Below are 72,089 nucleotides of genomic sequence, written 5' to 3' on the forward strand. Positions count from 1 at the left end.
CGTAATGCGCAAGAAATGATACCGAAACCCCGTATTTACATATCTGCCACTGTGCAGGAGAATCCGTATAGGTGTTCGAGTGTTCGAACCGTAATGCGCGAGAAATGGTATGTAAACCCCGTATTTACATATCTGCCACTGTGCTGGATATTCCGTATAGGTGTTCGAGTGTTCGAACCGTATTGCGCAAGAAATGGTACGGAAACCCCGTATTTACATATCTGCCACTGTGCAGGAGAATCCGTATAGGTGTTCGAGTGTTCGAACCGTAATGCGCGAGAAATGGTATGTAAACCCCGTATTTACATATCTGCCACTGTGCTGGATATTCCGTATAGGTGTTCGAGTGTTCGAACCGTAATGCGCCAGAAATGGTACCGAAACCCCGTATTTACATATCTGCCACTGTGCAGGAGAATCCGTATAGGTGTTCGAGTGTTCGAACCGTAATGCGCAAGAAGTGGTACCGAAACCCCGTATTTACATATCTGCCACTGTGCAGGAGAATCCGCATAGGTGCTCGAGTGTTCGAACCGTATTGCGCAAGAAATGGTATGGAAACCCCGTATTTACATATCTGCCACTGTGCAGGAGAATCCGTATAGGTGTTTGAGTGTTCGAACCGTAATGCGCGAGAAATGGTATGTAAACCCCGTATTTACATATCTGCCACTGTGCAGGAGAATCCGTATAGGTGTTCGAGTGTTCGAACCGTAATGCGCAAGAAATGGTACGAAAACCCCGTATTTACATATCTGCCACTGTGCAGGAGAATCCGTATAGGTGTTCGAGTGTTCGAACCGTAATGCGCGAGAAATGGTATGTAAACCCCGTATTTACATATCTGCCACTGTGCTGGATATTCCGTATAGGTGTTCGAGTGTTCGAACCGTAATGCGCCAGAAATGGTACCGAAACCCCGTATTTACATATCTGCCACTGTGTAGGAGAATCCGTATAGGTGTTCGAACCGTAATGCGCAAGAAATGGTACCGAAATCCCGTATTTACATATCTGCCACTGTGCAGGAGAATCCGTATAGGTGTTCGAGTGTTCGAACCGTAATGCGCAAGAAATGGTACCGAAACCCCGTATTTACATATCTGCCACTGTGCAGGAGAATCCGTATAGGTGTTCGAGTGTTCGAACCGTAATGCGCGAGAAATGGTATGTAAACCCCGTATTTACATATCTGCCACTGTGCTGGATATTCCGTATAGGTGTTCGAGTGTTCGAACCGTAATGCGCAAGAAATGGTACGGAAACCCCGTATTTACATATCTGCCACTGTGCAGGAGAATCCGTATAGGTGTTCGAGTGTTCGAACCGTAATGCGCGAGAAATGGTATGTAAACCCCGTATTTACATATCTGCCACTGTGCTGGATATTCCGTATAGGTGTTCGAGTGTTCGAACCGTAATGCGCCAGAAATGGTACCGAAACCCCGTATTTACATATCTGCCACTGTGCAGGAGAATCCGTATAGGTGTTCGAGTGTTCGAACCGTAATGCGCAAGAAGTGGTACCGAAACCCCGTATTTACATATCTGCCACTGTGCAGGAGAATCCGCATAGGTGCTCGAGTGTTCGAACCGTATTGCGCAAGAAATGGTATGGAAACCCCGTATTTACATATCTGCCACTGTGCAGGAGAATCCGGATAGGTGTTCGAGTGTTCGAACCGTAATGCGCAGGAAATGGTACCGAAACCCCGTATTTACATATCTGCCACTGTGCAGGAGAATCCGTATAGGTGTTCGAGTGTTCGAACCGTAATGCGCGAGAAATGGTATGTAAACCCCGTATTTACATATCTGCCACTGTGCAGGAGAATCCGTATAGGTGTTCGAGTGTTCGAACCGTAATGCGCAAGAAATGGTACGAAAACCCCGTATTTACATATCTGCCACTGTGCAGGAGAGTCCGTATAGGTGTTCGAGTGTTCGAACCGTAATGCGCGAGAAATGGTATGTAAACCCCGTATTTACATATCTGCCACTGTGCTGGATATTCCGTATAGGTGTTCGAGTGTTCAAACCGTAATGCGCCAGAAATGGTACCGAAACCCCGTATTTACATATCTGCCACTGTGTAGGAGAATCCGTATAGGTGTTCGAACCGTAATGCGCAAGAAATGGTACCGAAATCCCGTATTTACATATCTGCCACTGTGCAGGAGAATCCGTATAGGTGTTCGAGTGTTCGAACCGTAATGCGCAAGAAATGGTACCGAAACCCCGTATTTACATATCTGCCACTGTGCAGGAGAATCCGTATAGGTGTTCGAGTGTTCGAACCGTAATGCGCGAGAAATGGTATGTAAACCCCGCATTTACATATCTGCCACTGTGCTGGATATTCCGTATAGGTGTTCGAGTGTTCGAACCGTAATGCGCAAGAAATGGTACGGAAACCACGTATTTACATATCTGCCACTGTGCAGGAGAATCCGTATAGGTGTTCGAGTGTTCGAACCGTAATGCGCGAGAAATGGTATGTAAACCCCGTATTTACATATCTGCCACTGTGCTGGATATTCCGCATAGGTGTTCGAGTGTTCGAACCGTAATGCGCCAGAAATGGTACCGAAACCCCGTATTTACATATCTGCCACTGTGCAGGAGAATCCGTATAGGTGTTCGAGTGTTCGAACCGTAATGCGCAAGAAGTGGTACCGAAACCCCGTATTTACATATCTGCCACTGTGCAGGAGAATCTGCATAGGTGCTCGAGTGTTCGAACCGTATTGCGCAAGAAATGGTATGGAAACCCCGTATTTACATATCTGCCACTGTGCAGGAGAATCCGTATAGGTGTTCGAGTGTTCGAACCGTAATGCGCAGGAAATGGTACCGAAACCCCGTATTTACATATCTGCCACTGTGCAGGAGAATCCGTATAGGTGTTCGAGTGTTCGAACCGTAATGCGCGAGAAATGGTATGTAAACCCCGTATTTACATATCTGCCACTGTGCAGGAGAATCCGTATAGGTGTTCGAGTGTTCGAACCATAATGCGCAAGAAATGGTACGAAAACCCCGTATTTACATATCTGCCACTCTGCAGGAGAATCCGTATAGGTGTTCGAGTGTTCGAACCGTAATGCGCGAGAAATGGTATGTAAACCCCGTATTTACATATCTGCCACTGTGCTGGATATTCCGTATAGGTATTCGAGTGTTCGAACCGTATTGCGCCAGAAATGGTACCGAAACCCCGTATTTACATATCTGCCACTGTGTAGGAGAATCCGTATAGGTGTTCGAACCGTAATGCGCAAGAAATGGTACCGAAATCCCGTATTTACATATCTGCCACTGTGCAGGAGAATCCGTATAGGTGTTCGAGTGTTCGAACCGTAATGCGCAAGAAATGGTACGGAAACCCCGTATTTACATATCTGCCACTGTGCAGGAGAATCCGTATAGGTGTTCGAGTGTTCGAACCGTAATGCGCGAGAAATGGTATGTAAACCCCGTATTTACATATCTACCACTGTGCTGGATATTCCGTATACGTGTTCGAGTGTTCGAACCGTAATGCGCCAGAAATGGTACCGAAACCCCGTATTTACATATCTGCCACTGTGCTGGAGAATCCGTATAGGTGTTCGAGTGTTCGAACCGTAATGCGCAAGAAGTGGTACCGAAACCCCGTATTTACATATCTGCCACTGTGCAGGAGAATCCGCATAGGTGCTCGAGTGTTCGAACCGTATTGCGCAAGAAATGGTATGGAAACCCCGTATTTACATATCTGCCACTGTGCAGGAGAATCCGGATAGGTGTTCGAGTGTTCGAACCGTAATGCGCAGGAAATGGTACCGAAACCCCGTATTTACATATCTGCCACTGTGCAGGAGAATCCGTATAGGTGTTCGAGTGTTCGAACCGTAATGCGCGAGAAATGGTATGTAAACCCCGTATTTACATATCTGCCACTGTGCAGGAGAATCCGTATAGGTGTTCGAGTGTTCGAACCGTAATGCGCAAGAAATGGTACGAAAACCCCGTATTTACATATCTGCCACTGTGCAGGAGAGTCCGTATAGGTGTTCGAGTGTTCGAACCGTAATGCGCGAGAAATGGTATGTAAACCCCGTATTTACATATCTGCCACTGTGCTGGATATTCCGTATAGGTGTTCGAGTGTTCGAACCGTAATGCGCCAGAAATGGTACCGAAACCCCGTATTTACATATCTGCCACTGTGTAGGAGAATCCGTATAGGTGTTCGAACCGTAATGCGCAAGAAATGGTACCGAAATCCCGTATTTACATATCTGCCACTGTGCAGGAGAATCCGTATAGGTGTTCGAGTGTTCGAACCGTGATGCGCAAGAAATGGTACCGAAACCCCGTATTTACATATCTGCCACTGTGCAGGAGAATCCGTATAGGTGTTCGAGTGTTCGAACCGTAATGCGCGAGAAATGGTATGTAAACCCCGTATTTACATATCTGCCACTGTGCTGGATATTCCGTATAGGTGTTCGAGTGTTCGAACCGTAATGCGCAAGAAATGGTACGGAAACCACGTATTTACATATCTGCCACTGTGCAGGAGAATCCGTATAGGTGTTCGAGTGTTCGAACCGTAATGCGCAAGAAATGGTACCGAAACCCCGTATTTACATATCTGCCACTGTGCAGGAGAATCTGTATAGGTGTTCGAGTGTTCGAACCGTAATGCGCGAGAAATGGTATGTAAACCCCGCATTTACATATCTGCCACTGTGCTGGATATTCCGTATAGGTGTTCGAGTGTTCGAACCGTAATGCGCAAGAAATGGTACGGAAACCACGTATTTACATATCTGCCACTGTGCAGGAGAATCCGTATAGGTGTTCGAGTGTTCGAACCGTAATGCGCGAGAAATGGTATGTAAACCCCGTATTTACATATCTGCCACTGTGCAGGAGAATCCGCATAGGTGCTCGAGTGTTCGAACCGTATTGCGCAAGAAATGGTATGGAAACCCCGTATTTACATATCTGCCACTGTGCAGGAGAATCCGGATAGGTGTTCGAGTGTTCGAACCGTAATGCGCAGGAAATGGTACCGAAACCCCGTATTTACATATCTGCCACTGTGCAGGAGAATCCGTATAGGTGTTCGAGTGTTCGAACCGTAATGCGCGAGAAATGGTATGTAAACCCCGTATTTACATATCTGCCACTGTGCAGGAGAATCCGTATAGGTGTTCGAGTGTTCGAACCGTAATGCGCAAGAAATGGTACGAAAACCCCGTATTTACATATCTGCCACTGTGCAGGAGAGTCCGTATAGGTGTTCGAGTGTTCGAACCGTAATGCGCGAGAAATGGTATGTAAACCCCGTATTTACATATCTGCCACTGTGCTGGATATTCCGTATAGGTGTTCGAGTGTTCGAACCGTAATGCGCCAGAAATGGTACCGAAACCCCGTATTTACATATCTGCCACTGTGTAGGAGAATCCGTATAGGTGTTCGAACCGTAATGCGCAAGAAATGGTACCGAAATCCCGTATTTACATATCTGCCACTGTGCAGTAGAATCCGTATAGGTGTTCGAGTGTTCGAACCGTAATGCGCAAGAAATGGTACCGAAACCCCGTATTTACATATCTGCCACTGTGCAGGAGAATCCGTATAGGTGTTCGAGTGTTCGAACCGTAATGCGCGAGAAATGGTATGTAAACCCCGCATTTACATATCTGCCACTGTGCTGGATATTCCGTATAGGTGTTCGAGTGTTCGAACCGTAATGCGCAAGAAATGGTACGGAAACCACGTATTTACATATCTGCCACTGTGCAGGAGAATCCGTATAGGTGTTCGAGTGTTCGAACCGTAATGCGCGAGAAATGGTATGTAAACCCCGTATTTACATATCTGCCACTGTGCTGGATATTCCGCATAGGTGTTCGAGTGTTCGAACCGTAATGCGCCAGAAATGGTACCGAAACCCCGTATTTACATATCTGCCACTGTGCAGGAGAATCCGTATAGGTGTTCGAGTGTTCGAACCGTAATGCGCCAGAAGTGGTACCGAAACCCCGTATTTACATATCTGCCACTGTGCAGGAGAATCTGCATAGGTGCTCGAGTGTTCGAACCGTATTGCGCAAGAAATGGTATGGAAACCCCGTATTTACATATCTGCCACTGTGCAGGAGAATCCGTATAGGTGTTCGAGTGTTCGAACCGTAATGCGCAGGAAATGGTACCGAAACCCCGTATTTACATATCTGCCACTGTGCAGGAGAATCCGTATAGGTGTTCGAGTGTTCGAACCGTAATGCGCGAGAAATGGTATGTAAACCCCGTATTTACATATCTGCCACTGTGCAGGAGAATCCGTATAGGTGTTCGAGTGTTCGAACCATAATGCGCAAGAAATGGTACGAAAACCCCGTATTTACATATCTGCCACTCTGCAGGAGAATCCGTATAGGTGTTCGAGTGTTCGAACCGTAATGCGCGAGAAATGGTATGTAAACCCCGTATTTACATATCTGCCACTGTGCTGGATATTCCGTATAGGTGTTCGAGTGTTCGAACCGTATTGCGCCAGAAATGGTACCGAAACCCCGTATTTACATATCTGCCACTGTGTAGGAGAATCCGTATAGGTGTTCGAACCGTAATGCGCAAGAAATGGTACCGAAATCCCGTATTTACATATCTGCCACTGTGCAGGAGAATCCGTATAGGTGTTCGAGTGTTCGAACCGTAATGCGCAAGAAATGGTACGGAAACCCCGTATTTACATATCTGCCACTGTGCAGGAGAATCCGTATAGGTGTTCGAGTGTTCGAACCGTAATGCGCGAGAAATGGTATGTAAACCCCGTATTTACATATCTACCACTGTGCTGGATATTCCGTATACGTGTTCGAGTGTTCGAACCGTAATGCGCCAGAAATGGTACCGAAACCCCGTATTTACATATCTGCCACTGTGCTGGAGAATCCGTATAGGTGTTCGAGTGTTCGAACCGTAATGCGCAAGAAGTGGTACCGAAACCCCGTATTTACATATCTGCCACTGTGCAGGAGAATCCGCATAGGTGCTCGAGTGTTCGAACCGTATTGCGCAAGAAATGGTATGGAAACCCCGTATTTACATATCTGCCACTGTGCAGGAGAATCCGGATAGGTGTTCGAGTGTTCGAACCGTAATGCGCAGGAAATGGTACCGAAACCCCGTATTTACATATCTGCCACTGTGCAGGAGAATCCGTATAGGTGTTCGAGTGTTCGAACCGTAATGCGCGAGAAATGGTATGTAAACCCCGTATTTACATATCTGCCACTGTGCAGGAGAATCCGTATAGGTGTTCGAGTGTTCGAACCGTAATGCGCAAGAAATGGTACGAAAACCCCGTATTTACATATCTGCCACTGTGCAGGAGAGTCCGTATAGGTGTTCGAGTGTTCGAACCGTAATGCGCGAGAAATGGTATGTAAACCCCGTATTTACATATCTGCCACTGTGCTGGATATTCCGTATAGGTGTTCGAGTGTTCGAACCGTAATGCGCCAGAAATGGTACCGAAACCCCGTATTTACATATCTGCCACTGTGTAGGAGAATCCGTATAGGTGTTCGAACCGTAATGCGCAAGAAATGGTACCGAAATCCCGTATTTACATATCTGCCACTGTGCAGGAGAATCCGTATAGGTGTTCGAGTGTTCGAACCGTGATGCGCAAGAAATGGTACCGAAACCCCGTATTTACATATCTGCCACTGTGCAGGAGAATCCGTATAGGTGTTCGAGTGTTCGAACCGTAATGCGCGAGAAATGGTATGTAAACCCCGTATTTACATATCTGCCACTGTGCTGGATATTCCGTATAGGTGTTCGAGTGTTCGAACCGTAATGCGCAAGAAATGGTACGGAAACCACGTATTTACATATCTGCCACTGTGCAGGAGAATCCGTATAGGTGTTCGAGTGTTCGAACCGTAATGCGCAAGAAATGGTACCGAAACCCCGTATTTACATATCTGCCACTGTGCAGGAGAATCTGTATAGGTGTTCGAGTGTTCGAACCGTAATGCGCGAGAAATGGTATGTAAACCCCGCATTTACATATCTGCCACTGTGCTGGATATTCCGTATAGGTGTTCGAGTGTTCGAACCGTAATGCGCAAGAAATGGTACGGAAACCACGTATTTACATATCTGCCACTGTGCAGGAGAATCCGTATAGGTGTTCGAGTGTTCGAACCGTAATGCGCGAGAAATGGTATGTAAACCCCGTATTTACATATCTGCCACTGTGCAGGAGAATCCGCATAGGTGCTCGAGTGTTCGAACCGTATTGCGCAAGAAATGGTATGGAAACCCCGTATTTACATATCTGCCACTGTGCAGGAGAATCCGGATAGGTGTTCGAGTGTTCGAACCGTAATGCGCAGGAAATGGTACCGAAACCCCGTATTTACATATCTGCCACTGTGCAGGAGAATCCGTATAGGTGTTCGAGTGTTCGAACCGTAATGCGCGAGAAATGGTATGTAAACCCCGTATTTACATATCTGCCACTGTGCAGGAGAATCCGTATAGGTGTTCGAGTGTTCGAACCGTAATGCGCAAGAAATGGTACGAAAACCCCGTATTTACATATCTGCCACTGTGCAGGAGAGTCCGTATAGGTGTTCGAGTGTTCGAACCGTAATGCGCGAGAAATGGTATGTAAACCCCGTATTTACATATCTGCCACTGTGCTGGATATTCCGTATAGGTGTTCGAGTGTTCGAACCGTAATGCGCCAGAAATGGTACCGAAACCCCGTATTTACATATCTGCCACTGTGTAGGAGAATCCGTATAGGTGTTCGAACCGTAATGCGCAAGAAATGGTACCGAAATCCCGTATTTACATATCTGCCACTGTGCAGGAGAATCCGTATAGGTGTTCGAGTGTTCGAACCGTAATGCGCAAGAAATGGTACCGAAACCCCGTATTTACATATCTGCCACTGTGCAGGAGAATCCGTATAGGTGTTCGAGTGTTCGAACCGTAATGCGCGAGAAATGGTATGTAAACCCCGCATTTACATATCTGCCACTGTGCTGGATATTCCGTATAGGTGTTCGAACCGTAATGCGCAAGAAATGGTACGGAAACCACGTATTTACATATCTGCCACTGTGCAGGAGAATCCGTATAGGTGTTCGAGTGTTCGAACCGTAATGCGCGAGAAATGGTATGTAGACCCCGTATTTACATATCTGCCACTGTGCTGGATATTCCGCATAGGTGTTCGAGTGTTCGAACCGTAATGCGCCAGAAATGGTACCGAAACCCCGTATTTACATATCTGCCACTGTGCAGGAGAATCCGTATAGGTGTTCGAGTGTTCGAACCGTAATGCGCCAGAAGTGGTACCGAAACCCCGTATTTACATATCTGCCACTGTGCAGGAGAATCTGCATAGGTGCTCGAGTGTTCGAACCGTATTGCGCAAGAAATGGTATGGAAACCCCGTATTTACATATCTGCCACTGTGCAGGAGAATCCGTATAGGTGTTCGAGTGTTCGAACCGTAATGCGCAGGAAATGGTACCGAAACCCCGTATTTACATATCTGCCACTGTGCAGGAGAATCCGTATAGGTGTTCGAGTGTTCGAACCGTAATGCGCGAGAAATGGTATGTAAACCCCGTATTTACATATCTGCCACTGTGCAGGAGAATCCGTATAGGTGTTCGAGTGTTCGAACCATAATGCGCAAGAAATGGTACGAAAACCCCGTATTTACATATCTGCCACTCTGCAGGAGAATCCGTATAGGTGTTCGAGTGTTCGAACCGTAATGCGCGAGAAATGGTATGTAAACCCCGTATTTACATATCTGCCACTGTGCTGGATATTCCGTATAGGTGTTCGAGTGTTCGAACCGTATTGCGCCAGAAATGGTACCGAAACCCCGTATTTACATATCTGCCACTGTGTAGGAGAATCCGTATAGGTGTTCGAACCGTAATGCGCAAGAAATGGTACCGAAATCCCGTATTTACATATCTGCCACTGTGCAGGAGAATCCGTATAGGTGTTCGAGTGTTCGAACCGTAATGCGCAAGAAATGGTACGGAAACCCCGTATTTACATATCTGCCACTGTGCAGGAGAATCCGTATAGGTGTTCGAGTGTTCGAACCGTAATGCGCGAGAAATGGTATGTAAACCCCGTATTTACATATCTGCCACTGTGCTGGATATTCCGTATACGTGTTCGAGTGTTCGAACCGTAATGCGCCAGAAATGGTACCGAAACCCCGTATTTACATATCTGCCACTGTGCTGGAGAATCCGTATAGGTGTTCGAGTGTTCGAACCGTAATGCGCAAGAAGTGGTACCGAAACCCCGTATTTACATATCTGCCACTGTGCAGGAGAATCCGCATAGGTGCTCGAGTGTTCGAACCGTATTGCGCAAGAAATGGTATGGAAACCCCGTATTTACATATCTGCCACTGTGCAGGAGAATCCGGATAGGTGTTCGAGTGTTCGAACCGTAATGCGCAGGAAATGGTACCGAAACCCCGTATTTACATATCTGCCACTGTGCAGGAGAATCCGTATAGGTGTTCGAGTGTTCGAACCGTAATGCGCGAGAAATGGTATGTAAACCCCGTATTTACATATCTGCCACTGTGCAGGAGAATCCGTATAGGTGTTCGAGTGTTCGAACCGTAATGCGCAAGAAATGGTACGAAAACCCCGTATTTACATATCTGCCACTGTGCAGGAGAGTCCGTATAGGTGTTCGAGTGTTCGAACCGTAATGCGCGAGAAATGGTATGTAAACCCCGTATTTACATATCTGCCACTGTGCTGGATATTCCGTATAGGTGTTCGAGTGTTCGAACCGTAATGCGCCAGAAATGGTACCGAAACCCCGTATTTACATATCTGCCACTGTGTAGGAGAATCCGTATAGGTGTTCGAACCGTAATGCGCAAGAAATGGTACCGAAATCCCGTATTTACATATCTGCCACTGTGCAGGAGAATCCGTATAGGTGTTCGAGTGTTCGAACCGTGATGCGCAAGAAATGGTACCGAAACCCCGTATTTACATATCTGCCACTGTGCAGGAGAATCCGTATAGGTGTTCGAGTGTTCGAACCGTAATGCGCGAGAAATGGTATGTAAACCCCGTATTTACATATCTGCCACTGTGCTGGATATTCCGTATAGGTGTTCGAGTGTTCGAACCGTAATGCGCAAGAAATGGTACGGAAACCACGTATTTACATATCTGCCACTGTGCAGGAGAATCCGTATAGGTGTTCGAGTGTTCGAACCGTAATGCGCAAGAAATGGTACCGAAACCCCGTATTTACATATCTGCCACTGTGCAGGAGAATCCGTATAGGTGTTCGAGTGTTCGAACCGTAATGCGCGAGAAATGGTATGTAAACCCCGCATTTACATATCTGCCACTGTGCTGGATATTCCGTATAGGTGTTCGAGTGTTCGAACCGTAGTGCGCAAGAAATGGTACGGAAACCACGTATTTACATATCTGCCACTGTGCAGGAGAATCCGTATAGGTGTTCGAGTGTTCGAACCGTAATGCGCGAGAAATGGTATGTAAACCCCGTATTTACATATCTGCCACTGTGCAGGAGAATCCGCATAGGTGCTCGAGTGTTCGAACCGTATTGCGCAAGAAATGGTATGGAAACCCCGTATTTACATATCTGCCACTGTGCAGGAGAATCCGGATAGGTGTTCGAGTGTTCGAACCGTAATGCGCAGGAAATGGTACCGAAACCCCGTATTTACATATCTGCCACTGTGCAGGAGAATCCGTATAGGTGTTCGAGTGTTCGAACCGTAATGCGCGAGAAATGGTATGTAAACCCCGTATTTACATATCTGCCACTGTGCAGGAGAATCCGTATAGGTGTTCGAGTGTTCGAACCGTAATGCGCAAGAAATGGTACGAAAACCCCGTATTTACATATCTGCCACTGTGCAGGAGAGTCCGTATAGGTGTTCGAGTGTTCGAACCGTAATGCGCGAGAAATGGTATGTAAACCCCGTATTTACATATCTGCCACTGTGCTGGATATTCCGTATAGGTGTTCGAGTGTTCGAACCGTAATGCGCCAGAAATGGTACCGAAACCCCGTATTTACATATCTGCCACTGTGTAGGAGAATCCGTATAGGTGTTCGAACCGTAATGCGCAAGAAATGGTACCGAAATCCCGTATTTACATATCTGCCACTGTGCAGGAGAATCCGTATAGGTGTTCGAGTGTTCGAACCGTAATGCGCAAGAAATGGTACCGAAACCCCGTATTTACATATCTGCCACTGTGCAGGAGAATCCGTATAGGTGTTCGAGTGTTCGAACCGTAATGCGCGAGAAATGGTATGTAAACCCCGCATTTACATATCTGCCACTGTGCTGGATATTCCGTATAGGTGTTCGAGTGTTCGAACCGTAATGCGCAAGAAATGGTACGGAAACCACGTATTTACATATCTGCCACTGTGCAGGAGAATCCGTATAGGTGTTCGAGTGTTCGAACCGTAATGCGCGAGAAATGGTATGTAAACCCCGTATTTACATATCTGCCACTGTGCTGGATATTCCGCATAGGTGTTCGAGTGTTCGAACCGTAATGCGCCAGAAATGGTACCGAAACCCCGTATTTACATATCTGCCACTGTGCAGGAGAATCCGTATAGGTGTTCGAGTGTTCGAACCGTAATGCGCAAGAAGTGGTACCGAAACCCCGTATTTACATATCTGCCACTGTGCAGGAGAATCTGCATAGGTGCTCGAGTGTTCGAACCGTATTGCGCAAGAAATGGTATGGAAACCCCGTATTTACATATCTGCCACTGTGCAGGAGAATCCGTATAGGTGTTCGAGTGTTCGAACCGTAATGCGCAGGAAATGGTACCGAAACCCCGTATTTACATATCTGCCACTGTGCAGGAGAATCCGTATAGGTGTTCGAGTGTTCGAACCGTAATGCGCGAGAAATGGTATGTAAACCCCGTATTGACATATCTGCCACTGTGCAGGAGAATCCGTATAGGTGTTCGAGTGTTCGAACCGTAATGCGCAAGAAATGGTACGAAAACCCCGTATTTACATATCTGCCACTCTGCAGGAGAATCCGTATAGGTGTTCGAGTGTTCGAACCGTAATGCGCGAGAAATGGTATGTAAACCCCGTATTTACATATCTGCCACTGTGCTGGATATTCTGTATAGGTGTTCGAGTGTTCGAACCGTATTGCGCCAGAAATGGTACCGAAACCCGTATTTACATATCTGCCACTGTGTAGGAGAATCCGTATAGGTGTTCGAACCGTAATGCGCAAGAAATGGTACCGAAATCCCGTATTTACATATCTGCCACTGTGCAGGAGAATCCGTATAGGTGTTCGAGTGTTCGAACCGTAATGCGCAAGAAATGGTACCGAAACCCCGTATTTACATATCTGCCACTGTGCAGGAGAATCCGTATAGGTGTTCGAGTGTTCGAACCGTAATGCGCGAGAAATGGTATGTAAACCCCGTATTTACATATCTGCCACTGTGCTGGATATTCCGTATAGGTGTTCGAGTGTTCGAACCGTAATGCGCAAGAAATGGTACGGAAACCCCGTATTTACATATCTGCCACTGTGCAGGAGAATCCGTATAGGTGTTCGAGTGTTCGAACCGTAATGCGCGAGAAATGGTAGGTAAACCCCGTATTTACATATCTGCCACTGTGCTGGATATTCCGTATAGGTGTTCGAGTGTTCGAACCGTAATGCGCCAGAAATGGTACCGAAACCCCGTATTTACATATCTGCCACTGTGCAGGAGAATCCGTATAGGTGTTCGAGTGTTCGAACCGTAATGCGCAAGAAGTGGTACCGAAACCCCGTATTTACATATCTGCCACTGTGCAGGAGAATCCGCATAGGTGCTCGAGTGTTCGAACCGTATTGCGCAAGAAATGGTATGGAAACCCCGTATTTACATATCTGCCACTGTGCAGGAGAATCCGGATAGGTGTTCGAGTGTTCGAACCGTAATGCGCAGGAAATGGTACCGAAACCCCGTATTTACATATCTGCCACTGTGCAGGAGAATCCGTATAGGTGTTCGAGTGTTCGAACCGTAATGCGCGAGAAATGGTATGTAAACCCCGTATTTACATATCTGCCACTGTGCAGGAGAATCCGTATAGGTGTTCGAGTGTTCGAACCGTAATGCGCAAGAAATGGTACGAAAACCCCGTATTTACATATCTGCCACTGTGCAGGAGAGTCCGTATAGGTGTTCGAGTGTTCGAACCGTAATGCGCGAGAAATGGTATGTAAACCCCGTATTTACATATCTGCCACTGTGCTGGATATTCCGTATAGGTGTTCGAGTGTTCGAACCGTAATGCGCCAGAAATGGTACCGAAACCCCGTATTTACATATCTGCCACTGTGTAGGAGAATCCGTATAGGTGTTCGAACCGTAATGCGCAAGAAATGGTACTGAAATCCCGTATTTACATATCTGCCACTGTGCAGGAGAATCCGTATAGGTGTTCGAGTGTTCGAACCGTAATGCGCAAGAAATGGTACCGAAACCCCGTATTTACATATCTGCCACTGTGCAGGAGAATCCGTATAGGTGTTCGAGTGTTCGAACCGTAATGCGCGAGAAATGGTATGTAAACCCCGTATTTACATATCTGCCACTGTGCTGGATATTCCGTATAGGTGTTCGGGTGTTCGAACCGTAATGCGCAAGAAATGGTACGGAAACCACGTATTTACATATCTGCCACTGTGTAGGAGAATCCGTATAGGTGTTCGAGTGTTCGAACCGTAATGCGCGAGAAATGGTATGTAAACCCTGTATTTACATATCTGCCACTGTGCTGGATATTCCGTATAGGTGTTCGAGTGTTCGAACCTTAATGCGCCAGAAATGGTACCGAAACCCCGTATTTACATATCTGCCACTGTGCAGGAGAATCCGTATAGGTGTTCGAGTGTTCGAACCGTAATGCGCAAGAAATGGTACTGAAATCCCGTATTTACATATCTGCCACTGTGCAGGAGAATCCGTATAGGTGTTCGAGTGTTCGAACCGTAATGCGCAAGAAATGGTACCGAAACCCCGTATTTACATATCTGCCACTGTGCAGGAGAATCCGTATAGGTGTTCGAGTGTTCGAACCGTAATGCGCGAGAAATGGTATGTAAACCCCGTATTTACATATCTGCCACTGTGCTGGATATTCCGTATAGGTGTTCGGGTGTTCGAACCGTAATGCGCGAGAAATGGTACGGAAACCACGTATTTACATATCTGCCACTGTGTAGGAGAATCCGTATAGGTGTTCGAGTGTTCGAACCGTAATGCGCGAGAAATGGTATGTAAACCCTGTATTTACATATCTGCCACTGTGCTGGATATTCCGTATAGGTGTTCGAGTGTTCGAACCTTAATGCGCCAGAAATGGTACCGAAACCCCGTATTTACATATCTGCCACTGTGCAGGAGAATCCGTATAGGTGTTCGAGTGTTCGAACCGTAATGCGCAAGAAGTGGTACCGAAACCCCGTATTTACATATCTGCCACTGTGCAGGAGAATCCGCATAGGTGCTCGAGTGTTCGAACCGTATTGCGCAAGAAATGGTATGGAAACCCCGTATTTACATATCTGCCACTGTGCAGGAGAATCCGTATAGGTGTTCGAGTGTTCGAACCGTAATGCGCAGGAAATGGTACCGAAACCCCGTATTTACATATCTGCCACTGTGCAGGAGAATCCGTATAGGTGTTCGAGTGTTCGAACCGTAATGCGCGAGAAATGGTATGTAAACCCCGTATTTACATATCTGCCACTGTCCAGGAGAATCCGTATAGGTGTTCGAGTGTTCGAACCGTAATGCGCAGAAATGGTACGAAAACCCCGTATTTACATATCTGCCATTGTGCAGGAGAATCCGTATAGGTGTTCGAGTGTTCGAACCGTAATGCGCGAGAAATGGTATGTAAACCCCGTATTTACATATCTGCCACTGTGCTGGATATTCCGTATAGGTGTTCGAGTGTTCGAACCGTAATGCGCCAGAAATGGTACCGAAACCCCGTATTTACATATCTGCCACTGTGTAGGAGAATCCGTATAGGTGTTCGAACCGTAATGCGCAAGAAATGGTACCGAAATCCCGTATTTACATATCTGCCACTGTGCAGGAGAATCCGTATAGGTGTTCGAGTGTTCGAACCGTAATGCGCAAGAAATGGTACCGAAACCCCGTATTTACATATCTGCCACTGTGCAGGAGAATCCGTATAGGTGTTCGAGTGTTCGAACCGTAATGCGCGAGAAATGGTATGTAAACCCCGTATTTACATATCTGCCACTGTGCTGGATATTCCGTATAGGTGTTCGAGTGTTCGAACCGTAATGCGCAAGAAATGGTACGGAAACCCCGTATTTACATATCTGCCACTGTACAGGAGAATCCGTATAGGTGTTCGAGTGTTCGAACCGTAATGCGCGAGAATTGGTATGTAAACCCCGTATTTACATATCTGCCACTGTGCTGGATATTCCGTATAGGTGTTCGAGTGTTCGAACCGTAATGCGCCAGAAATGGTACCGAAACCCCGTATTTACATATCTGCCACTGTGCAGGAGAATCCGTATAGGTGTTCGAGTGTTCGAACCGTAATGCGCAAGAAGTGGTACCGAAACCCCGTATTTACATATCTGCCACTGTGCAGGAGAATCCGTATAGGTGCTCGAGTGTTCGAACCGTAATGCGCGAGAAATGGTATGTAAACCCCGTATTTACATATCTGCCACTGTGCTGGATATTCCGTATAGGTGTTCGAGTGTTCGAACCGTAATGCGCCAGAAATGGTACCGAAACCCCGTATTTACATATCTGCCACTGTGCAGGAGAATCCGTATAGGTGTTCGAGTGTTCGAACCGTAATGCGCAAGAAGTGGTACCGAAACCCCGTATTTACATATCTGCCACTGTGCAGGAGAATCCGCATAGGTGCTCGAGTGTTCGAACCGTATTGCGCAAGAAATGGTATGGAAACCCCGTATTTACATATCTGCCACTGTGCAGGAGAATCCGGATAGGTGTTCGAGTGTTCGAACCGTAATGCGCAGGAAATGGTACCGAAACCCCATATTTACATATCTGCCACTGTGCAGGAGAATCCGTATAGGTGTTCGAGTGTTCGAACCGTAATGCGCGAGAAATGGTATGTAAACCCCGTATTTACATATCTGCCACTGTGCAGGAGAATCCGTATAGGTGTTCGAGTGTTCGAACCGTAATGCGCAAGAAATGGTACGAAAACCCCGTATTTACATATCTGCCACTGTGCAGGAGAGTCCGTATAGGTGTTCGAGTGTTCGAACCGTAATGCGCGAGAAATGGTATGTAAACCCCGTATTTACATATCTGCCACTGTGCTGGATATTCCGTATTGGTGTTCGAGTGTTCGAACCGTAATGCGCCAGAAATGGTACCGAAACCCCGTATTTACATATCTGCCACTGTGTAGGAGAATCCGTATAGGTGTTCGAACCGTAATGCGCAAGAAATGGTACCGAAATCCCGTATTTACATATCTGCCACTGTGCAGGAGAATCCGTACAGGTGTTCGAGTGTTCGAACCGTAATGCGCAAGAAATGGTACCGAAACCCCGTATTTACATATCTGCCACTGTGCAGGAGAATCCGTATAGGTGTTCGAGTGTTCGAACCGTAATGCGCGAGAAATGGTATGTAAACCCCGTATTTACATATCTGCCACTGTGCTAGATATTCCGTATAGGTGTTCGAGTGTTCGAACCGTAATGCGCAAGAAATGGTACGGAAACCACGTATTTACATATCTGCCACTGTGCAGGAGAATCCGTATAGGTGTTCGAGTGTTCGAACCGTAATGCGCGAGAAATGGTATGTAAACCCCGTATTTACATATCTGCCACTGTGCTGGATATTCCGTATAGGTGTTCGAGTGTTCGAACCGTAATGCGCCAGAAATGGTACCGAAACCCCGTATTTACATATCTGCCACTGTGCAGGAGAATCCGTATAGGTGTTCGAGTGTTCGAACCGTAATGCGCGAGAAGTGGTACCGAAACCCCGTATTTACATATCTGCCACTGTGCAGGAGAATCCGCATAGGTGCTCGAGTGTTCGAACCGTATTGCGCAAGAAATGGTATGGAAACCCCGTATTTACATATCTGCCACTGTGCAGGAGAATCCGTATAGGTGTTCGAGTGTTCGAACCGTAATGCGCAGGAAATGGTACCGAAACCCCGTATTTACATATCTGCCACTGTGCAGGAGAATCCGTATAGGTGTTCGAGTGTTCGAACCGTAATGCGCGAGAAATGGTATGTAAACCCCGTATTTACATATCTTCCACTGTGCAGGAGAATCCGTATAGGTGTTCGAGTGTTCGAACCGTAATGCGCAAGAAATGGTACGAAAACCCCGTATTTACATATCTGCCACTGTGCAGGAGAATCCGTATAGGTGTTCGAGTGTTCGAACCGTAATGCGCGAGAAATGGTATGTAAACCCCGTATTTACATATCTGCCACTGTGCTGGATATTCCGTATAGGTGTTCGAGTGTTCGAACCGTAATGCGCCAGAAATGGTACCGAAACCCCGTATTTACATATCTGCCACTGTGCAGGAGAATCCGTATAGGTGTTCGAGTGTTCGAACCGTAATGCGCAAGAAGTGGTACCGAAACCCCGTATTTACATATCTGCCACTGTGCAGGAGAATCCGCATAGGTGCTCGAGTGTTCGAACCGTATTGCGCAAGAATTGGTATGGAAACCCCGTATTTACATATCTGCCACTGTGCAGGAGAATCCGGATAGGTGTTCGAGTGTTCGAACCGTAATGCGCAGGAAATGGTACCGAAACCCCGTATTTAAATATCTGCCACTGTGCAGGAGAATCCGTATAGGTGTTCGAGTGTTCGAACCGTAATGCGCGAGAAATGGTATGTAAACCCCGTATTTACATATCTGCCACTGTGCAGGAGAATCCGTATAGGTGTTCGAGTGTTCGAACCGTAATGCGCAAGAAATGGTACGAAAACCCCGTATTTACATATCTGCCACTGTGCAAGAGAGTCCGTATAGGTGTTCGAGTGTTCGAACCGTAATGCGCGAGAAATGGTATGTAAACCCCGTATTTACATATCTGCCACTGTGCTGGATATTCCGTATAGGTGTTCGAGTGTTCGAACCGTAATGCGCCAGAAATGGTACCGAAACCCCGTATTTACATATCTGCCACTGTGCAGGAGAATCCGTATAGGTGTTCGAGTGTTCGAACCGTAATGCGCAAGAAGTGGTACCGAAACCCCGTATTTACATATCTGCCACTGTGCAGGAGAATCCGCATAGGTGCTCGAGTGTTCGAACCGTATTGCGCAAGAAATGGTATGGAAACCCCGTATTTACATATCTGCCACTGTGCAGGAGAATCCGGATAGGTGTTCGAGTGTTCGAACCGTAATGCGCAGGAAATGGTACCGAAACCCCGTATTTACATATCTGCCACTGTGCAGGAGAATCCGTATAGGTGTTCGAGTGTTCGAACCGTAATGCGCGAGAAATGGTATGTAAACCCCGTATTTACATATCTGCCACTGTGCAGGAGAATCCGTATAGGTGTTCGAGTGTTCGAACCGTAATGCGCAAGAAATGGTACGAAAACCCCGTATTTACATATCTGCCACTGTGCAGGAGAGTCCGTATAGGTGTTCGAGTGTTCGAACCGTAATGCGCGAGAAATGGTATGTAAACCCCGTATTTACATATCTGCCACTGTGCTGGATATTCCGTATAGGTGTTCGAGTGTTCGAACCGTAATGCGCCAGAAATGGTACCGAAACCCCGTATTTACATATCTGCCACTGTGTAGGAGAATCCGTATAGGTGTTCGAACCGTAATGCGCAAGAAATGGTACCGAAATCCCGTATTTACATATCTGCCACTGTGCAGGAGAATCCGTACAGGTGTTCGAGTGTTCGAACCGTAATGCGCAAGAAATGGTACCGAAACCCCGTATTTACATATCTGCCACTGTGCAGGAGAATCCGTATAGGTGTTCGAGTGTTCGAACCGTAATGCGCGAGAAATGGTATGTAAACCCCGTATTTACATATCTGCCACTGTGCTAGATATTCCGTATAGGTGTTCGAGTGTTCGAACCGTAATGCGCAAGAAATGGTACAGAAACCACGTATTTACATATCTGCCACTGTGTAAGAGAATCCGTATAGGTGTTCGAGTGTTCGAACCGTAATGCGCGAGAAATGGTATGTAAACCCCGTATTTACATATCTGCCACTGTGCTGGATATTCCGTATAGGTGTTCGAGTGTTCGAACCGTAATGCGCCAGAAATGGTACCGAAACCCCGTATTTACATATCTGCCACTGTGCAGGAGAATCCGTATAGGTGTTCGAGTGTTCGAACCGTAATGCGCGAGAAGTGGTACCGAAACCCCGTATTTACATATCTGCCACTGTGCAGGAGAATCCGCATAGGTGCTCGAGTGTTCGAACCGTATTGCGCAAGAAATGGTATGGAAACCCCGTATTTACATATCTGCCACTGTGCAGGAGAATCCGTATAGGTGTTCGAGTGTTCGAACCGTAATGCGCAGGAAATGGTACCGAAACCCCGTATTTACATATCTGCCACTGTGCAGGAGAATCCGTATAGGTGTTCGAGTGTTCGAACCGTAATGCGCGAGAAATGGTATGTAAACCCCGTATTTACATATCTGCCACTGTGCAGGAGAATCCGTATAGGTGTTCGAGTGTTCGAACCGTAATGCGCAAGAAATGGTACGAAAACCCCGTATTTACATATCTGCCACTGTGCAGGAGAATCCGTATAGGTGTTCGAGTGTTCGAACCGTAATGCGCGAGAAATGGTATGTAAACCCCGTATTTACATATCTGCCACTGTGCTGGATATTCCGTATAGGTGTTCGAGTGTTCGAACCGTAATGCGCCAGAAATGGTACCGAAACCCCGTATTTACATATCTGCCACTGTGTAGGAGAATCCGTATAGGTGTTCGAACCGTAATGCGCAAGAAATGGTACCGAAATCCCGTATTTACATATCTGCCACTGTGCAGGAGAATCCGTATAGGTGTTCGAGTGTTCGAACCGTAATGCGCAAGAAATGGTACCGAAACCCCGTATTTACATATCTGCCACTGTGCAGGAGAATCCGTATAGGTGTTCGAGTGTTCGAACCGTAATGCGCGAGAAATGGTATGTAAACCCCGTATTTACATATCTGCCACTGTGCTGGATATTCCGTATAGGTGTTCGAGTGTTCGAACCGTAATGCGCAAGAAATGGTACGGAAACCCCGTATTTACATATCTGCCACTGTGCAGGAGAATCCGTATAGGTGTTCGAGTGTTCGAACCGTAATGCGCGAGAAATGGTATGTAAACCCCGTATTTACATATCTGCCACTGTGCTGGATATTCCGTATAGGTGTTCGAGTGTTCGAACCGTAATGCGCCAGAAATGGTACCGAAACCCCGTATTTACATATCTGCCACTGTGCAGGAGAATCCGTATAGGTGTTCGAGTGTTCGAACCGTAATGCGCGAGAAGTGGTACCGAAACCCCGTATTTACATATCTGCCACTGTGCAGGAGAATCCGCATAGGTGCTCGAGTGTTCGAACCGTATTGCGCAAGAAATGGTATGGAAACCCCGTATTTACATATCTGCCACTGTGCAGGAGAATCCGTATAGGTGTTCGAGTGTTCGAACCGTAATGCGCAGGAAATGGTACCGAAACCCCGTATTTACATATCTGCCACTGTGCAGGAGAATCCGTATAGGTGTTCGAGTGTTCGAACCGTAATGCGCGAGAAATGGTATGTAAACCCCGTATTTACATATCTGCCACTGTGCAGGAGAATCCGTATAGGTGTTCGAGTGTTCGAACCGTAATGCGCAAGAAATGGTACGAAAACCCCGTATTTACATATCTGCCACTGTGCAGGAGAATCCGTATAGGTGTTCGAGTGTTCGAACCGTAATGCGCGAGAAATGGTATGTAAACCCCGTATTTACATATCTGCCACTGTGCTGGATATTCCGTATAGGTGTTCGAGTGTTCGAACCGTAATGCGCCAGAAATGGTACCGAAACCCCGTATTTACATATCTGCCACTGTGTAGGAGAATCCGTATAGGTGTTCGAACCGTAATGCGCAAGAAATGGTACCGAAATCCCGTATTTACATATCTGCCACTGTGCAGGAGAATCCGTATAGGTGTTCGAGTGTTCGAACCGTAATGCGCAAGAAATGGTACCGAAACCCCGTATTTACATATCTGCCACTGTGCAGGAGAATCCGTATAGGTGTTCGAGTGTTCGAACCGTAATGCGCGAGAAATGGTATGTAAACCCCGTATTTACATATCTGCCACTGTGCTGGATATTCCGTATAGGTGTTCGAGTGTTCGAACCGTAATGCGCAAGAAATGGTACGGAAACCCCGTATTTACATATCTGCCACTGTGCAGGAGAATCCGTATAGGTGTTCGAGTGTTCGAACCGTAATGCGCGAGAAATGGTATGTAAACCCCGTATTTACATATCTGCCACTGTGCTGGATATTCCGTATAGGTGTTCGAGTGTTCGAACCGTAATGCGCCAGAAATGGTACCGAAACCCCGTATTTACATATCTGCCACTGTGCAGGAGAATCCGTATAGGTGTTCGAGTGTTCGAACCGTAATGCGCGAGAAGTGGTACCGAAACCCCGTATTTACATATCTGCCACTGTGCAGGAGAATCCGCATAGGTGCTCGAGTGTTCGAACCGTATTGCGCAAGAAATGGTATGGAAACCCCGTATTTACATATCTGCCACTGTGCAGGAGAATCCGTATAGGTGTTCGAGTGTTCGAACCGTAATGCGCAGGAAATGGTACCGAAACCCCGTATTTACATATCTGCCACTGTGCAGGAGAATCCGTATAGGTGTTCGAGTGTTCGAACCGTAATGCGCGAGAAATGGTATGTAAACCCCGTATTTACATATCTGCCACTGTGCAGGAGAATCCGTATAGGTGTTCGAGTGTTCGAACCGTAATGCGCAAGAAATGGTACGAAAACCCCGTATTTACATATCTGCCACTGTGCAGGAGAATCCGTATAGGTGTTCGAGTGTTCGAACCGTAATGCGCGAGAAATGGTATGTAAACCCCGTATTTACATATCTGCCACTGTGCTGGATATTCCGTATAGGTGTTCGAGTGTTCGAACCGTAATGCGCCAGAAATGGTACCGAAAGCCCGTATTTACATATCTGCCACTGTGTAGGAGAATCCGTATGGGTGTTCGAACCGTAATGCGCAAGAAATGGTACCGAAATCCCGTATTTACATATCTGCCACTGTGCAGGAGAATCCGTATAGGTGTTCGAGTGTTCGAACCGTAATGCGCAAGAAATGGTACCGAAACCCCGTATTTACATATCTGCCACTGTGCAGGAGAATCCGTATAGGTGTTCGAGTGTTCGAACCGTAATGCGCGAGAAATGGTATGTAAACCCCGTATTTACATATCTGCCACTGTGCTGGATATTCCGTATAGGTGTTCGAGTGTTCGAACCGTAATGCGCAAGAAATGGTACGGAAACCCCGTATTTACATATCTGCCACTGTGCAGGAGAATCCGTATAGGTGTTCGAGTGTTCGAACCGTAATGCGCGAGAAATGGTATGTAAACCCCGTATTTACATATCTGCCACTGTGCTGGATATTCCGTATAGGTGTTCGAGTGTTCGAACCGTAATGCGCCAGAAATGGTACCGAAACCCCGTATTTACATATCTGCCACTGTGCAGGAGAATCCGTATAGGTGTTCGAGTGTTCGAACCGTAATGCGCGAGAAGTGGTACCGAAACCCCGTATTTACATATCTGCCACTGTGCAGGAGAATCCGCATAGGTGCTCGAGTGTTCGAACCGTATTGCGCAAGAAATGGTATGGAAACCCCGTATTTACATATCTGCCACTGTGCAGGAGAATCCGTATAGGTGTTCGAGTGTTCGAACCGTAATGCGCAGGAAATGGTACCGAAACCCCGTATTTACATATCTGCCACTGTGCAGGAGAATCCGTATAGGTGTTCGAGTGTTCGAACCGTAATGCGCGAGAAATGGTATGTAAACCCCGTATTTACATATCTGCCACTGTGCAGGAGAATCCGTATAGGTGTTCGAGTGTTCGAACCGTAATGCGCAAGAAATGGTACGAAAACCCCGTATTTACATATCTGCCACTGTGCAGGAGAATCCGTATAGGTGTTCGAGTGTTCGAACCGTAATGCGCGAGAAATGGTATGTAAACCCCGTATTTACATATCTGCCACTGTGCTGGATATTCCGTATAGGTGTTCGAGTGTTCGAACCGTAATGCGCCAGAAATGGTACCGAAACCCCGTATTTACATATCTGCCACTGTGTAGGAGAATCCGTATAGGTGTTCGAACCGTAATGCGCAAGAAATGGTACCGAAATCCCGTATTTACATATCTGCCACTGTGCAGGAGAATCCGTATAGGTGTTCGAGTGTTCGAACCGTAATGCGCAAGAAATGGTACCGAAACCCCGTATTTACATTTCTGCCACTGTGCAGGAGAATCCGTATAGGTGTTCGAGTGTTCGAACCGTAATGCGCGAGAAATGGTATGTAAACCCCGTATTTACATATCTGCCACTGTGCTGGATATTCCGTATAGGTGTTCGAGTGTTCGAACCGTAATGCGCAAGAAATGGTACGGAAACCCCGTATTTACATATCTGCCACTGTGCAGGAGAATCCGTATAGGTGTTCGAGTGTTCGAACCGTAATGCGCGAGAAATGGTATGTAAACCCCGTATTTACATATCTGCCACTGTGCTGGATATTCCGTATAGGTGTTCGAGTGTTCGAACCGTAATGCGCCAGAAATGGTACCGAAACCCCGTATTTACATATCTGCCACTGTGCAGGAGAATCCGTATAGGTGTTCGAGTGTTCGAACCGTAATGCGCGAGAAGTGGTACCGAAACCCCGTATTTACATATCTGCCACTGTGCAGGAGAATCCGCATAGGTGCTCGAGTGTTCGAACCGTATTGCGCAAGAAATGGTATGGAAACCCCGTATTTACATATCTGCCACTGTGCAGGAGAATCCGTATAGGTGTTCGAGTGTTCGAACCGTAATGCGCAGGAAATGGTACCGAAACCCCGTATTTACATATCTGCCACTGTGCAGGAGAATCCGTATAGGTGTTCGAGTGTTCGAACCGTAATGCGCGAGAAATGGTATGTAAACCCCGTATTTACATATCTGCCACTGTGCAGGAGAATCCGTATAGGTGTTCGAGTGTTCGAACCGTAATGCGCAAGAAATGGTACGAAAACCCCGTATTTACATATCTGCCACTGTGCAGGAGAATCCGTATAGGTGTTCGAGTGTTCGAACCGTAATGCGCGAGAAATGGTATGTAAACCCCGTATTTACATATCTGCCACTGTGCTGGATATTCCGTATAGGTGTTCGAGTGTTCGAACCGTAATGCGCCAGAAATGGTACCGAAACCCCGTATTTACATATCTGCCACTGTGTAGGAGAATCCGTATAGGTGTTCGAACCGTAATGCGCAAGAAATGGTACCGAAATCCCGTATTTACATATCTGCCACTGTGCAGGAGAATCCGTATAGGTGTTCGAGTGTTCGAACCGTAATGCGCAAGAAATGGTACCGAAACCCCGTATTTACATATCTGCCACTGTGCAGGAGAATCCGTATAGGTGTTCGAGTGTTCGAACCGTAATGCGCGAGAAATGGTATGTAAACCCCGTATTTACATATCTGCCACTGTGCTGGATATTCCGTATAGGTGTTCGAGTGTTCGAACCGTAATGCGCAAGAAATGGTACGGAAACCCCGTATTTACATATCTGCCACTGTGCAGGAGAATCCGTATAGGTGTTCGAGTGTTCGAACCGTAATGCGCGAGAAATGGTATGTAAACCCCGTATTTACATATCTGCCACTGTGCTGGATATTCCGTATAGGTGTTCGAGTGTTCGAACCGTAATGCGCCAGAAATGGTACCGAAACCCCGTATTTACATATCTGCCACTGTGCAGGAGAATCCGTATAGGTGTTCGAGTGTTCGAACCGTAATGCGCAAGAAGTGGTACCGAAACCCCGTATTTACATATCTGCCACTGTGCAGGAGAATCCGCATAGGTGCTCGAGTGTTCGAACCGTATTGCGCAAGAAATGGTATGGAAACCCCGTATTTACATATCTGCCACTGTGCAGGAGAATCCGGATAGGTGTTCGAGTGTTCGAACCGTAATGCGCAGGAAATGGTACCGAAACCCCGTATTTACATATCTGCCACTGTGCAGGAGAATCCGTATAGGTGTTCGAGTGTTCGAACCGTAATGCGCGAGAAATGGTATGTAAACCCCGTATTTACATATCTGCCACTGTGCAGGAGAATCCGTATAGGTGTTCGAGTGTTCGAACCGTAATGCGCAAGAAATGGTACGAAAACCCCGTATTTACATATCTGCCACTGTGCAGGAGAGTCCGTATAGGTGTTCGAGTGTTCGAACCGTAATGCGCGAGAAATGGTATGTAAACCCCGTATTTACATATCTGCCACTGTGCTGGATATTCCGTATAGGTGTTCGAGTGTTCGAACCGTAATGCGCCAGAAATGGTACCGAAACCCCGTATTTACATATCTGCCACTGTGTAGGAGAATCCGTATAGGTGTTCGAACCGTAATGCGCAAGAAATGGTACCGAAATCCCGTATTTACATATCTGCCACTGTGCAGGAGAATCCGTATAGGTGTTCGAGTGTTCGAACCGTAATGCGCAAGAAATGGTACCGAAACCCCGTATTTACATATCTGCCGCTGTGCAGGAGAATCCGTATAGGTGTTCGAGTGTTCGAACCGTAATGCGCGAGAAATGGTATGTAAACCCCGTATTTACATATCTGCCACTGTGCTGGATATTCCGTATAGGTGTTCGAGTGTTCGAACCGTAATGCGCAAGAAATGGTACGGAAACCCCGTATTTACATATCTGCCACTGTGCAGGAGAATCCGTATAGGTGTTCGAGTGTTCGAACCGTAATGCGCGAGAAATGGTATGTAAACCCCGTATTTACATATCTGCCACTGTGCTGGATATTCCGTATAGGTGTTCGAGTGTTCGAACCGTAATGCGCCAGAAATGGTACCGAAACCCCGTATTTACATATCTGCCACTGTGCAGGAGAATCCGTATAGGTGTTCGAGTGTTCGAACCGTAATGCGCAAGAAGTGGTACCGAAACCCCGTATTTACATATCTGCCACTGTGCAGGAGAATCCGCATAGGTGCTCGAGTGTTCGAACCGTATTGCGCAAGAAATGGTATGGAAACCCCGTATTTACATATCTGCCACTGTGCAGGAGAATCCGGATAGGTGTTCGAGTGTTCGAACCGTAATGCGCAGGAAATGGTACCGAAACCCCGTATTTACATATCTGCCACTGTGCAGGAGAATCCGTATAGGTGTTCGAGTGTTCGAACCGTAATGCGCGAGAAATGGTATGTAAACCCCGTATTTACATATCTGCCACTGTGCAGGAGAATCCGTATAGGTGTTCGAGTGTTCGAACCGTAATGCGCAAGAAATGGTACGAAAACCCCGTATTTACATATCTGCCACTGTGCAGGAGAGTCCGTATAGGTGTTCGAGTGTTCGAACCGTAATGCGCGAGAAATGGTATGTAAACCCCGTATTTACATATCTGCCACTGTGCTGGATATTCCGTATAGGTGTTCGAGTGTTCGAACCGTAATGCGCCAGAAATGGTACCGAAACCCCGTATTTACATATCTGCCACTGTGTAGGAGAATCCGTATAGGTGTTCGAACCGTAATGCGCAAGAAATGGTACCGAAATCCCGTATTTACATATCTGCCACTGTGCAGGAGAATCCGTATAGGTGTTCGAGTGTTCGAACCGTAATGCGCAAGAAATCGTACCGAAACCCCGTATTTACATATCTGCCGCTGTGCAGGAGAATCCGTATAGGTGTTCGAGTGTTCGAACCGTAATGCGCGAGAAATGGTATGTAAACCCCGTATTTACATATCTGCCACTGTGCTGGATATTCCGTATAGGTGTTCGAGTGTTCGAACCGTAATGCGCAAGAAATGGTACGGAAACCACGTATTTACATATCTGCCACTGTGCAGGAGAATCCGTATAGGTGTTCGAGTGTTCGAACCGTAATGCGCGAGAAATGGTATGTAAACCCCGTATTTACATATCTGCCACTGTGCTGGATATTCCGTATAGGTGTTCGAGTGTTCGAACCATAATGCGCCAGAAATGGTACCGAAACCCCGTATTTACATATCTGCCACTGTGCAGGAGAATCCGTATAGGTGTTCGAGTGTTCGAACCGTAATGCGCAAGAAGTGGTACCGAAACCCCGTATTTACATATCTGCCACTGTGCAGGAGAATCCGCATAGGTGCTCGAGTGTTCGAACCGTATTGCGCAAGAAATGGTATGGAAACCCCGTATTTACATATCTGCCACTGTGCAGGAGAATCCGTATAGGTGTTCGAGTGTTCGAACCGTAATGCGCAGGAAATGGTACCGAAACCCCGTATTTACATATCTGCCACTGTGCAGGAGAATCCGTATAGGTGTTCGAGTGTTCGAACCGTAATGCGCGAGAAATGGTATGTAAACCCCGTATTTACATATCTGCCACTGTGCAGGAGAATCCGTATAGGTGTTCGAGTGTTCGAACCGTAATGCGCAAGAAATGGTACGAAAACCCCGTATTTACATATCTGCCACTGTGCAGGAGAATCCGTATAGGTGTTCGAGTGTTCGAACCGTAATGCGCGAGAAATGGTATGTAAACCCCGTATTTACATATCTGCCACTGTGCTGGATATTCCGTATAGGTGTTCGAGTGTTCGAACCGTAATGCGCCAGAAATGGTACCGAAACCCCGTATTTACATATCTGCCACTGTGTAGGAGAATCCGTATAGGTGTTCGAACCGTAATGCGCAAGAAATGGTACCGAAATCCCGTATTTACATATCTGCCACTGTGCAGGAGAATCCGTATAGGTGTTCGAGTGTTCGAACCGTAATGCGCAAGAAATGGTACCGAAACCCCGTATTTACATATCTGCCACTGTGCAGGAGAATCCGTATAGGTGTTCGAGTGTTCGAACCGTAATGCGCGAGAAATGGTATGTAAACCCCGTATTTACATATCTGCCACTGTGCAGGAGAATCCGTATAGGTGTTCGAGTGTTCGAACCGTAATGCGCAAGAAGTGGTACCGAAACCCCGTATTTACATATCTGCCACTGTGCAGGAGAATCCGCATAGGTGCTCGAGTGTTCGAACCGTATTGCGCAAGAAATGGTATGGAAACCCCGTATTTACATATCTGCCACTGTGCAGGAGAATCCGGATAGGTGTTCGAGTGTTCGAACCGTAATGCGCAGGAAATGGTACCGAAACCCCGTATTTACATATCTGCCACTGTGCAGGAGAATCCGTATAGGTGTTCGAGTGTTCGAACCGTAATGCGCGAGAAATGGTATGTAAACCCCGTATTTACATATCTGCCACTGTGCAGGAGAATCCGTATAGGTGTTCGAGTGTTCGAACCGTAATGCGCAAGAAATGGTACGAAAACCCCGTATTTACATATCTGCCACTGTGCAGGAGAGTCCGTATAGGTGTTCGAGTGTTCGAACCGTAATGCGCAGGAAATGGTACCGAAACCCCGTATTTACATATCTGCCACTGTGCAGGAGAATCCGTATAGGTGTTCGAGTGTTCGAACCGTAATGCGCGAGAAATGGTATGTAAACCCCGTATTTACATATCTGCCACTGTGCAGGAGAATCCGTATAGGTGTTCGAGTGTTCGAACCGTAATGCGCAAGAAATGGTACGAAAACCCCGTATTTACATATCTGCCACTGTGCAGGAGAGTCCGTATAGGTGTTCGAGTGTTCGAACCGTAATGCGCGAGAAATGGTATGTAAACCCCGTATTTACATATCTGCCACTGTGCTGGATATTCCGTATAGGTGTTCGAGTGTTCGAACCGTAATGCGCCAGAAATGGTACCGAAACCCCGTATTTACATATCTGCCACTGTGTAGGAGAATCCGTATAGGTGTTCGAACCGTAATGCGCAAGAAATGGTACCGAAATCCCGTATTTACATATCTGCCACTGTGCAGGAGAATCCGTATAGGTGTTCGAGTGTTCGAACCGTAATGCGCAAGAAATCGTACCGAAACCCCGTATTTACATATCTGCCACTGTGCAGGAGAATCCGTATAGGTGTTCGAGTGTTCGAACCGTAATGCGCGAGAAATGGTATGTAAACCCCGTATTTACATATCTGCCACTGTGCTGGATATTCCGTATAGGTGTTCGAGTGTTCGAACCGTAATGCGCAAGAAATGGTACGGAAACCACGTATTTACATATCTGCCACTGTGCAGGAGAATCCGTATAGGTGTTCGAGTGTTCGAACCGTAATGCGCGAGAAATGGTATGTAAACCCCGTATTTACATATCTGCCACTGTGCTGGATATTCCGTATAGGTGTTCGAGTGTTCGAACCGTAATGCGCCAGAAATGGTACCGAAACCCCGTATTTACATATCTGCCACTGTGCAGGAGAATCCGTATAGGTGTTCGAGTGTTCGAACCGTAATGCGCAAGAAGTGGTACCGAAACCCCGTATTTACATATCTGCCACTGTGCAGGAGAATCCGCATAGGTGCTCGAGTGTTCGAACCGTATTGCGCAAGAAATGGTATGGAAACCCCGTATTTACATATCTGCCACTGTGCAGGAGAATCCGTATAGGTGTTCGAGTGTTCGAACCGTAATGCGCAGGAAATGGTACCGAAACCCCGTATTTACATATCTGCCACTGTGCAGGAGAATCCGTATAGGTGTTCGAGTGTTCGAACCGTAATGCGCGAGAAATGGTATGTAAACCCCGTATTTACATATCTGCCACTGTGCAGGAGAATCCGTATAGGTGTTCGAGTGTTCAAACCGTAATGCGCAAGAAATGGTACGAAAACCCCGTATTTACATATCTGCCACTGTGCAGGAGAATCCGTATAGGTGTTCGAGTGTTCGAACCGTAATGCGCGAGAAATGGTATGTAAACCCCGTATTTACATATCTGCCACTGTGCTGGATATTCCGTATAGGTGTTCGAGTGTTCGAACCGTAATGCGCCAGAAATGGTACCGAAACCCCGTATTTACATATCTGCCACTGTGTAGGAGAATCCGTATAGGTGTTCGAACCGTAATGCGCAAGAAATGGTACCGAAATCCCGTATTTACATATCTGCCACTGTGCAGGAGAATCCGTATAGGTGTTCGAGTGTTCGAACCGTAATGCGCAAGAAATGGTACCGAAACCCCGTATTTACATATCTGCCACTGTGCAGGAGAATCCGTATAGGTGTTCGAGTGTTCGAACCGTAATGCGCGAGAAATGGTATGTAAACCCCGTATTTACATATCTGCCACTGTGCTGGATATTCCGTATAGGTGTTCGAGTGTTCGAACCGTAATGCGCAAGAAATGGTACGGAAACCCCGTATTTACATATCTGCCACTGTGCAGGAGAATCCGTATAGGTGTTCGAGTGTTCGAACCGTAATGCGCGAGAAATGGTATGTAAACCCCGTATTTACATATCTGCCACTGTGCTGGATATTCCGTATAGGTGTTCGAGTGTTCGAACCGTAATGCGCAAGAAATGGTACGAAAACCCCGTATTTACATATCTGCCACTGTGCAGGAGAATCCGTATAGGTGTTCGAGTGTTCGAACCGTAATGCGCGAGAAATGGTATGTAAACCCCGTATTTACATATCTGCCACTGTGCTGGATATTCCGTATAGGTGTTCGAGTGTTCGAACCGTAATGCGCCAGAAATGGTACCGAAACCCCGTATTTACATATCTGCCACTGTGTAGGAGAATCCGTATAGGTGTTCGAACCGTAATGCGCAAGAAATGGTACCGAAATCCCGTATTTACATATCTGCCACTGTGCAGGAGAATCCGTATAGGTGTTCGAGTGTTCGAACCGTAATGCGCAAGAAATGGTACCGAAACCCCGTATTTACATATCTGCCACTGTGCAGGAGAATCCGTATAGGTGTTCGAGTGTTCGAACCGTAATGCGCGAGAAATGGTATGTAAACCCCGTATTTACATATCTGCCACTGTGCTGGATATTCCGTATAGGTGTTCGAGTGTTCGAACCGTAATGCGCAAGAAATGGTACGGAAACCCCGTATTTGCATATCTGCCACTTTGCAGGAGAATCCGTATAGGTGTTCGAGTGTTCGAACCGTAATGCGCGAGAAATGGTATGTAAACCCCGTATTTACATATCTGCCACTGTGCTGGATATTCCGTATAGGTGTTCGAGTGTTCGAACCGTAATGCGCCAGAAATGGTACCGAAACCCCGTATTTACATATCTGCCACTGTGCAGGAGAATCCGTATAGGTGTTCGAGTGTTCGAACCGTAATGCGCAAGAAATGGTACCGAAATCCCGTATTTACATATCTGCCACTGTGCAGGAGAATCCGTATAGGTGTTCGAGTGTTCGAACCGTAATGCGCAAGAAATGGTACCGAAACCCCGTATTTACATATCTGCCACTGTGCAGGAGAATCCGTATAGGTGTTCGAGTGTTCGAACCGTAATGCGCGAGAAATGGTATGTAAACCCCGTATTTACATATCTGCCACTGTGCTGGATATTCCGTATAGGTGTTCGAGTGTTCGAACCGTAATGCGCAAGAAATGGTACGGAAACCCCGTATTTACATATCTGCCACTGTGCAGGAGAATCCGTATAGGTGTTCGAGTGTTCGAACCGTAATGCGCGAGAAATGGTATGTAAACCCCGTATTTACATATCTGCCACTGTGCTGGATATTCCGTATAGGTGTTCGAGTGTTCGAACCGTAATGCGCCAGAAATGGTACCGAAACCCCGTATTTACATATCTGCCACTGTGCAGGAGAATCCGTATAGGTGTTCGAGTGTTCGAACCGTAATGCGCAAGAAGTGGTACCGAAACCCCGTATTTACATATCTGCCACTGTGCAGGAGAATCCGCATAGGTGCTCGAGTGTTCGAACCGTATTGCGCAAGAAATGGTATGGAAACCCCGTATTTACATATCTGCCACTGTGCAGGAGAATCCGTATAGGTGTTCGAGTGTTCGAACCGTAATGCGCAGGAAATGGTACCGAAACCCCGTATTTACATATCTGCCACTGTGCAGGAGAATCCGTATAGGTGTTCGAGTGTTCGAACCGTAATGCGCGAGAAATGGTATGTAAACCCCGTATTTACATATCTGCCACTGTGCAGGAGAATCCGTATAGGTGTTCGAGTGTTCAAACCGTAATGCGCAAGAAATGGTACGAAAACCCCGTATTTACATATCTGCCACTGTGCAGGAGAATCCGTATAGGTGTTCGAGTGTTCGAACCGTAATGCGCGAGAAATGGTATGTAAACCCCGTATTTACATATCTGCCACTGTGCTGGATATTCCGTATAGGTGTTCGAGTGTTCGAACCGTAATGCGCCAGAAATGGTACCGAAACCCCGTATTTACATATCTGCCACTGTGTAGGAGAATCCGTATAGGTGTTCGAACCGTAATGCGCAAGAAATGGTACCGAAATCCCGTATTTACATATCTGCCACTGTGCAGGAGAATCCGTATAGGTGTTCGAGTGTTCGAACCGTAATGCGCAAGAAATGGTACCGAAACCCCGTATTTACATATCTGCCACTGTGCAGGAGAATCCGTATAGGTGTTCGAGTGTTCGAACCGTAATGCGCGAGAAATGGTATGTAAACCCCGTATTTACATATCTGCCACTGTGCTGGATATTCCGTATAGGTGTTCGAGTGTTCGAACCGTAATGCGCAAGAAATGGTACGGAAACCCCGTATTTACATATCTGCCACTGTGCAGGAGAATCCGTATAGGTGTTCGAGTGTTCGAACCGTAATACGCGAGAAATGGTATGTAAACCCCGTATTTACATATCTGCCACTGTGCTGGATATTCCGTATAGGTGTTCGAGTGTTCGAACCGTAATGCGCAAGAAATGGTACGAAAACCCCGTATTTACATATCTGCCACTGTGCAGGAGAATCCGTATAGGTGTTCGAGTGTTCGAACCGTAATGCGCGAGAAATGGTATGTAAACCCCGTATTTACATATCTGCCACTGTGCTGGATATTCCGTATAGGTGTTCGAGTGTTCGAACCGTAATGCGCCAGAAATGGTACCGAAACCCCGTATTTACATATCTGCCACTGTGTAGGAGAATCCGTATAGGTGTTCGAACCGTAATGCGCAAGAAATGGTACCGAAATCCCGTATTTACATATCTGCCACTGTGCAGGAGAATCCGTATAGGTGTTCGAGTGTTCGAACCGTAATGCGCAAGAAATGGTACCGAAACCCCGTATTTACATATCTGCCACTGTGCAGGAGAATCCGTATAGGTGTTCGAGTGTTCGAACCGTAATGCGCAAGAAATGGTACGGAAACCCCGTATTTACATATCTGCCACTGTGCAGGAGAATCCGTATAGGTGTTCGAGTGTTCGAACCGTAATGCGCGAGAAATGGTATGTAAACCCCGTATTTACATATCTGCCACTGTGCTGGATATTCCGTATAGGTGTTCGAGTGTTCGAACCGTAATGCGCCAGAAATGGTACCGAAACCCCGTATTTACATATCTGCCACTGTGCAGGAGAATTCGTATAGGTGTTCGAGTGTTCGAACCGTAATGCGCAAGAAGTGGTACCGAAACCCCGTATTTACATATCTGCCACTGTGCAGGAGAATCCGCATAGGTGCTCGAGTGTTCGAACCGTATTGCGCAAGAAATGGTATGGAAACCCCGTATTTACATATCTGCCACTGTGCAGGAGAATCCGTATAGGTGTTCGAGTGTTCGAACCGTAATGCGCAGGAAATGGTACCGAAACCCCGTATTTACATATCTGCCACTGTGCAGGAGAATCCGTATAGGTGTTCGAGTGTTCGAACCGTAATGCGCGAGAAATGGTATGTAAACCCCGTATTTACATATCTGCCACTGTGCAGGAGAATCCTTATAGGTGTTCGAGTGTTCAAACCGTAATGCGCAAGAAATGGTACGAAAACCCCGTATTTACATATCTGCCACTGTGCAGGAGAATCCGTATAGGTGTTCGAGTGTTCGAACCGTAATGCGCGAGAAATGGTATGTAAACCCCGTATTTACATATCTGCCACTGTGCTGGATATTCCGTATAGGTGTTCGAGTGTTCGAACCGTAATGCGCCAGAAATGGTACCGAAACCCCGTATTTACATATCTGCCACTGTGTAGGAGAATCCGTATAGGTGTTCGAACCGTAATGCGCAAGAAATGGTACCGAAATCCCGTATTTACATATCTGCCACTGTGCAGGAGAATCCGTATAGGTGTTCGAGTGTTCGAACCGTAATGCGCAAGAAATGGTACCGAAACCCCGTATTTACATATCTGCCACTGTGCAGGAGAATCCGTATAGGTGTTCGAGTGTTCGAACCGTAATGCGCGAGAAATGGTATGTAAACCCCGTATTTACATATCTGCCACTGTGCTGGATATTCCGTATAGGTGTTCGAGTGTTCGAACCGTAATGCGCAAGAAATGGTACGGAAACCCCGTATTTACATATCTGCCACTGTGCAGGAGAATCCGTATAGGTGTTCGAGTGTTCGAACCGTAATGCGCAGGAAATGGTACCGAAACCCCGTATTTACATATCTGCCACTGTGCAGGAGAATCCGTATAGGTGTTCGAGTGTTCGAACCGTAATGCGCAAGAAATGGTACGAAAACCCCGTATTTACATATCTGCCACTGTGCAGGAGAATCCGTATAGGTGTTCGAGTGTTCGAACCGTAATGCGCGAGAAATGGTATGTAAACCCCGTATTTACATATCTGCCACTGTGCTGGATATTCCGTATAGGTGTTCGAGTGTTCGAACCGTAATGCGCCAGAAATGGTACCGAAACCCCGTATTTACATATCTGCCACTGTGTAGGAGAATCCGTATAGGTGTTCGAACCGTAATGCGCAAGAAATGGTACCGAAATCCCGTATTTACATATCTGCCACTGTGCAGGAGAATCCGTATAGGTGTTCGAGTGTTCGAACCGTAATGCGCAAGAAATGGTACCGAAACCCCGTATTTACATATCTGCCACTGTGCAGGAGAATCCGTATAGGTGTTCGAGTGTTCGAACCGTAATGCGCGAGAAATGGTATGTAAACCCCGTATTTACATATCTGCCACTGTGCTGGATATTCCGTATAGGTGTTCGAGTGTTCGAACCGTAATGCGCAAGAAATGGTACGGAAACCCCGTATTTACATATCTGCCACTGTGCAGGAGAATCCGTATAGGTGTTCGAGTGTTCGAACCGTAATGCGCGAGAAATGGTATGTAAACCCCGTATTTACATATCTGCCACTGTGCTGGATATTCCGTATAGGTGTTCGAGTGTTCGAACCGTAATGCGCAAGAAATGGTACGAAAACCCCGTATTTACATATCTGCCACTGTGCAGGAGAATCCGTATAGGTGTTCGAGTGTTCGAACCGTAATGCGCGAGAAATGGTATGTAAACCCCGTATTTACATATCTGCCACTGTGCTGGATATTCCGTATAGGTGTTCGAGTGTTCGAACCGTAATGCGCCAGAAATGGTACCGAAACCCCGTATTTACATATCTGCCACTGTGTAGGAGAATCCGTATAGGTGTTCGAACCGTAATGCGCAAGAAATGGTACCGAAATCCCGTATTTACATATCTGCCACTGTGCAGGAGAATCCGTATAGGTGTTCGAGTGTTCGAACCGTAATGCGCAAGAAATGGTACCGAAACCCCGTATTTACATATCTGCCACTGTGCAGGAGAATCCGTATAGGTGTTCGAGTGTTCGAACCGTAATGCGCGAGAAATGGTATGTAAACCCCGTATTTACATATCTGCCACTGTGCTGGATATTCCGTATAGGTGTTCGAGTGTTCGAACCGTAATGCGCAAGAAATGGTACGGAAACCCCGTATTTGCATATCTGCCACTTTGCAGGAGAATCCGTATAGGTGTTCGAGTGTTCGAACCGTAATGCGCGAGAAATGGTATGTAAACCCCGTATTTACATATCTGCCACTGTGCTGGATATTCCGTATAGGTGTTCGAGTGTTCGAACCGTAATGCGCCAGAAATGGTACCGAAACCCCGTATTTACATATCTGCCACTGTGCAGGAGAATCCGTATAGGTGTTCGAACCGTAATGCGCAAGAAATGGTACCGAAATCCCGTATTTACATATCTGCCACTGTGCAGGAGAATCCGTATAGGTGTTCGAGTGTTCGAACCGTAATGCGCAAGAAATGGTACCGAAACCCCGTATTTACATATCTGCCACTGTGCAGGAGAATCCGTATAGGTGTTCGAGTGTTCGAACCGTAATGCGCGAGAAATGGTATGTAAACCCCGTATTTACATATCTGCCACTGTGCTGGATATTCCGTATAGGTGTTCGAGTGTTCGAACCGTAATGCGCAAGAAATGGTACGGAAACCCCGTATTTACATATCTGCCACTGTGCAGGAGAATCCGTATAGGTGTTCGAGTGTTCGAACCGTAATGCGCGAGAAATGGTATGTAAACCCCGTATTTACATATCTGCCACTGTGCTGGATATTCCGTATAGGTGTTCGAGTGTTCGAACCGTAATGCGCCAGAAATGGTACCGAAACCCCGTATTTACATATCTGCCACTGTGCAGGAGAATCCGTATAGGTGGTCGAGTGTTCGAACCGTAATGCGCAAGAAGTGGTACCGAAACCCCGTATTTACATATCTGCCACTGTGCAGGAGAATCCGCATAGGTGCTCGAGTGTTCGAACCGTATTGCGCAAGAAATGGTATGGAAACCCCGTATTTACATATCTGCCACTGTGCAGGAGAATCCGTATAGGTGTTCGAGTGTTCGAACCGTAATGCGCAGGAAATGGTACCGAAACCCCGTATTTACATATCTGCCACTGTGCAGGAGAATCCGTATAGGTGTTCGAGTGTTCGAACCGTAATGCGCGAGAAATGTTATGTAAACCCCGTATTTACATATCTGCCACTGTGCAGGAGAATCCGTATAGGTGTTCGAGTGTTCGAACCGTAATGCGCAAGAAATGGTACGAAAACCCCGTATTTACATATCTGCCACTGTGCAGGAGAATCCGTATAGGTGTTCGAGTGTTCGAACCGTAATGCGCGAGAAATGGTATGTAAACCCCGTATTTACATATCTGCCACTGTGCAGGAGAATCCGTATAGGTGTTCGAGTGTTCGAACCGTAATGCGCAAGAAATGGTACCGAAACCCCGTATTTACATATCTGCCACTGTGCAGGAGAATCCGTATAGGTGTTCGAGTGTTCGAACCGTAATGCGCGAGAAATGGTATGTAAACCCCGTATTTACATATCTGCCACTGTGCTGGATATTCCGTATAGGTGTTCGAGTGTTCGAACCGTAATGCGCAAGAAATGGTACGGAAACCCCGTATTTACATATCTGCCACTGTGCAGGAGAATCCGTATAGGTGTTCGAGTGTTCGAACCGTAATGCGCGAGAAATGGTATGTAAACCCCGTATTTACATATCTGCCACTGTGCTGGATATTCCGTATAGGTGTTCGAGTGTTCGAACCGTAATGCGCCAGAAATGGTACCGAAACCCCGTATTTACATATCTGCCACTGTGCAGGAGAATCCGTATAGGTGGTCGAGTGTTCGAACCGTAATGCGCAAGAAGTGGTACCGAAACCCCGTATTTACATATCTGCCACTGTGCAGGAGAATCCGCATAGGTGCTCGAGTGTTCGAACCGTATTGCGCAAGAAATGGTATGGAAACCCCGTATTTACATATCTGCCACTGTGCAGGAGAATCCGTATAGGTGTTCGAGTGTTCGAACCGTAATGCGCAGGAAATGGTACCGAAACCCCGTATTTACATATCTGCCACTGTGCAGGAGAATCCGTATAGGTGTTCGAGTGTTCGAACCGTAATGCGCGAGAAATGTTATGTAAACCCCGTATTTACATATCTGCCACTGTGCAGGAGAATCCGTATAGGTGTTCGAGTGTTCGAACCGTAATGCGCAAGAAATGGTACGAAAACCCCGTATTTACATATCTGCCACTGTGCAGGAGAATCCGTATAGGTGTTCGAGTGTTCGAACCGTAATGCGCGAGAAATGGTATGTAAACCCCGTATTTACATATCTGCCACTGTGCTGGATATTCCGTATAGGTGTTCGAGTGTTCGAACCGTAATGCGCCAGAAATGGTACCGAAACCCCGTATTTACATATCCGCCACTGTGTAGGAGAATCCGTATAGGTGATCGAACCGTAATGCGCAAGAAATGGTACCGAAATCCCGTATTTACATATCTGCCACTGTGCAGGAGAATCCGTATAGGTGTTCGAGTGTTCGAACCGTAATGCGCAAGAAATGGTACTGAAACCCCGTATTTACATATCTGCCACTGTGCAGGAGAATCCGTATAGGTGTTCGAGTGTTCGAACCGTAATGCGCGAGAAATGGTATGTAAACCCCGTATTTACATATCTGCCACTGTGCTGGATATTCCGTATAGGTGTTCGAGTGTTCGAACCGTAATGCGCAAGAAATGGTACGGAAACCCCGTATTTACATATCTGCCACTGTGCAGGAGAATCCGTATAGGTGTTCGAGTGTTCGAACCGTAATGCGCGAGAAATGGTATGTAAACCCCGTATTTACATATCTGCCACTGTGTTGGATATTCCGTATAGGTGTTCGAGTGTTCGAACCGTAATGCGCCAGAAATGGTACCGAAACCCCGTATTTACATATCTGCCACTGTGCAGGAGAATCCGTATAGGTGTTCGAACCGTAATGCGCAAGAAATGGTACCGAAATCCCGTATTTACATATCTGCCACTGTGCAGGAGAATCCGTATAGGTGTTCGAGTGTTCGAACCGTAATGCGCAAGAAATGGTACCGAAACCCCGTATTTACATATCTGCCACTGTGCAGGAGAATCCGTATAGGTGTTCGAGTGTTCGAACCGTAATGCGCGAGAAATGGTATGTAAACCCCGTATTTACATATCTGCCACTGTGCTGGATATTCCGTATAGGTGTTCGAGTGTTCGAATCGTAATGCGCAAGAAATGGTACGGAAACCCCGTATTTACATATCTGCCACTGTGCAGGAGAATCCGTATAGGTGTTCGAGTGTTCGAACCGTAATGCGCGAGAAATGGTATGTAAACCCCGTATTTACATATCTGCCACTGTGCTGGATATTCCGTATAGGTGTTCGAGTGTTCGAACCGTAATGCGCCAGAAATGGTACCGAAACCCCGTATTTACATATCTGCCACTGTGCAGGAGAATCCGTATAGGTGTTCGAGTGTTCGAACCGTAATGCGCAAGAAGTGGTACCGAAACCCCGTATTTACATATCTGCCACTGTGCAGGAGAATCCGCATAGGTGCTCGAGTGTTCGAACCGTATTGCGCAAGAAATGGTATGGAAACCCCGTATTGACATATCTGCCACTGTGCAGGAGAATCCGTATAGGTGTTCGAGTGTTCGAACCGTAATGCGCAGGAAATGGTACCGAAACCCCGTATTTACATATCTGCCACTGTGCAGGAGAATCCGTATAGGTGTTCGAGTGTTCGAACCGTAATGCGCGAGAAATGGTATGTAAACCCCGTATTTACATATCTGCCACTGTGCAGGAGAATCCGTATAGGTGTTCGAGTGTTCGAACCGTAATGCGCAAGAAATGGTACGAAAACCCCGTATTTACATATCTGCCACTGTGCAGGAGAATCCGTATAGGTGTTCGAGTGTTCGAACCGTAATGCGCGAGAAATGGTATGTAAACCCCGTATTTACATATCTGCCACTGTGCTGGATATTCCGTATAGGTGTTCGAGTGTTCGAACCGTAATGCGCCAGAAATGGTACCGAAACCCCGTATTTACATATCTGCCACTGTGTAGGAGAATCCGTATAGGTGTTCGAACCGTAATGCGCAAGAAATGGTACCGAAATCCCGTATTTACATATCTGCCACTGTGCAGGAGAATCCGTATAGGTGTTCGAGTGTTCGAACCGTAATGCGCAAGAAATGGTACCGAAACCCCGTATTTACATATCTGCCACTGTGCAGGAGAATCCGTATAGGTGTTCGACTGTTCGAACCGTAATGCGCGAGAAATGGTATGTAAACCCCGTATTTACATATCTGCCACTGTGCTGGATATTCCGTATAGGTGTTCGAGTGTTCGAACCGTAATGCGCCAGAAATGGTACCGAAACCCCGTATTTACATATCTGCCACTGTGCAGGAGAATCCGTATAGGTGTTCGAGTGTTCGAACCGTAATGCGCAAGAAATGGTACCGAAATCCCGTATTTACATATCTGCCACTGTGCAGGAGAATCCGTATAGGTGTTCGAGTGTTCGAACCGTAATGCGCAAGAAATGGTACCGAAACCCCGTATTTACATATCTGCCACTGTGCAGGAGAATCCGTATAGGTGTTCGAGTGTTCGAACCGTAATGCGCGAGAAATGGTATGTAAACCCCGTATTTACATATCTGCCACTGTGCTGGATATTCCGTATAGGTGTTCGAGTGTTCGAACCGTAATGCGCAAGAAATGGTACGGAAACCCCGTATTTACATATCTGCCACTGTGCAGGAGAATCCGTATAGGTGTTCGAGTGTTCGAACCGTAATGCGCGAGAAATGGTATGTAAACCCCGTATTTACATATCTGCCACTGTGCTGGATATTCCGTATAGGTGTTCGAGTGTTCGAACCGTAATGCGCCAGAAATGGTACCGAAACCCCGTATTTACATATCTGCCACTGTGCAGGAGAATCCGTATAGGTGGTCGAGTGTTCGAACCGTAATGCGCAAGAAGTGGTACCGAAACCCCGTATTTACATATCTGCCACTGTGCAGGAGAATCCGCATAGGTGCTCGAGTGTTCGAACCGTATTGCGCAAGAAATGGTATGGAAACCCCGTATTTACATATCTGCCACTGTGCAGGAGAATCCGTATAGGTGTTCGAGTGTTCGAACCGTAATGCGCAGGAAATGGTACCGAAACCCCGTATTTACATATCTGCCACTGTGCAGGAGAATCCGTATAGGTGTTCGAGTGTTCGAACCGTAATGCGCGAGAAATGTTATGTAAACCCCGTATTTACATATCTGCCACTGTGCAGGAGAATCCGTATAGGTGTTCGAGTGTTCGAACCGTAATGCGCAAGAAATGGTACGAAAACCCCGTATTTACATATCTGCCACTGTGCAGGAGAATCCGTATAGGTGTTCGAGTGTTCGAACCGTAATGCGCGAGAAATGGTATGTAAACCCCGTATTTACATATCTGCCACTGTGCTGGATATTCCGTATAGGTGTTCGAGTGTTCGAACCGTAATGCGCCAGAAATGGTACCGAAACCCCGTATTTACATATCCGCCACTGTGTAGGAGAATCCGTATAGGTGATCGAACCGTAATGCGCAAGAAATGGTACCGAAATCCCGTATTTACATATCTGCCACTGTGCAGGAGAATCCGTATAGGTGTTCGAGTGTTCGAACCGTAATGCGCAAGAAATGGTACCGAAACCCCGTATTTACATATCTGCCACTGTGCAGGAGAATCCGTATAGGTGTTCGAGTGTTCGAACCGTAATGCGCGAGAAATGGTATGTAAACCCCGTATTTACATATCTGCCACTGTGCTGGATATTCCGTATAGGTGTTCGAGTGTTCGAACCGTAATGCGCAAGAAATGGTACGGAAACCCCGTATTTACATATCTGCCACTGTGCAGGAGAATCCGTATAGGTGTTCGAGTGTTCGAACCGTAATGCGCGAGAAATGGTATGTAAACCCCGTATTTACATATCTGCCACTGTGCTGGATATTCCGTATAGGTGTTCGAGTGTTCGAACCGTAATGCGCCAGAAATGGTACCGAAACCCCGTATTTACATATCTGCCACTGTGCAGGAGAATCCGTATAGGTGTTCGAACCGTAATGCGCAAGAAATGGTACCGAAATCCCGTATTTACATATCTGCCACTGTGCAGGAGAATCCGTATAGGTGTTCGAGTGTTCGAACCGTAATGCGCAAGAAATGGTACCGAAACCCCGTATTTACATATCTGCCACTGTGCAGGAGAATCCGTATAGGTGTTCGAGTGTTCGAACCGTAATGCGCGAGAAATGGTATGTAAACCCCGTATTTACATATCTGCCACTGTGCTGGATATTCCGTATAGGTGTTCGAGTGTTCGAATCGTAATGCGCAAGAAATGGTACGGAAACCCCGTATTTACATATCTGCCACTGTGCAGGAGAATCCGTATAGGTGTTCGAGTGTTCGAACCGTAATGCGCGAGAAATGGTATGTAAACCCCGTATTTACATATCTGCCACTGTGCTGGATATTCCGTATAGGTGTTCGAGTGTTCGAACCGTAATGCGCCAGAAATGGTACCGAAACCCCGTATTTACATATCTGCCACTGTGCAGGAGAATCCGTATAGGTGTTCGAGTGTTCGAACCGTAATGCGCAAGAAGTGGTACCGAAACCCCGTATTTACATATCTGCCACTGTGCAGGAGAATCCGCATAGGTGCTCGAGTGTTCGAACCGTATTGCGCAAGAAATGGTATGGAAACCCCGTATTGACATATCTGCCACTGTGCAGGAGAATCCGTATAGGTGTTCGAGTGTTCGAACCGTAATGCGCAGGAAATGGTACCGAAACCCCGTATTTACATATCTGCCACTGTGCAGGAGAATCCGTATAGGTGTTCGAGTGTTCGAACCGTAATGCGCGAGAAATGGTATGTAAACCCCGTATTTACATATCTGCCACTGTGCAGGAGAATCCGTATAGGTGTTCGAGTGTTCGAACCGTAATGCGCAAGAAATGGTACGAAAACCCCGTATTTACATATCTGCCACTGTGCAGGAGAATCCGTATAGGTGTTCGAGTGTTCGAACCGTAATGCGCGAGAAATGGTATGTAAACCCCGTATTTACATATCTGCCACTGTGCTGGATATTCCGTATAGGTGTTCGAGTGTTCGAACCGTAATGCGCCAGAAATGGTACCGAAACCCCGTATTTACATATCTGCCACTGTGTAGGAGAATCCGTATAGGTGTTCGAACCGTAATGCGCAAGAAATGGTACCGAAATCCCGTATTTACATATCTGCCACTGTGCAGGAGAATCCGTATAGGTGTTCGAGTGTTCGAACCGTAATGCGCAAGAAATGGTACCGAAACCCCGTATTTACATATCTGCCACTGTGCAGGAGAATCCGTATAGGTGTTCGACTGTTCGAACCGTAATGCGCGAGAAATGGTATGTAAACCCCGTATTTACATATCTGCCACTGTGCTGGATATTCCGTATAGGTGTTCGAGTGTTCGAACCGTAATGCGCCAGAAATGGTACCGAAACCACGTATTTACATATCTGCCACTGTGCAGGAGAATCCGTATAGGTGTTCGAGTGTTCGAACCGTAATGCGCAAGAAATGGTACCGTAATCCCGTATTTACATGTCTGCCACTGTGCAGGAGAATCCGTATAGGTGTTCGAGTGTTCGAACCGTAATGCGCAAGAAATGGTACCGCAATCCCGTATTTACATGTCTGCCACTGTGCAGGAGAATCCGTATAGGTGTTCGAGTGTTCGAACCGTAATGCGCAAGAAATGGTACCGAAACCCCGTATTTACATATCTGCCACTGTGCAGGAGAATCCGAATAGGTGTTCGAGTGTTCGAACCGTAATGCGCAAGAAATGGTACCGAAACCACGTATTTACATATCTGCCACTGTGCAGGAGAATCCGTATAGGTGTTCGATTGTTCGAACCGTAATGCGCAAGAAATGGTATGTAAACCCCGTATTTACATATCTGCCACTGTGCAGGAGAATCCGTATAGGTGTTCGAGTGTTCGAACCGTAATGCGCAAGAAATGGTACGAAAACCCCGTATTTACATATCTGCCACTGTGCAGGAGAATCCGTATAGGTGTTCGAGTGTTCGAACCGTAATGCGCGAGAAATGGTATGTAAACCCCGCATTTACATATCTGCCACTGTGCTGGATATTCCGTATAGGTGTTCGAGTGTTCGAACCGTAATGCGCAAGAAGTGGTACCGAAACCCCGTATTTACATATCTGCCACTGTGCAGGAGAATCCGCATAGGTGCTCGAGTGTTCGAACCGTAATGCGCAAGAAATGGTACCGAAACCCCGTATTTACATATCTGCCACTGTGCAGGAGAATCCGTATAGGTGTTCGAGTGTTCGAATCGTAATGCGCGAGAAATGGTATGTAAACCCCGTATTTACATATCTGCCACTGTGCTGGATATTCCGTATAGGTGTTCGAGTGTTCGAACCGTAATGCGCAAGAAATGGTACGGAAACCCCGTATTTACATATCTGCCACTGTGCAGGAGAATCCGTATAGGTGTTCGAGTGTTCGAACCGTAATGCGCGAGAAATGGTATGTAAACCCCGTATTTACATATCTGCCACTGTGCTGGATATTCCGTATAGGTGTTCGAGTGTTCGAACCGTAATGCGCCAGAAATGGTACCGAAACCCCGTATTTACATATCTGCCACTGTGCAGGAGAATCCGTATAGGTGGTCGAGTGTTCGAACCGTAATGCGCAAGAAGTGGTACCGAAACCCCGTATTTACATATCTGCCACTGTGCAGGAGAATCCGCATAGGTGCTCGAGTGTTCGAACCGTATTGCGCAAGAAATGGTATGGAAACCCCGTATTTACATATCTGCCACTGTGCAGGAGAATCCGTATAGGTGTTCGAGTGTTCGAACCGTAATGCGCAGGAAATGGTACCGAAACCCCGTATTTACATATCTGCCACTGTGCAGGAGAATCCGTATAGGTGTTCGAGTGTTCGAACCGTAATGCGCGAGAAATGTTATGTAAACCCCGTATTTACATATCTGCCACTGTGCAGGAGAATCCGTATAGGTGTTCGAGTGTTCGAACCGTAATGCGCAAGAAATGGTACGAAAACCCCGTATTTACATATCTGCCACTGTGCAGGAGAATCCGTATAGGTGTTCGAGTGTTCGAACCGTAATGCGCGAGAAATGGTATGTAAACCCCGTATTTACATATCTGCCACTGTGCTGGATATTCCGTATAGGTGTTCGAGTGTTCGAACCGTAATGCGCCAGAAATGGTACCGAAACCCCGTATTTACATATCTGCCACTGTGTAGGAGAATCCGTATAGGTGTTCGAACCGTAATGCGCAAGAAATGGTACCGAAATCCCGTATTTACATATCTGCCACTGTGCAGGAGAATCCGTATAGGTGTTCGAGTGTTCGAACCGTAATGCGCAAGAAATGGTACCGAAACCCCGTATTTACATATCTGCCACTGTGCAGGAGAATCCGTATTGGTGTTCGACTGTTCGAACCGTAATGCGCAAGAAATGGTATGTAAACCCCGTATTTACATATCTGCCACTGTGCTGGATATTCCGTATAGGTGTTCGAGTGTTCGAACCGTAATGCGCCAGAAATGGTACCGAAACCACGTATTTACATATCTGCCACTGTGCAGGAGAATCCGTATAGGTGTTCGAGTGTTCGAACCGTAATGCGCAAGAAATGGTACCGCAATCCCGTATTTACATGTCTGCCACTGTGCAGGAGAATCCGTATAGGTGTTCGAGTGTTCGAACCGTAATGCGCAAGAAATGGTACCGCAATCCCGTATTTACATGTCTGCCACTGTGCAGGAGAATCCGTATAGGTGTTCGAGTGTTCGAACCGTAATGCGCAAGAAATGGTACCGAAACCCCGTATTTACATATCTGCCACTGTGCAGGAGAATCCGAATACGTGTTCGAGTGTTCGAACCGTAATGCGCAAGAAATGGTACCGAAACCACGTATTTACATATCTGCCACTGTGCAGGAGAATCCGTATAGGTGTTCGATTGTTCGAACCGTAATGCGCAAGAAATGGTATGTAAACCCCGTATTTACATATCTGCCACTGTGCAGGAGAATCCGTATAGGTGTTCGAGTGTTCGAACCGTAATGCGCAAGAAATGGTACGAAAACCCCGTATTTACATATCTGCCACTGTGCAGGAGAATCCGTATAGGTGTTCGAGTGTTCGAACCGTAATGCGCGAGAAATGGTATGTAAACCCCGCATTTACATATCTGCCACTGTGCTGGATATTCCGTATAGGTGTTCGAGTGTTCGAACCGTAATGCGCAAGAAGTGGTACCGAAACCCCGTATTTACATATCTGCCACTGTGCAGGAGAATCCGCATAGGTGCTCGAGTGTTCGAACCGTAATGCGCAAGAAATGGTACCGAAACCCCGTATTTACATATCTGCCACTGTGCAGGAGAATCCGTATAGGTGTTCGAGTGTTCGAACCGTAATGCGCGAGAAATGGTATGTAAACCCCGTATTTACATATCTGCCACTGTGCTGGATATTCCGTATAGGTGTTCGAGTGTTCGAACCGTAATGCGCAAGAAATGGTACGGAAACCCCGTATTTACATATCTGCCACTGTGCAGGAGAATCCGTATAGGTGTTCGAGTGTTCGAACCGTAATGCGCGAGAAATGGTATGTAAACCCCGTATTTACATATCTGCCACTATGCTGGATATTCCGTATAGGTGTTCGAGTGTTCGAACCGTAATGCGCCAGAAATGGTACCGAAACCCCGTATTTACATATCTGTCACTGTGCAGGAGAATCCGTATAGGTGGTCGAGTGTTCGAACCGTAATGCGCAAGAAGTGGTACCGAAACCCCGTATTTACATATCTGCCACTGTGCAGGAGAATCCGCATAGGTGCTCGAGTGTTCGAACCGTATTGCGCAAGAAATGGTATGGAAACCCCGTATTTACATATCTGCCACTGTGCAGGAGAATCCGTATAGGTGTTCGAGTGTTCGAACCGTAATGCGCAGGAAATGGTACCGAAACCCCGTATTTACATATCTGCCACTGTGCAGGAGAATCCGTATAGGTGTTCGAGTGTTCGAACCGTAATGCGCGAGAAATGGTATGTAAACCCCGTATTTACATATCTGCCACTGTGCTGGATATTCCGTATAGGTGTTCGAGTGTTCGAACCGTAATGCGCCAGAAATGGTACCGAAACCCCGTATTTACATATCTGCCACTGTGTAGGAGAATCCGTATAGGTGTTCGAACCGTAATGCGCAAGAAATGGTACCGAAATCCCGTATTTACATATCTGCCACTGTGCAGGAGAATCCGTATAGGTGTTCGAGTGTTCGAACCGTAATGCGCAAGAAATGGTACCGAAACCCCGTATTTACATATCTGCCACTGTGCAGGAGAATCCGTATAGGTGTTCGACTGTTCGAACCGTAATGCGCGGGAAATGGTATGTAAACCCCGTATTTACATATCTGCCACTGTGCTGGATATTCCGTATAGGTGTTCGAGTGTTCGAACCGTAATGCGCCAGAAATGGTACCGAAACCACGTATTTACATATCTGCCACTGTGCAGGAGAATCCGTATAGGTGTTCGAGTGTTCGAACCGTAATGCGCAAGAAATGGTACCGCAATCCCGTATTTACATGTCTGCCACTGTGCAGGAGAATCCGTATAGGTGTTCGAGTGTTCGAACCGTAATGCGCAAGAAATGGTACCGCAATCCCGTATTTACATGTCTGCCACTGTGCAGGAGAATCCGTATAGGTGTTCGAGTGTTCGAACCGTAATGCGCAAGAAATGGTACCGAAACCCCGTATTTACATATCTGCCACTGTGCAGGAGAATCCGAATAGGTGTTCGAGTGTTCGAACCGTAATGCGCAAGAAATGGTACCGAAACCACGTATTTACATATCTGCCACTGTGCAGGAGAATCCGTATAGGTGTTCGATTGTTCGAACCGTAATGCGCAAGAAATGATATGTAAACCCCGTATTTACATATCTGCCACTGTGCAGGAGAATCCGTATAGGTGTTCGAGTGTTCGAACCGTAATGCGCAAGAAATGGTACGAAAACCCCGTATTTACATATCTGCCACTGTGCAGGAGAATCCGTATAGGTGTTCGAGTGTTCGAACCGTAATGCGCGAGAAATGGTATGTAAACCCCGCATTTACATATCTGCCACTGTGCTGGATATTCCGTATAGGTGTTCGAGTGTTCGAACCGTAATGCGCAAGAAGTGGTACCGAAACCCCGTATTTACATATCTGCCACTGTGCAGGAGAATCCGCATAGGTGCTCGAGTGTTCGAACCGTAATGCGCAAGAAATGGTACCGAAACCCCGTATTTACATATCTGCCACTGTGCAGGAGAATCCGTATAGGTGTTCGAGTGTTCGAACCGTAATGCGCGAGAAATGGTATGTAAACCCCGTATTTACATATCTGCCACTGTGCTGGATATTCCGTATAGGTGTTCAAGTGTTCGAACCGTAATGCGCAAGAAATGGTACGGAAACCCCGTATTTACATATCTGCCACTGTGCAGGAGAATCCGTATAGGTGTTCGAGTGTTCGAACCGTAATGCGCGAGAAATGGTATGTAAACCCCGTATTTACATATCTGCCACTGTGCTGGATATTCCGTATAGGTGTTCGAGTGTCCGAACCGTAATGCGCCAGAAATGGTACCGAAACCCCGTATTTACATATCTGCCACTGTGCAGGAGAATCCGTATAGGTGGTCGAGTGTTCGAACCGTAATGCGCAAGAAGTGGTACCGAAACCCCGTATTTACATATCTGCCACTGTGCAGGAGAATCCGCATAGGTGCTCGAGTGTTCGAACCGTATTGCGCAAGAAATGGTATGGAAACCCCGTATTTACATATCTGCCACTGTGCAGGAGAATCCGTATAGGTGTTCGAGTGTTCGAACCGTAATGCGCAGGAAATGGTACCGAAACCCCGTATTTACATATCTGCCACTGTGCAGGAGAATCCGTATAGGTGTTCGAGTGTTCGAACCGTAATGCGCGAGAAATGTTATGTAAACCCCGTATTTACATATCTGCCACTGTGCAGGAGAATCCGTATAGGTGTTCGAGTGTTCGAACCGTAATGCGCAAGAAATGGTACGAAAACCCCGTATTTACATATCTGCCACTGTGCAGGAGAATCCGTATAGGTGTTCGAGTGTTCGAACCGTAATGCGCGAGAAATGGTATGTAAACCCCGTATTTACATATCTGCCACTGTGCTGGATATTCCGTATAGGTGTTCGAGTGTTCGAACCGTAATGCGCCAGAAATGGTACCGAAACCCCGTATTTATATATCTGCCACTGTGTAGGAGAATCCGTATAGGTGATCGAACCGTAATGCGCAAGAAATGGTACCGAAATCCCGTATTTACATATCTGCCACTGTGCAGGAGAATCCGTATAGGTGTTCGAGTGTTCGAACCGTAATGCGCAAGAAATGGTACCGAAACCCCGTATTTACATATCTGCCACTGTGCAGGAGAATCCGTATAGGTGTTCGAGTGTTCGAACCGTAATGCGCGAGAAATGGTATGTAAACCCCGTATTTACATATCTGCCACTGTGCTGGATATTCCGTATAGGTGTTCGAGTGTTCGAACCGTAATGCGCCAGAAATGGTACCGAAACCACGTATTTACATATCTGCCACTGTGCAGGAGAATCCGTATAGGTGTTCGAGTGTTCGAACCGTAATGCGCAAGAAATGGTACCGCAATCCCGTATTTACATGTCTGCCACTGTGCAGGAGAATCCGTATAGGTGTTCGAGTGTTCGAACCGTAATGCGCAAGAAATGGTACCGCAATCCCGTATTTACATGTCTGCCACTGTGCAGGAGAATCCGTATAGGTGTTCGAGTGTTCGAACCGTAATGCGCAAGAAATGGTACCGAAACCCCGTATTTACATATCTGCCACTGTGCAGGAGAATCCGAATAGGTGTTCGAGTGTTCGAACCGTAATGCGCAAGAAATGGTACCGAAACCACGTATTTACATATCTGCCACTGTGTAGGAGAATCTGTATAGGTGTTCGATTGTTCGAATCGTAATGCGCAAGAAATGGTATGTAAACCCCGTATTTACATATCTGCCACTGTGCAGGAGAATCCGTATAGGTGTTCGAGTGTTCGAACCGTAATGCGCAAGAAATGGTACGAAAACCCCGTATTTACATATCTGCCACTGTGCAGGAGAATCCGTATAGGTGTTCGAGTGTTCGAACCGTAATGCGCGAGAAATGGTATGTAAACCCCGCATTTACATATCTGCCACTGTGCTGGATATTCCGTATAGGTGTTCGAGTGTTCGAACCGTAATGCGCAAGAAGTGGTACCGAAACCCCGTATTTACATATCTGCCACTGTGCAGGAGAATCCGCATAGGTGCTCGAGTGTTCGAACCGTAATGCGCAAGAAATGGTACCGAAACCCCGTATTTACATATCTGCCACTGTGCAGGAGAATCCGTATAGGTGTTCGAGTGTTCGAACCGTAATGCGCGAGAAATGGTATGTAAACCCCGTATTTACATATCTGCCACTGTGCTGGATATTCCGTATAGGTGTTCGAGTGTTCGAACCGTAATGCGCAAGAAATGGTACGGAAACCCCGTATTTACATATCTGCCACTGTGCAGGAGAATCCGAATAGGTGTTCGAGTGTTCGAACCGTAATGCGCAAGAAATGGTACCGAAACCACGTATTTACATATCTGCCACTGTGTAGGAGAATCCGTATAGGTGTTCGATTGTTCGAATCGTAATGCGCAAGAAATGGTATGTAAACCCCGTATTTACATATCTGCCACTGTGCAGGAGAATCCGTATAGGTGTTCGAGTGTTCGAACCGTAATGCGCAAGAAATGGTACGAAAACCCCGTATTTACATATCTGCCACTGTGCAGGAGAATCCGTATAGGTGTTCGAGTGTTCGAACCGTAATGCGCGAGAAATGGTATGTAAACCCCGTATTTACATATCTGCCACTGTGCTGGATATTCCGTATAGGTGTTCGAGTGTTCGAACCGTAATGCGCCAGAAATGGTACCGAAACCCCGTATTTACATATCTGCCACTGTGCAGGAGAATCCGTATAGGTGGTCGAGTGTTCGAACCGTAATGCGCAAGAAGTGGTACCGAAACCCCGTATTTACATATCTGCCACTGTGCAGGAGAATCCGCATAGGTGCTCGAGTGTTCGAACCGTATTGCGCAAGAAATGGTATGGAAACCCCGTATTTACATATCTGCCACTGTGCAGGAGAATCCGTATAGGTGTTCGAGTGTTCGAACCGTAATGCGCAGGAAATGGTACCGAAACCCCGTATTTACATATCTGCCACTGTGCAGGAGAATCCGTATAGGTGTTCGAGTGTTCGAACCGTAATGCGCGAGAAATGTTATGTAAACCCCGTATTTACATATCTGCCACTGTGCAGGAGAATCCGTATAGGTGTTCGAGTGTTCGAACCGTAATGCGCAAGAAATGGTACGAAAACCCCGTATTTACATATCTGCCACTGTGCAGGAGAATCCGTATAGGTGTTCGAGTGTTCGAACCGTAATGCGCGAGAAATGGTATGTAAACCCCGTATTTACATATCTGCCACTGTGCTGGATATTCCGTATAGGTGTTCGAGTGTTCGAACCGTAATGCGCCAGAAATGGTACCGAAACCCCGTATTTATATATCTGCCACTGTGTAGGAGAATCCGTATAGCTGATCGAACCGTAATGCGCAAGAAATGGTACCGAAATCCCGTATTTACATATCTGCCACTGTGCAGGAGAATCCGTATAGGTGTTCGAGTGTTCGAACCGTAATGCGCAAGAAATGGTACCGAAACCCCGTATTTACATATCTGCCACTGTGCAGGAGAATCCGTATAGGTGTTCGAGTGTTCGAACCGTAATGCGCGAGAAATGGTATGTAAACCCCGTATTTACATATCTGCCACTGTGCTGGATATTCCGTATAGGTGTTCGAGTGTTCGAACCGTAATGCGCAAGAAATGGTACGGAAACCCCGTATTTACATATCTGCCACTGTGCAGGAGAATCCGTATAGGTGTTCGAGTGTTCGAACCATAATGCGCGAGAAATGGTATGTAAACCCCGTATTTACATATCTGCCACTGTGCTGGATATTCCGTATAGGTGTTCGAGTGTTCGAACCGTAATGCGCCAGAAATGGTACCGAAACCCCGTATTTACATATCTGCCACTGTGCAGGAGAATCCGTATAGGTGTTCGAACCGTAATGCGCAAGAAATGGTACCGAAATCCCGTATTTACATATCTGCCACTGTGCAGGAGAATCCGTATAGGTGTTCGAGTGTTCGAACCGTAATGCGCAAGAAATGGTACCGAAACCCCGTATTTACATATCTGCCACTGTGCAGGAGAATCCGTATAGGTGTTCGAGTGTTCGAACCGTAATGCGCGAGAAATGGTATGTAAACCCCGTATTTACATATCTGCCACTGTGCTGGATATTCCGTATAGGTGTTCGAGTGTTCGAATCGTAATGCGCAAGAATTGGTACGGAAACCCCGTATTTACATATCTGCCACTGTGCAGGAGAATCCGTATAGGTGTTCGAGTGTTCGAACCGTAATGCGCAAGAAATGGTACGGAAACCCCGTATTTACATATCTGCCACTGTGCAGGAGAATCCGTATAGGTGTTCGAGTGTTCGAACCATAATGCGCGAGAAATGGTATGTAAACCCCGTATTTACATATCTGCCACTGTGCTGGATATTCCGTATAGGTGTTCGAGTGTTCGAACCGTAATGCGCCAGAAATGGTACCGAAACCCCGTATTTACATATCTGCCACTGTGCAGGAGAATCCGTATAGGTGTTCGAACCGTAATGCGCAAGAAATGGTACCGAAATCCCGTATTTACATATCTGCCACTGTGCAGGAGAATCCGTATAGGTGTTCGAGTGTTCGAACCGTAATGCGCAAGAAATGGTACCGAAACCCCGTATTTACATATCTGCCACTGTGCAGGAGAATCCGTATAGGTGTTCGAGTGTTCGAACCGTAATGCGCGAGAAATGGTATGTAAACCCCGTATTTACATATCTGCCACTGTGCTGGATATTCCGTATAGGTGTTCGAGTGTTCGAATCGTAATGCGCAAGAATTGGTACGGAAACCCCGTATTTACATATCTGCCACTGTGCAGGAGAATCCGTATAGGTGTTCGAGTGTTCGAACCGTAATGCGCGAGAAATGGTATGTAAACCCCGTATTTACATATCTGCCACTGTGCTGGATATTCCGTATAGGTGTTCGAGTGTTCGAACCGTAATGCGCCAGAAATGGTACCGAAACCCCGTATTTACATATCTGCCACTGTGCAGGAGAATCCGTATAGGTGTTCGAGTGTTCGAACCGTAATGCGCAAGAAGTGGTACCGAAACCCCGTATTTACATATCTGCCACTGTGCAGGAGAATCCGCATAGGTGCTCGAGTGTTCGAACCGTATTGCGCAAGAAATGGTATGGAAACCCCGTATTTACATATCTGCCACTGTGCAGGAGAATCCGTATAGGTGTTCGAGTGTTCGAACCGTAATGCGCAGGAAATGGTACCGAAACCCCGTATTTACATATCTGCCACTGTGCAGGAGAATCCGTATAGGTGTTCGAGTGTTCGAACCGTAATGCGCGAGAAATGGTATGTAAACCCCGTATTTACATATCTGCCACTGTGCAGGAGAATCCGTATAGGTGTTCGAGTGTTCGAACCGTAATGCGCAAGAAATGGTACGAAAACCCCGTATTTACATATCTGCCACTGTGCAGGAGAATCCGTATAGGTGTTCGAGTGTTCGAACTGTAATGCGCGAGAAATGGTATGTAAACCCCGTATTTACATATCTGCCACTGTGCTGGATATTCCGTATAGGTGTTCGAGTGTTCGAACCGTATTGCGCAAGAAATGGTATGGAAACCCCGTATTTACATATCTGCCACTGTGCAGGAGAATCCGAATAGGTGTTCGAGTGTTCGAACCGTAATGCGCAAGAAATGGTACCGAAACCACGTATTTACATATCTGCCACTGTGCAGGAGAATCCGTATAGGTGTTCGAGTGTTCGAATCGTAATGCGCAAGAAATGGTATGTAAACCCCGTATTTACATATCTGCCACTGTGCAGGAGAATCCGTATAGGTGTTCGAGTGTTCGAACCGTAATGCGCGAGAAATGGTATGTAAACCCCGTATTTACATATCTGCCACTGTGCTGGATATTCCGTATAGGTGTTCGAGTGTTCGAACCGTAATGCGCCAGAAATGGTACCGAAACCCCGTATTTACATATCTGCCACTGTGCAGGAGAATCCGTATAGGTGGTCGAGTGTTCGAACCGTAATGCGCAAGAAGTGGTACCGAAACCCCGTATTTACATATCTGCCACTGTGCAGGAGAATCCGCATAGGTGCTCGAGTGTTCGAACCGTATTGCGCAAGAAATGGTATGGAAACCCCGTATTTACATATCTGCCACTGTGCAGGAGAATCCGTATAGGTGTTCGAGTGTTCGAACCGTAATGCGCAGGAAATGGTACCGAAACCCCGTATTTACATATCTGCCACTGTGCAGGAGAATCCGTATAGGTGTTCGAGTGTTCGAACCGTAATGCGCGAGAAATGTTATGTAAACCCCGTATTTACATATCTGCCACTGTGCAGGAGAATCCGTATAGGTGTTCGAGTGTTCGAACCGTAATGCGCAAGAAATGGTACGAAAACCCCGTATTTACATATCTGCCACTGTGCAGGAGAATCCGTATAGGTGTTCGAGTGTTCGAACCGTAATGCGCGAGAAATGGTATGTAAACCCCGTATTTACATATCTGCCACTGTGCTGGATATTCCGTATAGGTGTTCGAGTGTTCGAACCGTAATGCGCCAGAAATGGTACCGAAACCCCGTATTTATATATCTGCCACTGTGTAGGAGAATCCGTATAGCTGATCGAACCGTAATGCGCAAGAAATGGTACCGAAATCCCGTATTTACATATCTGCCACTGTGCAGGAGAATCCGTATAGGTGTTCGAGTGTTCGAACCGTAATGCGCAAGAAATGGTACCGAAACCCCGTATTTACATATCTGCCACTGTGCAGGAGAATCCGTATAGGTGTTCGAGTGTTCGAACCGTAATGCGCGAGAAATGGTATGTAAACCCCGTATTTACATATCTGCCACTGTGCTGGATATTCCGTATAGGTGTTCGAGTGTTCGAACCGTAATGCGCAAGAAATGGTACGGAAACCCCGTATTTACATATCTGCCACTGTGCAGGAGAATCCGTATAGGTGTTCGAGTGTTCGAACCATAATGCGCGAGAAATGGTATGTAAACCCCGTATTTACATATCTGCCACTGTGCTGGATATTCCGTATAGGTGTTCGAGTGTTCGAACCGTAATGCGCCAGAAATGGTACCGAAACCCCGTATTTACATATCTGCCACTGTGCAGGAGAATCCGTATAGGTGTTCGAACCGTAATGCGCAAGAAATGGTACCGAAATCCCGTATTTACATATCTGCCACTGTGCAGGAGAATCCGTATAGGTGTTCGAGTGTTCGAACCGTAATGCGCAAGAAATGGTACCGAAACCCCGTATTTACATATCTGCCACTGTGCAGGAGAATCCGTATAGGTGTTCGAGTGTTCGAACCGTAATGCGCGAGAAATGGTATGTAAACCCCGTATTTACATATCTGCCACTGTGCTGGATATTCCGTATAGGTGTTCGAGTGTTCGAATCGTAATGCGCAAGAATTGGTACGGAAACCCCGTATTTACATATCTGCCACTGTGCAGGAGAATCCGTATAGGTGTTCGAGTGTTCGAACCGTAATGCGCGAGAAATGGTATGTAAACCCCGTATTTACATATCTGCCACTGTGCTGGATATTCCGTATAGGTGTTCGAGTGTTCGAACCGTAATGCGCCAGAAATGGTACCGAAACCCCGTATTTACATATCTGCCACTGTGCAGGAGAATCCGTATAGGTGTTCGAGTGTTCGAACCGTAATGCGCAAGAAGTGGTACCGAAACCCCGTATTTACATATCTGCCACTGTGCAGGAGAATCCGCATAGGTGCTCGAGTGTTCGAACCGTATTGCGCAAGAAATGGTATGGAAACCCCGTATTTACATATCTGCCACTGTGCAGGAGAATCCGTATAGGTGTTCGAGTGTTCGAACCGTAATGCGCAGGAAATGGTACCGAAACCCCGTATTTACATATCTGCCACTGTGCAGGAGAATCCGTATAGGTGTTCGAGTGTTCGAACCGTAATGCGCGAGAAATGGTATGTAAACCCCGTATTTACATATCTGCCACTGTGCAGGAGAATCCGTATAGGTGTTCGAGTGTTCGAACCGTAATGCGCAAGAAATGGTACGAAAACCCCGTATTTACATATCTGCCACTGTGCAGGAGAATCCGTATAGGTGTTCGAGTGTTCGAACTGTAATGCGCGAGAAATGGTATGTAAACCCCGTATTTACATATCTGCCACTGTGCTGGATATTCCGTATAGGTGTTCGAGTGTTCGAACCGTAATGCGCCAGAAATGGTACCGAAACCACGTATTTACATATCTGCCACTGTGTAGGAGAATCCATATAGGTGTTCGAACCGTAATGCGCAAGAAATGGTACCGAAATCCCGTATTTACATATCTGCCACTGTGCAGGAGAATCCGTATAGGTGTTCGAGTGTTCGAACCGTAATGCGCAAGAAATGGTACCGAAACCCCGTATTTACATATCTGCCACTGTGCAGGAGAATCCGTATAGGTGTTCGAGTGTTCGAACCGTAATGCGCGAGAAATGGTATGTAAACCCCGTATTTACATATCTGCCACTGTGCTGGATATTCCGTATAGGTGTTCGAGTGTTCGAACCGTAATGCGCCAGAAATGGTACCGAAACCACGTATTTACATATCTGCCACTGTGCAGGAGAATCCGTATAGGTGTTCGAGTGTTCGAACCGTAATGCGCAAGAAATGGTACCGCAATCCCGTATTTACATGTCTGCCACTGTGCAGGAGAATCCGTATAGGTGTTCGAGTGTTCGAACCGTAATGCGCAAGAAATGGTACCGCAATCCCGTATTTACATGTCTGCCACTGTGCAGGAGAATCCGTATAGGTGTTCGAGTGTTCGAACCGTAATGCGCAAGAAATGGTACCGAAACCCCGTATTTACATATCTGCCACTGTGCAGGAGAATCCGAATAGGTGTTCGAGTGTTCGAACCGTAATGCGCAAGAAATGGTACGGAAACCACGTATTTACATATCTGCCACTGTGCAGGAGAATCCGTATAGGTGTTCGATTGTTCGAACCGTAATGCGCAAGAAATGGTATGTAAACCCCGTATTTACATATCTGCCACTGTGCAGGAGAATCCGTATAGGTGTTCGAGTGTTAGAACCGTAACGCGCAAGAAATGGTACGAAAACCCCGTATTTACATATCTGCCACTGTGCAGGAGAATCCGTATAGGTGTTCGAGTGTTCGAACCGTAATGCGCGAGAAATGGTATGTAAACCCCGCATTTACATATCTGCCACTGTGCTGGATATTCCGTATAGGTGTTCGAGTGTTCGAACCGTAATGCGCAAGAAGTGGTACCGAAACCCCGTATTTACATATCTGCCACTATGCAGGAGAATCCGCATAGGTGCTCGAGTGTTCGAACCGTATTGCGCAAGAAATGGTATGGAAACCCCGTATTTACATATCTGCCACTGTGCAGGAGAATCCGTATAGGTGTTCGAGTGTTCGAACCGTAATGCGCAGGAAATGGTACCGAAACCCCGTATTTACATATCTGCCACTGTGCAGGAGAATCCGTATAGGTGTTCGAGTGTTCGAACCGTAATGCGCAAGAAATGGTACGAAAACCCCGTATTTACATATCTGCCACTGTGCAGGAGAATCCGTATAGGTGTTCGAGTGTTCGAACCGTAATGCGCGAGAAATGGTATGTAAACCCCGTATTTACATATCTGCCACTGTGCTGGATATTCCGTATAGGTGTTCGAGTGTTCGAACCGTAATGCGCCAGAAATGGTACCGAAACCCCGTATTTACATATCTGCCACTGTGTAGGAGAATCCGTATAGGTGTTCGAACCGTAATGCGCAAGAAATGGTACCGAAATCCCGTATTTACATATCTGCCACTGTGCAGGAGAATCCGTATAGGTGTTCGAGTGTTCGAACCGTAATGCGCAAGAAATGGTACCGAAACCCCGTATTTACATATCTGCCACTGTGCAGGAGAATCCGTATAGGTGTTCGAGTGTTCGAACCGTAATGCGCGAGAAATGGTATGTAAACCCCGTATTTACATATCTGCCACTGTGCTGGATATTCCGTATAGGTGTTCGAGTGTTCGAACCGTAATGCGCAAGAAATGGTACGGAAACCCCGTATTTACATATCTGCCACTGTGCAGGAGAATCCGTATAGGTGTTCGAGTGTTCGAACCGTAATGCGCGAGAAATGGTATGTAAACCCCGTATTTACATATCTGCCACTGTGCTGGATATTCCGTATAGGTGTTCGAGTGTTCGAACCGTAATGCGCCAGAAATGGTACCGAAACCCCGTATTTACATATCTACCACTGTGCAGGAGAATCCGTATAGGTGTTCGAGTGTTCGAACCGTTATGCGCAAGAAATGGTACCGAAATCCCGTATTTACATATCTGCCACTGTGCAGGAGAATCCGTATAGGTGTTCGAGTGTTCGAACCGTAATGCGCAAGAAATGGTACCGAAACCCCGTATTTACATATCTGCCACTGTGCAGGATAATCCGTATAGGTGTTCGAGTGTTCGAACCGTAATGCGCGAGAAATGGTATGTAAACCCCGTATTTATATATCTGCCACTGTGCTGGATATTCCGTATAGGTGTTCGAGTGTTCGAACCGTAATGCGCAAGAAATGGTACGGAAACCCCGTATTTACATATCTGCCACTGTGCAGGAGAATCCGTATAGGTGTTCGAGTGTTCGAACCGTAATGCGCGAGAAATGGCATGTAAACCCCGTATTTACATATCTGCCACTGTGCTGGATATTCCGTATAGGTGTTCGAGTGTTCGAACCGTAATGCGCCAGAAATGGTACCGAAACCCCGTATTTACATATCTGCCACTGTGCAGGAGAATCCGTATAGGTGTTCGAGTGTTCGAACCGTAATGCGCAAGAAGTGGTACCGAAACCCCGTATTTACATATCTGCCACTGTGCAGGAGAATCCGCATAGGTGCTCGAGTGTTCGAACCGTATTGCGCAAGAAATGGTATGGAAACCCCGTATTTACATATCTACCACTGTGCAGGAGAATCCGTATAGGTGTTCGAGTGTTCGAACCGTAATGCGCAGGAAATGGTACCGAAACCCCGTATTTACCTATCTGCCACTGTGCAGGAGAATCCGTATAGGTGTTCGAGTGTTCGAACCGTAATGCGCGAGAAATGTTATGTAAATCCCGTATTTACATATCTGCCACTGTGCAGGAGAATCCGTATAGGTGTTCGAGTGTTCGAACCGTAATGCGCAAGAAATGGTACGAAAACCCCGTATTTACATATCTGCCACTGTGCAGGAGAATCCGTATAGGTGTTCGAGTGTTCGAACCGTAATGCGCGAGAAATGGTATGTAAACCCCGTATTTACATATCTGCCACTGTGCTGGATATTCCGTATAGGTGTTCGAGTGTTCGAACCGTAATGCGCAAGAAATGGTACGGAAACCCCGTATTTACATATCTGCCACTGTGCAGGAGAATCCGTATAGGTGTTCGAGTGTTCGAACCGTAATGCGCGAGAAATGGTATGTAAACCCCGTATTTACATATCTGCCACTGTGCTGGATATTCCGTATAGGTGTTCGAGTGTTCGAACCGTAATGCGCCAGAAATGGTACCGAAACCCCGTATTTACATATCTGCCACTGTGCAGGAGAATCCGTATAGGTGTTCGAGTGTTCGAACCGTAATGCGCAAGAAGTGGTACCGAAACCCCGTATTTACATATCTGCCACTGTGCAGGAGAATCCGCATAGGTGCTCGAGTGTTCGAACCGTATTGCGCAAGAAATGGTATGGAAACCCCGTATTTACATATCTGCCACTGTGCAGGAGAATCCGTATAGGTGTTCGAGTGTTCGAACCGTAATGCGCAGGAAATGGTACCGAAACCCCGTATTTACATATCTGCCACTGTGCAGGAGAATCCGTATAGGTGTTCGAGTGTTCGAACCGTAATGCGCGAGAAATGGTATGTAAACCCCGTATTTACATATCTGCCACTGTGCAGGAGAATCCGTATAGGTGTTCGAGTGTTCGAACCGTAATGCGCAAGAAATGGTACGAAAACCCCGTATTTACATATCTGCCACTGTGCAGGAGAATCCGTATAGGTGTTCGAGTGTTCGAACTGTAATGCGCGAGAAATGGTATGTAAACCCCGTATTTACATATCTGCCACTGTGCTGGATATTCCGTATAGGTGTTCGAGTGTTCGAACCGTAATGCGCCAGAAATGGTACCGAAACCCCGTATTTACATATCTGCCACTGTGTAGGAGAATCCGTATAGGTGTTCGAACCGTAATGCGCAAGAAATGGTACCGAAATCCCGTATTTACATATCTGCCACTGTGCAGGAGAATCCGTATAGGTGTTCGAGTGTTCGAACCGTAATGCGCAAGAAATGGTACCGAAACCCCGTATTTACATATCTGCCACTGTGCAGGAGAATCCGTATAGGTGTTCGAGTGTTCGAACCGTAATGCGCGAGAAATGGTATGTAAACCCCGTATTTACATATCTGCCACTGTGCTGGATATTCCGTATAGGTGTTCGAGTGTTCGAACCGTAATGCGCCAGAAATGGTACCGAAACCACGTATTTACATATCTGCCACTGTGCAGGAGAATCCGTATAGGTGTTCGAGTGTTCGAACCGTAATGCGCAAGAAATGGTACCGCAATCCCGTATTTACATGTCTGCCACTGTGCAGGAGAATCCGTATAGGTGTTCGAGTGTTCGAACCGTAATGCGCAAGAAATGGTACCGCAATCCCGTATTTACATGTCTGCCACTGTGCAGGAGAATCCGTATAGGTGTTCGAGTGTTCGAACCGTAATGCGCAAGAAATGGTACCGAAACCCCGTATTTACATATCTGCCACTGTGCAGGAGAATCCGAATAGGTGTTCGAGTGTTCGAACCGTAATGCGCAAGAAATGGTACGGAAACCACGTATTTACATATCTGCCACTGTGCAGGAGAATCCGTATAGGTGTTCGATTGTTCGAACCGTAATGCGCAAGAAATGGTATGTAAATCCCGTATTTACATATCTGCCACTGTGCAGGAGAATCCGTATAGGTGTTCGAGTGTTAGAACCGTAATGCGCAAGAAATGGTACGAAAACCCCGTATTTACATATCTGCCACTGTGCAGGAGAATCCGTATAGGTGTTCGAGTGTTCGAACCGTAATGCGCGAGAAATGGTATGTAAACCCCGCATTTACATATCTGCCACTGTGCTGGATATTCCGTATAGGTGTTCGAGTGTTCGAACCGTAATGCGCAAGAAGTGGTACCGAAACCCCGTATTTACATATCTGCCACTGTGCAGGAGAATCCGCATAGGTGCTCGAGTGTTCGAACCGTATTGCGCAAGAAATGGTATGGAAACCCCGTATTTACATATCTGCCACTGTGCAGGAGAATCCGTATAGGTGTTCGAGTGTTCGAACCGTAATGCGCAGGAAATGGTACCGAAACCCCGTATTTACATATCTGCCTTTGTGCAGGAGAATCCGTATAGGTGTTCGAGTGTTCGAACCGTAATGCGCGAGAAATGGTATGTAAACCCCGTATTTACATATCTGCCACTGTGCAGGAGAATCCGTATAGGTGTTCGAGTGTTCGAACCGTAATGCGCAAGAAATGGTACGAAAACCCCGTATTTACATATCTGCCACTGTGCAGGAGAATCCGTATAGGTGTTCGAGTGTTCGAACCGTAATGCGCGAGAAATGGTATGTAAACCCCGTATTTACATATCTGCCACTGTGCTGGATATTCCGTATAGGTGTTCGAGTGTTCGAACCGTAATGCGCCAGAAATGGTACCGAAACCCCGTATTTACATATCTGCCACTGTGTAGGAGAATCCGTATAGGTGTTCGAACCGTAATGCGCAAGAAATGGTACCGAAATCCCGTATTTACATATCTGCCACTGTGCAGGAGAATCCGTATAGGTGTTCGAGTGTTCGAACCGTAATGCGCAAGAAATGGTACCGAAACCCCGTATTTACATATCTGCCACTGTGCAGGAGAATCCGTATAGGTGTTCGAGTGTTCGAACCGTAATGCGCGAGAAATGGTATGTAAACCCCGTATTTACATATCTGCCACTGTGCTGGATATTCCGTATAGGTGTTCGAGTGTTCGAACCGTAATGCGCAAGAAATGGTACGGAAACCCCGTATTTACATATCTGCCACTGTGCAGGAGAATCCGTATAGGTGTTCGAGTGTTCGAACCGTAATGCGCGAGAAATGGTATGTAAACCCCGTATTTACATATCTGCCACTGTGCTGGATATTCCGTATAGGTGTTCGAGTGTTCGAACCGTAATGCGCCAGAAATGGTACCGAAACCCCGTATTTACATATCTGCCACTGTGCAGGAGAATCCGTATAGGTGTTCGAGTGTTCGAACCGTTATGCGCAAGAAATGGTACCGAAATCCCGTATTTACATATCTGCCACTGTGCAGGAGAATCCGTATAGGTGTTCGAGTGTTCGAACCGTAATGCGCAAGAAATGGTACCGAAACCCCGTATTTACATATCTGCCACTGTGCAGGATAATCCGTATAGGTGTTCGAGTGTTCGAACCGTAATGCGCGAGAAATGGTATGTAAACCCCGTATTTATATATCTGCCACTGTGCTGGATATTCCGTATAGGTGTTCGAGTGTTCGAACCGTAATGCGCAAGAAATGGTACGGAAACCCCGTATTTACATATCTGCCACTGTGCAGGAGAATCCGTATAGGTGTTCGAGTGTTCGAACCGTAATGCGCGAGAAATGGCATGTAAACCCCGTATTTACATATCTGCCACTGTGCTGGATATTCCGTATAGGTGTTCGAGTGTTCGAACTGTAATGCGCCGGAAATGGTACCGAAACCCCGTATTTACATATCTGCCACTGTGCAGGAGAATCCGTATAGGTGTTCGAGTGTTCGAACCGTAATGCGCAAGAAGTGGTACCGAAACCCCGTATTTACATATCTGCCACTGTGCAGGAGAATCCGCATAGGTGCTCGAGTGTTCGAACCGTATTGCGCAAGAAATGGTATGGAAACCCCGTATTTACATATCTGCCACTGTGCAGGAGAATCCGTATAGGTGTTCGAGTGTTCGAACCGTAATGCGCAGGAAATGGTACCGAAACCCCGTATTTACCTATCTGCCACTGTGCAGGAGAATCCGTATAGGTGTTCGAGTGTTCGAACCGTAATGCGCGAGAAATGTTATGTAAACCCCGTATTAACATATCTGCCACTGTGCAGGAGAATCCGTATAGGTGTTCGAGTGTTCGAACCGTAATGCGCAAGAAATGGTACGAAAACCCCGTATTTACATATCTGCCACTGTGCAGGAGAATCCGTATAGGTGTTCGAGTGTTCGAACCGTAATGCGCGAGAAATGGTATGTAAACCCCGTATTTACATATCTGCCACTGTGCTGGATATTCCGTATAGGTGTTCGAGTGTTCGAACCGTAATGCGCCAGAAATGGTACCGAAACCCCGTATTTACATATCTGCCACTGTGTAGGAGAATCCGTATAGGTGTTCGAACCGTAATGCGCAAGAAATGGTACCGAAATCCCGTATTTACATATCTGCCACTGTGCAGGAGAATCCGTATAGGTGTTCGAGTGTTCGAACCGTAATGCGCAAGAAATGGTACCGAAACCCCGTATTTACATATCTGCCACTGTGCAGGAGAATCCGTATAGGTGTTCGAGTGTTCGAACCGTAATGCGCGAGAAATGGTATGTAAACCCCGTATTTACATATCTGCCACTGTGCTGGATATTCCGTATAGGTGTTCGAGTGTTCGAACCGTAATGCGCAAGAAATGGTACGGAAACCCCGTATTTACATATCTGCCACTGTGCAGGAGAATCCGTATAGGTGTTCGAGTGTTCGAACCGTAATGCGCGAGAAATGGTATGTAAACCCCGTATTTACATATCTGCCACTGTGCTGGATATTCCGTATAGGTGTTCGAGTGTTCGAACCGTAATGCGCCAGAAATGGTACCGAAACCCCGTATTTACATATCTGCCACTGTGCAGGAGAATCCGTATAGGTGTTCGAACCGTAATGCGCAAGAAATGGTACCGAAATCCCGTATTTACATATCTGCCACTGTGCAGGAGAATCCGTATAGGTGTTCGAGTGTTCGAACCGTAATGCGCAAGAAATGGTACCGAAACCCCGTATTTACATATCTGCCACTGTGCAGGAGAATCCGTATAGGTGTTCGAGTGTTCGAACCGTAATGCGCGAGAAATGGTATGTAAACCCCGTATTTACATATCTGCCACTGTGCTGGATATTCCGTATAGGTGTTCGAGTGTTCGAACCGTAATGCGCCAGAAATGGTACCGAAACCCCGTATTTACATATCTGCCACTGTGTAGGAGAATCCGTATAGGTGTTCGAACCGTAATGCGCAAGAAATGGTACCGAAATCCCGTATTTACATATCTGCCACTGCGCAGGAGAATCCGTATAGGTGTTCAAGTGTTCGAACCGTAATGCGCAAGAAATGGTACCGAAACCCCGTATTTACATATCTGCCACTGTGCAGGAGAATCCGTATAGGTGTTCGAGTGTTCGAACCGTAATGCGCGAGAAATGGTATGTAAACCCCGTATTTACATATCTGCCACTGTGCTGGATATTCCGTATAGGTGTTCGAGTGTTCGAACCGTAATGCGCCAGAAATGGTACCGAAACCCCGTATTTACATATCTGCCACTGTGCAGGAGAATCCGTATAGGTGTTCGAGTGTTCGAACCGTAATGCGCAAGAAGTGGTACCGAAACCCCGTATTTACATATCTGCCACTGTGCAGGAGAATCCGCATAGGTGCTCGAGTGTTCGAACCGTATTGCGCAAGAAATGGTATGGAAACCCCGTATTTACATATCTACCACTGTGCAGGAGAATCCGTATAGGTGTTCGAGTGTTCGAACCGTAATGCGCAGGAAATGGTACCGAAACCCCGTATTTACATATCTGCCACTGTGCAGGAGAATCCGTATAGGTGTTCGAGTGTTCGAACCGTAATGCGCGAGAAATGTTATGTAAACCCCGTATTTACATATCTGCCACTGTGCAGGAGAATCCGTATAGGTGTTCGAGTGTTCGAACCGTAATGCGCAAGAAACTGTACGGAAACCCCGTATTTACATATCTGCCACTGTGCAGGAGAATCCGTATAGGTGTTCGAGTGTTCGAACCGTAATGCGCAAGAAATGGTACCGAAATCCCGTATTTACATATCTGCCACTGTGCAGGAGAATCCGTATAGGTGTTCGAGTGTTCGAACCGTAATGCGCAAGAAATGGTACCGAAACCCCGTATTTACATATCTGCCACTGTGCAGGAGAATCCGTATAGGTGTTCGAGTGTTCGAACCGTAATGCGCGAGAAATTGTATGTAAACCCCGTATTTACATATCTGCCACTGTGCTGGATATTCCGTATAGGTGTTCGAGTGTTCGAACCGTAATGCGCAAGAAATGGTACGGAAACCCCGTATTTACATATCTGCCACTGTGCAGGAGAATCCGTATAGGTGTTCGAGTGTTCGAACCGTAATGCGCGAGAAATGGTATGTAAACCCCGTATTTACATATCTGCCACTGTGCTGGATATTCCGTATAGGTGTTCGAGTGTTCGAACCGTAATGCGCCAGAAATGGTACCGAAACCCCGTATTTACATATCTGCCACTGTGCAGGAGAATCCGTATAGGTGTTCGAACCGTAATGCGCAAGAAATGGTACCGAAATCCCGTATTTACATATCTGCCACTGTGCAGGAGAATCCGTATAGGTGTTCGAGTGTTCGAACCGTAATGCGCAAGAAATGGTACCGAAACCCCGTATTTACATATCTGCCACTGTGCAGGAGAATCCGTATAGGTGTTCGAGTGTTCGAACCGTAATGCGTGAGAAATGGTATGTAAACCCCGTATTTACATATCTGCCACTGTGCTGGATATTCCGTATAGGTGTTCGAGTGTTCGAACCGTAATGCGCAAGAAATGGTACGGAAACCCCGTATTTACATATCTGCCACTGTGCAGGAGAATCCGTATAGGTGTTCGAGTGTTCGAACCGTAATGCGCGAGAAATGGTATGTAAACCCCGTATTTACATATCTGCCACTGTGCTGGATATTCCGTATAGGTGTTCGAGTGTTCGAACCGTAATGCGCGAGAAATGGTACCGAAACCCCGTATTTACATATCTGCCACTGTGCAGGAGAATCCGTATAGGTGTTCGAGTGTTCGAACCGTAATGCGCAAGAAGTGGTACCGAAACCCCGTATTTACATATCTGCCACTGTGCAGGAGAATCCGCATAGGTGCTCGAGTGTTCGAACCGTATTACGCAAGAAATGGTATGGAAACCCCGTATTTACATATCTGCCACTGTGCAGGAGAATCCGTATAGGTGTTCGAGTGTTCGAACCGTAATGCGCAGGAAATGGTACCGAAACCCCGTATTTACATATCTGCCACTGTACAGGAGAATCCGTATAGGTGTTCGAGTGTTCGAACCGTAATGCGCGAGAAATGGTATGTAAACCCCGTATTTACATATCTGCCACTGTGCAGGAGAATCCGTATAGGTGTTCGAGTGTTCGAACCGTAATGCGCGAGAAATGGTATGTAAACCCCGTATTTACATATCTGCCACTGTGCTGGATATTCCGTATAGGTGTTCGAGTGTTCGAACCGTAATGCGCAAGAAATGGTACGGAAACCCCGTATTTACATATCTGCCACTGTGCAGGAGAATCCGTATAGGTGTTCGAGTGTTCGAACCGTAATGCGCGAGAAATGGTATGTAAACCCCGTATTTACATATCTGCCACTGTGCTGGATATTCCGTATAGGTGTTCGAGTGTTCGAACCGTAATGCGCCAGAAATGGTACCGAAACCCCGTATTTACATATCTGCCACTGTGTAGGAGAATCCGTATAGGTGTTCGAACCGTAATGCGCAAGAAATGGTACCGAAATCCCGTATTTACATATCTGCCACTGCGCAGGAGAATCCGTATAGGTGTTCAAGTGTTCGAACCGTAATGCGCAAGAAATGGTACCGAAACCCCGTATTTACATATCTGCCACTGTGCAGGAGAATCCGTATAGGTGTTCGAGTGTTCGAACCGTAATGCGCGAGAAATGGTATGTAAACCCCGTATTTACATATCTGCCACTGTGCTGGATATTCCGTATAGGTGTTCGAGTGTTCGAACCGTAATGCGCCAGAAATGGTACCGAAACCCCGTATTTACATATCTGCCACTGTGCAGGAGAATCCGTATAGGTGTTCGAGTGTTCGAACCGTAATGCGCAAGAAGTGGTACCGAAACCCCGTATTTACATATCTGCCACTGTGCAGGAGAATCCGCATAGGTGCTCGAGTGTTCGAACCGTATTGCGCAAGAAATGGTATGGAAACCCCGTATTTACATATCTACCACTGTGCAGGAGAATCCGTATAGGTGTTCGAGTGTTCGAACCGTAATGCGCAGGAAATGGTACCGAAACCCCGTATTTACATATCTGCCACTGTGCAGGAGAATCCGTATAGGTGTTCGAGTGTTCGAACCGTAATGCGCGAGAAATGTTATGTAAACCCCGTATTTACATATCTGCCACTGTGCAGGAGAATCCGTATAGGTGTTCGAGTGTTCGAACCGTAATGCGCAAGAAATGGTACGGAAACCCCGTATTTACATATCTGCCACTGTGCAGGAGAATCCGTATAGGTGTTCGAGTGTTCGAACCGTAATGCGCAAGAAATGGTACCGAAATCCCGTATTTACATATCTGCCACTGTGCAGGAGAATCCGTATAGGTGTTCGAGTGTTCGAACCGTAATGCGCAAGAAATGGTACCGAAACCCCGTATTTACATATCTGCCACTGTGCAGGAGAATCCGTATAGGTGTTCGAGTGTTCGAACCGTAATGCGCGAGAAATTGTATGTAAACCCCGTATTTACATATCTGCCACTGTGCTGGATATTCCGTATAGGTGTTCGAGTGTTCGAACCGTAATGCGCAAGAAATGGTACGGAAACCCCGTATTTACATATCTGCCACTGTGCAGGAGAATCCGTATAGGTGTTCGAGTGTTCGAACCGTAATGCGCGAGAAATGGTATGTAAACCCCGTATTTACATATCTGCCACTGTGCTGGATATTCCGTATAGGTGTTCGAGTGTTCGAACCGTAATGCGCCAGAAATGGTACCGAAACCCCGTATTTACATATCTGCCACTGTGCAGGAGAATCCGTATAGGTGTTCGAACCGTAATGCGCAAGAAATGGTACCGAAATCCCGTATTTACATATCTGCCACTGTGCAGGAGAATCCGTATAGGTGTTCGAGTGTTCGAACCGTAATGCGCAAGAAATGGTACCGAAACCCCGTATTTACATATCTGCCACTGTGCAGGAGAATCCGTATAGGTGTTCGAGTGTTCGAACCGTAATGCGTGAGAAATGGTATGTAAACCCCGTATTTACATATCTGCCACTGTGCTGGATATTCCGTATAGGTGTTCGAGTGTTCGAACCGTAATGCGCAAGAAATGGTACGGAAACCCCGTATTTACATATCTGCCACTGTGCAGGAGAATCCGTATAGGTGTTCGAGTGTTCGAACCGTAATGCGCGAGAAATGGTATGTAAACCCCGTATTTACATATCTGCCACTGTGCTGGATATTCCGTATAGGTGTTCGAGTGTTCGAACCGTAATGCGCGAGAAATGGTACCGAAACCCCGTATTTACATATCTGCCACTGTGCAGGAGAATCCGTATAGGTGTTCGAGTGTTCGAACCGTAATGCGCAAGAAGTGGTACCGAAACCCCGTATTTACATATCTGCCACTGTGCAGGAGAATCCGCATAGGTGCTCGAGTGTTCGAACCGTATTACGCAAGAAATGGTATGGAAACCCCGTATTTACATATCTGCCACTGTGCAGGAGAATCCGTATAGGTGTTCGAGTGTTCGAACCGTAATGCGCAGGAAATGGTACCGAAACCCCGTATTTACATATCTGCCACTGTACAGGAGAATCCGTATAGGTGTTCGAGTGTTCGAACCGTAATGCGCGAGAAATGGTATGTAAACCCCGTATTTACATATCTGCCACTGTGCAGGAGAATCCGTATAGGTGTTCGAGTGTTCGAACCGTAATGCGCGAGAAATGGTATGTAAACCCCGTATTTACATATCTGCCACTGTGCTGGATATTCCGTATAGGTGTTCGAGTGTTCGAACCGTAATGCGCAAGAAATGGTACGGAAACCCCGTATTTACATATCTGCCACTGTGCAGGAGAATCCGTATAGGTGTTCGAGTGTTCGAACCGTAATGCGCGAGAAATGGTATGTAAACCCCGTATTTACATATCTGCCACTGTGCTGGATATTCCGTATAGGTGTTCGAGTGTTCGAACCGTAATGCGCCAGAAATGGTACCGAAACCCCGTATTTACATATCTGCCACTGTGCAGGAGAATCCGTATAGGTGTTCGAGTGTTCGAACCGTAATGCGCAAGAAGTGGTACCGAAACCCCGTATTTACATATCTGCCACTGTGCAGGAGAATCCGCATAGGTGCTCGAGAGCTCGAACCGTATTGCGCAAGAAATGGTATGGAAACCCCGTATTTACATATCTGCCACTGTGCAGGAGAATCCGTATAGGTGTTCGAGTGTTCGAACCGTAATGCGCAGGAAATGGTACCGAAACCCCGTATTTACCTATCTGCCACTGTGCAGGAGAATCCGTATAGGTGTTCGAGTGTTCGAACCGTAATGCGCGAGAAATGTTATGTAAACCCCGTATTTACATATCTGCCACTGTGTAGGAGAATCCGTATAGGTGTTCGAGTGTTCGAACCGTAATGCGCAAGAAATGGTACGAAAACCCCGTATTTACATATCTGCCACTGTGCAGGAGAATCCGTATAGGTGTTCGAGTGTTCGAACCGTAATGCGCGAGAAATGGTATGTAAACCCCGTATTTACATATCTGCCACTGTGCTGGATATTCCGTATAGGTGTTCGAGTGTTCGAACCGTAATGCGCCAGAAATGGTACCGAAACCCCGTATTTACATATCTGCCACTGTGTAGGAGAATCCGTATAGGTGTTCGAACCGTAATGCGCAAGAAATGGTACCGAAATCCCGTATTTACATATCTGCCACTGTGCAGGAGAATCCGTATAGGTGTTCGAGTGTTCGAACCGTAATGCGCAAGAAATGGTACCGAAAC

Source organism: Camellia sinensis, chromosome 15, assembly GCF_055761805.1.
Source record: "Camellia sinensis isolate YWXY chromosome 15, ASM5576180v1, whole genome shotgun sequence".
In the NCBI taxonomy this organism is placed as follows: Eukaryota; Viridiplantae; Streptophyta; class Magnoliopsida; order Ericales; family Theaceae; genus Camellia; species Camellia sinensis.